The 72089-nt window shown below is 41.8% G+C and overlaps 1 protein-coding gene and 1 long non-coding RNA gene across 3 annotated transcripts; both read left to right on the top strand.

The window, feature by feature from the left end:
- The first annotated feature begins 34348 nt into the window (after nt 1-34348).
- On the top strand, nt 34349-44051 carry LOC147864569 (uncharacterized). The gene is made up of 19 exons (XM_087320498.1): nt 34349-34630; nt 34735-34922; nt 35895-35974; nt 36485-36535; nt 36618-37100; nt 37208-37468; nt 37692-37760; nt 38087-38257; nt 38343-38394; nt 38492-38851; nt 38923-39033; nt 39159-39350; nt 39434-39712; nt 40398-41030; nt 41119-41630; nt 41715-41775; nt 42032-42100; nt 42195-42394; nt 43776-44051. The coding sequence occupies exons 1-18, from the start codon at nt 34609-34611 to the stop codon at nt 42294-42296; spliced, it is 3696 nt and encodes a 1231-aa protein (XP_087176624.1). The 5' UTR covers nt 34349-34608; the 3' UTR covers nt 42297-42394; nt 43776-44051.
- Nucleotides 44052-44179: 128 nt separating this feature from the next.
- On the top strand, nt 44180-45782 carry LOC147864570 (uncharacterized). Of its 2 annotated transcripts, XR_015529870.1 has the most exons (3): nt 44180-44776; nt 45024-45114; nt 45219-45782. It is a non-coding gene; the product is annotated as an uncharacterized LOC147864570 (long non-coding RNA). The 2 variants fall into 2 exon arrangements; XR_015529869.1 differs by having other exon boundaries at nt 44180-45114.
- The last annotated feature ends 26307 nt before the right edge of the window (nt 45783-72089 follow it).

Genomic DNA, 72089 nt, shown 5'->3' on the forward strand with positions numbered 1-72089 from the left:
CAAACCGGCCTATCGTGCCGACTATTGTTTCGATGGCCCTGTCAAGGGCACCCGTGCCCTCACGAGCGCTCTCTAGTCGATCAACGGCTACCGCCATGGCTTCAGCAAGCTCGCTTCCCCTCATCCTTCAAACTCCTTTGCCGCCCTTTCACATCGGGTTCACCAAATTATGTCGTGTAATTTTGCGTACGTGTAAGAAACGAAGGCGAGACCACAGGGGTCATGGACCGAGGAGCGTGAGAAAAGGGGAAAAGTGAAGTAAAGAGCGTGTGTCAGGCAAGCACAGAGGTCGACCAGCTTAGTCGAGATCAGATCGATGCAAGAGTCAATCAGAAGAGAAAGAAACCCTCAATCGATTAAGAACGGATTACAGCCGGCTCACCAGTAACTACTCAGTTAAACACACACACACACACACACACACACACCAAGACAAGATACAACATGGAGCCTCTGTCGGGAGCACACAAGGTTCCTACACAAACAAAGGCGTCCGGCAATAGAACTCCTGCATAGAACACTGACACAGAACAAGTGCTTGGTCCCCAGTCTGACATCACCTTGTTCTCCCCCAAAACGCAACCTAATTCTCAGTCCTCTCTCCCAACTTTTATAAGTCCAAGAGGGGGGAGTCGTTACATCCTGTAATTACATCTTTATTCTCTGTCCCTTTGGACAGAGATTTGTTCATATATTTAATGTGTCTATATCAAAGTCTGTCTACATCATGCCGACCTATTCTTAGACTATGTACAATTAATTTACAACTTTGTGCATCCGTGCACATTGTGGTTCACACGCTTAGGTCTTCGTTTCCGCTTGTAGCCAGTTTTCCTCATGACACTACATGTTGGGGACAAGGCCGTCAATGCGGAAGTGCAAGCAACATTCGTGATGAAGAAGAACCTATGTATGCGCATGAGCAAGATAGACACCGAGAGAGAGAGAGAGAGAGAGAGAGAGAGAGAGAGACAAAGTAATGTTATATTCCAATAGCAACGGTTACAAAAATGACAACCAACCTTTTCTAAAGGTTACAAAGTCACTTTATATAGGGACTGTCCTAGGGCAACTGCCCTTTATGCTATTTACAGAAATAGCCCAAACTTGGGCTATCCAAAGGGACAATGTGAGTACGGCCATTATACACTCATATTCGACACTCCCCCGTAATGGGCGTATACATGGGTTATCTAAAAAATTACAGGTATATACAAGGTTTATCAGACAGATCGGTTTTGTTAGAGTCGGCAAGATCCGAAGACAGAAGACCGAACCGGTCAGGTCGGAAGAGCTAAAGTCGATCCTCAAAGAACCAATGTCGGTGGTCTGAAACCATCCTGTGTTGTGTGTTTGACTTTAACCGGACCGATTTTTCGTTACGCCCATCTGGTGCCGAAGGGACCGGAAATGATCCGCCGAAAGACACTTGGTCATTCCATCTGCGACATTATCGGTTGTGGATATCTTCTCGAGACCAATTTTCCCTAAAATGACGCAGTCCTGAACGAAGTGATATCGAACGTCGATATGCTTGGAGGCGTTGTGGTGAACCGGATTTTTTGACAAAGCAACAGCACCTTGACTGTCGATGTAGACAACTGGAGCCGAGTCGGAGTCGACCTGTCGAAACGTGTGCGCTAGCCGACTGAGCCATAAAGCTTCTTTTGCCGCATCGGACGCAGCTACATATTCTGCTTCGGTCGTTGAGGTGATTGTGCACTCCTAAAGTTTCGACTTCCACGAGATTGCTCCATTGTCGAATTTGAAACAGTATCCGGTTGTTGATTTCCGATTGTCCACCCAGCCAACGAAGCCCGAGTCGGTGTAACCAACTATGCCTGAGGTTAAGTTCGGACCGAAAAGAATGTCGTGGTCTTTTGTGCCAGCTAGATATTTGAACACATGCTTGACTATGTTCCAGTGCGATCAGTCGGGGTTGTGCATGAATCTGCTAACAACTCCTACGATGTGAGAAATATCAGGCCGTGTCGCGACCATCGTTTACATAAGGGAGCCGATTGCTGGTGCATACGGTACCGATTTCATATCTTCCCCCTCCGGACTGGATGTCGAGCAGTCTCGCTGAGACAGCTGAAGGTTAATGGAGAGTGGGGTCGAAGTAGACTTGGCCGATTGCATGTTGAAGCGTTCCAAGACATGTCCAATATAGTCGGTTTGAGACAAGAAAAGTTGTCATTTATCGCGAAGCCGACTGATCCTCATACCAAGTATGTGTCTTGCCAGACCGAGGTCCTTCATGGCAAACTTCAACCGCAGTTTCCGAACGAGTTCAGTGAGCTATCCGGCATGTCGACCGGAGAGTAGCATGTTGTCCACGTAGATGATGAGGAAGACAGGAGACCCGTCTTGAGCTGTTTTGGTGAAGAGACAATGGTCCTCATCGCTCTTTGAGAAGCAGACCGACTGGATGAAGTCGTCGAACTTCTTGTACCACTATTGGGGTGCCTGTTTCAGGCAGTAGAGACTCTTCTTGAGTTGGCAGACTAGATGTTCCTGGCCAGATGCTACAAAGCCTTTCAGCTGCTCCATATAGATTTCCTCTTGTAGGTCACCATGGAGGAATGTCGTTTTTACATCTAGCTGAATCAGCTCCAAGTTGTCAGCGGCCATGACGCCGAGCATGAAAAGAAGGGTCGTCATTTTCACCATTAGTGAAAAGATTTCGTCGAAGTCGACGCCATATTCTTGTCTAAATCCCTTCGCAACTAATCTGGCCTTGTACTTTGGGTTGGTCAAGTCGGACGTCTCTTTTAGTCGATAGACCCACTTACATGGAAGAGCACGTCGAGTCTTCAGTAATTCGACCAAGTCCCAAGTCTTGTTTGCCCGAATGGAGTGCATTTCCGACTCCATCCCAAATGCCATGTGGCTGAATCGGCAGATGCCGATGCTTCTTCGTAAGGCGTCGGTTCGCCGGCGTCGGTAAAGAAAATTCTGGGAGAGTACCTCTTCGGAGGTTGCAATAGTCTCTCATATCTACGAGGTATGATTGGACTAGTCACACCGTGTTACGGGCATGACCATATATTATCCCGTGGTGAGAATTTACTGTAGTATTCTATACACGTGGATAAGTGTGAGGGACTAGTCGCATCGTGTTACAGGCATGACCATATAATATCCCGCGGTGAGAATTTACCATAGTATTCTATACACGTGGATATTATATGGTCATGCTCGTAACACACTGGGTGTTGATATCGGATGGTCGGGAGCCGAGCAATTCGGTTGTGCCAAATCGGTGGATTCGGTGTGAGAGTTGTCGGTTACCCATGAAACCGATCTCGTGTCGTGAAATGGATTTTCATTCTCAATCGGGTCTATTTGACCCTTGACTATGAGATTGTCCTGCATTTGTTCCTTCCAGAAGTTGAAGTTCGAACCGTCGAACCTCCTTAGACTCATCTCCGATGAGCCGGATGTTGATGCCATCTAATTCGGTTTCAATTGGTAAGACTCGGTTCGGAGTTGACTGCGAACCTTGCTGGGGTGCAGTCGGTCAGCTCACCCGATATCGTTCTAGTCGGTTTTGAACCCGAGTTGGTTCGGTTTCGGATATTTATTTGTTGAACTTGCTCGGAGTGACTCTGGTAACTTGAGGGACAGAACCGGTTGGTCTTCCCGAATGTTGCCGAGTCGAAGTGAGCTCAGTTAGCTTCCGATCGTATGCCGAATACTGATTACACGAAACCGATTGTTTGGGCCGATTCTGCTTCGAATGACTACAACGATGAGAGTGACGGATCCAACTGATCCTCCCGAATGTCGATCAGTTGAGTGAAGCACAAATTTGGTTGTTGCATGGAGACCAATCTACAACGGGTGGTTACAACAAGCGGGTGAATAGTGTCTGGTGACCTATTCGGATGTTGTTTAACCGAATGAAGCACGATTGGGTCGGTTGTTGCACAAGGAGCTCCCCTCAAGCGGTTACAATCACAGGAACAGAGTACAGCCGGCTGGCTTACTCCAATTTGTGATTTAACACAGTGAGATGCAAGCTTTTTGTTTTTCTTCTCCTTTCTCTGTTCTTCAAAGAAAATGAAAAACAGAATGTTGTGTGGTGTACTATGACGGCCGGTAGCGGGTTGAAGAACCTCCAACGCTCTGATACCAAATGTTGGGGACAAGGCCGTCAATGCGGAAGTGCAAGCGACATTCGTGATGAAGAAGAACCTGTGTATGCACATGAGCAAGATAGACAGAGAGAGAGAGAGAGAGAAAGTAATGTTATATTTCAATAGCAACTGTTACAAAAATGACAACCAACCTTTTCTAAGGGTTACAAAGTCACTTTATATAGTGACTGTCCTAGGGCAATTGCCCTTTATGCTATTTACAGAAATAGCCCAAACTTGGGTTGTCCAAAGGGGCAATGTGAATACGGCCATTATACACTTGTATTTGACACTGCAGGGAGAGCCACCCCCGCAGGTCCACACCTCCACTTCATCAACCTCTCCCGTCTGTACCACGATCGTGTCCTCCTCGACTCCGGCAACAACATCTCTTCCATTAGCACAGATTTAGTAGCCCAGCTACAACTTCCCACGAGCCACGCACCACCCATTAAAATCCTCTTCGGCGACCAATAGCAATTGTACCACTCACATACACAAATCACGTGCATGCTCACCATCAGTTCCGCCTAAATCTAGCTTCGTTTCTATGTCCTCTCGCGACAGCTGTTCCCAATCACTCTGGGTTGTGATTGGTTCCTCAGTAGTCGGGCTCGCCTTGATTTCTCCTCGCAACAGCTTGTCCTCCCCAATCATCTTCTGATCGCACTTTTCACCAACCTGTGAGATACCACCCACATCAGCAACGCATAGTTCTTGGTATCACCGACATAACGCATCCACGACATCCGACGACTCCTATGTACCTTTCCCTCGTTGTCTACATCACCTGCATAGCCTCCCTCGGTTCGCTTTCCGATCCACCACACGATCCCTACATGCAACACCCACCCCATCAACGTAGCCCCCTGACATCGCTCCGTTGTCGACCACGAGCGCATCAACAACGCCGTCCAAACTATGCTACAACAAGGAATCATCACACCCTCCAAGAGTAGAGTGGATCTCGGAGCCACACATGGTAAAAAACAGGGGACGGATCTTACCGTTTCTATGTCGACTTCTGACAACTAAACCACGTCACCACCCATGACTGATATCCTCTCCCTCGTATCGACGACCTCCTCGACTAGCGCGGCAAATCAAAGTACTTCTCCTCTCTCGATGTGGCCTTGGGATACTAGCAGATCCCCATGAACCCTGAAGACGCCCACAAAACTGCATTCCACACCAGGAAAGGCATTTTTCAGTTCACACGTATGCCCTTTGGCCTATCCAACGTTGGGAGCACATTCCAGTGAATGGCTAACGCCATCTTCGACGATCTTATCACCCATCGCGTCGTCATCATCTATCTAGACAATATTTTGATACATACAAGCACCTAGACAGAACACCGCCAAGTCCTTTAGGAGGTCCTAACTTGTGTTCAACGCTATCGATTGCAGTTGCAATGGAAGAAGTGTTGTTGGGATAGTACGCATCTCCGCTTCCTCGAGTACATCATCTCCTCTGACGGAATACAAATGGACCTAGAGAAGACAGAAGTAGTCCCAAAATTCCTACACCTCGCCACAGTCAAGCAGCTTCAACATTTCCTCGGCCTCCTCACGTTCTCTCTCCGCTTCATCCCATGGTTAGCCGACATGTTCACCCCATTGCGCGCTCCTGCAAAAAGACACACCTTCTCTATGGCCCGACGCCTACAAATCCAGCTTCCTATAGCTCAAGAGAACGCTCCAAGCCTCCGACCTATTGGCACACCCCAATTTCACGAAGCCTTTCCATCTGTAAACAGATGCCTCCAACGTTGGCCTCGATGCGGGCCTGCTACAATCCGACGACAATGACCAACTAGGCCTGATTGCCTACACAAGTCGATCACTTACCAGAGTCGGGCAGAATTACTCGACAACCGAAAAAGAGTTGCTCGTCATCATTTGGGCATTCCATCATTTCCACCCGTACCTGCACGGCTCAAACACATCAGTCGAAACCGACCATCAGCCATTGCTCTCCCTCATACGAAAGGCTCACCCACCCGGTTGCTTACTCTGTTGGGCTTTGGCGTTGCAGGATTACACGTTCACTCTGCAGTATCGTCGCGGTCCCAGAACATTATCGCCAAAGGATTATCCTGCATATCACTTCAAGTGAACCAAGTCACCTCCTGCACAACAGATTTCCCTATGTCCTCATCCCAGATGGCCATCATGCAGCAACACGACAAAAAAACCTAGGACATCTGCCACTGCCTATGAGTCGAGCCCACATCATCCCTCACTAAGCAATTCATGATCGAGGATAATGTCCTGCTTTTTTTCCATGAAGGCAAGGAACCCCGGGTCTACGTGCATGAGCAACTGCGCATGTCTTACCTTCATTTCTTCCACGACCACCCATTGTCCAGCCACCTGGGTTTCCACAAGGTGCTAGACAAAATCCGTTGAAGATTCTACTGGTTGGGGCTACACCACGAGGTTGCCTCCTTCATCAAAGCATGTAACTCATGTCAGGCCATCAAATCACCTCAAGTGGCTCAAGGCCTCTTACATTTGATACAAGTTCAGACTCCATTTAAAATCTTCAGATGGGACATTTTGGGCCCCTTCCCCGAATCACAAGGGAACAAGTTCATCCTCGTAATAACCAAGCACTTAACACATTGGGCTAAGTTGGCCACTATCCCAGATGCGAAGGCTACGACCATCGCCACCAAATTGCTGGAGAAAATGATCTTTCCCCACGGCAGCCCACTCCAAATCTTGTCCGATCGGGACCCCAATTCAACATCATGCTCTTACATCTCATTTCTACACAATTAGGAATCCCACAATTATTTACGTCAGCCTACCATCCGCAGACGAATGGATTGTGAAGCGCCTCAACCGAACCTTAAAGTAACAAATCTTGGCCTACATCAATCCTCTGCACTCGACCTAGGACCAAATCTTGCCTTTCGTTACACATGCATACAACACAGTTGTGCAGGCCTCCACCCACATTAGCCCCCTCCGAGCCCTCTACGGTAGAGACCCGGGCTTACCCCCAGAAGTGGCAGTCCCCCAACCGACCACGCCACTCCACTCTGACGCAGTGTCCTGGTGGTCCCACATGTAACAACTCCAACCCCTCCTTCACAAAGCCATCGTGAGCAACCTACACCAAGCACAGCTACGTAAAAAATGCCAACACGACACAAGTCGCACCGACCATCAATACCACGTCGGTGACAAAGTCCTCGTCTATTTCCCCATCTGTCGTCGCGGCCTGAGCAAGTCACTCATGCACCGATGGATCGGTCCCTTCGAAGTTCAAAAGCAGATACGTAGCACTACATACCTGTTCCGTTGCGCCTCCAACAACCGCTCCAACTTCGCCCACCAGTCCCGCATGAAACCCTTCCATCAGCTACCACCGCCCATGTCCATGCACGTACCATCCCTCAACCCAGAACCGTCGTCCACGCCCAACAACTTTTTTTTTTACAAGGGGGAACTGTGATATTGCCATGAACCTTAACCAAGGTCCCACCTAACTAGGGTCACATTGACCACACCCAAATTAGGGCTCGGCCAACTCCCCACAATTAGCGCAACTCAGCATAATTAGTGCAACTCCCCATAACCAATTGGAGCAGGAAAACACTCGCCATGCTAAGAGTAGTACCTAAAAGATGTAACTTGAACTTAATGGAAAGGGGCAATTTTCAGAGCACTTCATAATATAATTATTTTCTCCATTATTTTATTTATTTATAGATTTAGATATCTCTTTATTTTATTTATTTATAGATTTATTTGTCTTATGTTGTTGTTACTCATACCCAATTCATTAATTCTAACATTAGAATTTGTAGTGACATCTAAAACCTCTTATGTGATGGCCTAAATAAATTTGTTTCTCTAGTACTAAATGGTATGGGAATAGCAATTACGTTACGTTCCATTTTTTTCGTGAGTGGATACCATGGGGTCATACGGTTTTAGCAATGATTGCATTTGTTTTTAGAATCGTTAACTGTAAATGAGGGTTTAAAAACAAGTTGGTAATGATGCTTTCCATGGTGTAAAAAGAAGTTTGTGGGATCTGTAGGTATTGTTGTTTGATGCTTTTGTGATACAGTTGTATTATTTGTTTTCCTAATGATATGTAACGAATGATTCGAATACATGTTGAATACCTTTGCCTTATTGTGGATGCTTACACACACACACACACACAGGCATTTGCACAACATGTTCTAACATGTAAAGCTTTTGAGGAGTCTCCTGGTTGAGAGATGGTGACGTACGTTATTTTATTGTGTATAATTCTAGCATAGAACATTTGGTCAATTTCATTCACGTGAAAGCAATTCAAGAGTCGTTCCAAAGCAAAAGAATAATGAACGCAATGGCTTAGGGAAAGGATTGAATGTTAGGTTGGGAATTGTATTCAATATCCAAAGATGAACACAATGTTATGCATTAATCAATTAAACACTTGATTTCCATGGTCACTAAGTCTTTAATAGCATTTTGGGAATTGAAGGCTAATGAAGGCACATACCAAATTGGGTCTCTTTTTGGCCTTCATATGTTCCACAAGAATTTGAGAGATGTTAACAACAATGAGCATCAGACACAAGAAAAATCCCAAGTGGTGAGGTCAAAGTCACAAAACAATTAATGAGCAATGGGAAGTGGAGTTGTCTTTGTATTTGTTTATACCTCTAAACTTGAAATTTGTGTGATGAAGACAATGTGCTCCATAACACTTCAAATGATATTTTGTGGCCAACAACCAAACAAGTTACGAGTCATGACATACCTTATGTCTAAACAAAGCTTTAACTCAAAGACACATTGTACACAAGTGTGAATGACCAAGTCAAATGAAAGTTTGTGATGGAGGAAATAAGTGGAGGTTACAATCGACTATTGGGGGATCAACTCTCACTTTTTCCATGGTACAATAGTGAAGTAAAGAACAAGCATGTATTTAGCATTTCCCGTTGTCATCTAGATAATATGCATAACTTCATTTTGATCATTGTGGAAAGCATATTTGTATAAAGTGCCTTTTTCCATCCTTCCTGAAGTGTTGAAGGCCACATAAGGATTACATAATAGTTGAAGCATTTAGATAAGTTGAATGTGCAATGTCTTGATGAGGCATTTGTCTTTTCTCTATCAGATATCTATTAATCTCAACTTCCACATCATTTATATGAGGAGAAGAAGGCATGGAAGGATCATATTCATGTACTAATTTGTATATTTCGGAGGTTGATGCTTCTCTCTCTCTCTCTCTCTCTCTTGGTGAAAACACACAATTATATTAATAAATGTGTGTGAAAAACACTACTTACAATACGTGTGACAATGGAGTATGGTCACACACTAACCACACTACACTACATGGGTAGTGGAACATGTTGAATTGCCAATAGGCAAAACGAACACTCCACCGAGGAAAGAATTTCCACTTGTTCCAATAAAGAAAATTGTCACATTAGTACTCCCTTCAACTTTCGTAGATATGCTTTCACTCCATGTCTACCATCGAATACAAAAGTGTTGCGCATGTTCCAATTATGACGCAATCCCCAATATCTCAGAAATAGGAAAACAATCTCCATCTCTAATTTTGGGTCAGCTTGTGTAAAATGTGCAAACACCCATTGTCTAGGTGTCAAATAACTATTTGAGAAATGTAACTCCAAATTTGGCAAGCAATTGGACATTGTATAAATCGATGAGTACTATCTTCTATCTGAACTGTGCAAAAGAAGCAGGTACCCGTTGCTAGTCCACTACGCTTTAAAGCTAATCCCAAAGGCAATCCTCCGATCAAAACTCTCCAAATGAATACCTTTGCAACAAGTGGCAATTTAGAATGCCAACTACGTTGTAAGATCTGCCACCATCCATGATCAGATTTGTGTATTTTCCATTCTTCTTCAGCCTTAGATGATAACCATCCAAGAGACTCAACGGAACAATGATACAAAAGATTAGTAGTCACTTGTAACAATGGTGTTTGACCCCTTAAACTCCAATCAATACACGGTTGTTCTCCTGTTTGTAGAGGTAAGGGACCTTGCATCAATGCAATATTCTGTAGTTGTTGCCAAATAAACCCATAATTAGGCGGGATGCGTAATAATTTTCGTGCTTCAATAAACTCCAAAATTCTTTGAGATGGAACCTCAACTATATCTCCCACCTCTTTGACCCCCAAACAAAACAAACGATTAAATTGAGAACGCAATCTCTCCTTTACTAGCCAACATAATAACCGAGAAGACACAAGTAACTCTTTTTGCAAAGAGTTACAATGCTCTCTACTAGATGATGGTTTCCATACACATAACAAGAGTGCTTCTTGCCATGAGGTAACTAAGTGTTGAACACATGAAGAACCCGGAATCCTAAGTGAAATACATCCATTCCATAATTGCCACCATGAAGCCTTAATCGTTGTCCTCCCATGTGTTAAACCCTTGTTCTCAATGAAATATCGAACAATAGATATCCATGGTTGTGAGTTTGAACACATGTCTTGTAATAATGAAAATCTACGAGCTATCATATGCATAGATAAGTTCAATATTCCAACCCCCCCCAATCGCTTAGGGGTTGCTAGATGATTCCAAGCAATCCATGTGATTCCCATCTTATCCTTCTTCTTCCACAACAAATATCGAAGAGGTTGCAAAACAGAATTCAACGCCTTCTTTGTCCATGGCAATAATGGCAAGTAATATAATATCACGGGTTCCATAATACATTGTACAACCTTCAAGCGAACATGAAATGGCCAAGATTGTGACTTCCAATACATGAACTTATCCCTCAACTTACTAGACATCCATTCAATCAATTGACCATTTGTAACATTCATTCCTAATGGATAGCCCAAGTGTCAAAAAATAGAGCCTTTCTTCACCACGAATCCTTGTCATCCTAAACATTCCAAATCCCTTTCAGTGCATGATATGAGACTAGACTTCCTCCAATTAATATGTAATCCAGAAGACAATGCAAATTGATTCCATACAAGCATCCCCTTCTCAAGATTCTCCCGTGAGGCTTGTAAAAACATGAAAGAATCATCCGCCAAAGCTTGTGCTACTATTTGCCCTCCGGACGGAAGGTGTAAACCCACAATGTCACCATTTATTGCAAGTCTTGATAGCATCACTAACAAAGGATGAGTAACAATAGCAAACAACAATGGGCTAAGAGGGCATCCTTGACGAACGGATCTCGTGAGGGCAATATCTGATGTAACTCCGCCATTAAGCATTACTCGAGACACTACATCTTGTCCTAATAAAAATATGAGGCGAGACATACGAGGTCCAAAGCCCATTGTATGCATTAACCCAGAAACAAAAGACCAATTAACATGATCATAAGCATTCTCCAAATCTAATTGCACCATAATCAATTCTTGATGAGTGTTCCGAGCATAATCCATGGCCATTTGAACATTCAACACATTATGCAATATATTTCTACCTGCAATAAAACCATATTGGGCGGGGTGTATCAACTTTGGCAAATACTTGTGTAATCTATTTGCCAAGACCTTCGTAAATATCTTGTACAACCCCCCCATCAAAGAAATAGGTCTCCATTGATGAAATGACTCAGGAGATGCCACCTTTGGAACTAGTTTAATTAGACCAATCTTCCAAGCTTGATGCATACAACCAGAATCCAAGATTGTTGAAACATCAAAGTCAAGGGCCTCTTTAAAATGTTGGAATATCTCTAAAAAACTTCATTTGTCAAGCCATCCCAACCAGGGCTCTTACCACTAGGAAGATGCCTTAAAACTACATCCACCTCATCCTCAGTGAAATCCGCATCCAATTCATGACTAATGAGATCATGCACAATACATCCAACCACATCATAGAACTCATGACGTGCTCTACTCACCTCATCTGTCATTAACAATTGTGGACCAATCAACTCCTTAAAGTAATGAAGACATATGTCAATTATTGTTGTAGGATCCACTATCAATTCATCCCCTTGCTTCACATGTACCACATTAGATCGAGCATAAGTAGGATGTAATGCTTGGAAAAACAAATGAGATTGACATTGATTATCAATGAGTCCTTCCCTGAGTTGTCGCATCTTAGCATAACGATAACTTTGGCATTGCAACTGAGAAATAATAACATGCAATTGACTCTGAATATCCAAAAGCTCCTCATCTAATGGTGTATGTATCAATAATGCAGTACACCAAGAGAGAACTTGTGAGAATTGTCGAATAAGACCTCTTCTTCGTTGAGCATTGGTTACTCCATACATACGATGAATGATGTTGATGTTTCGTAATGTGATATCCCATGCTTTAACTCCTTTAAGATTCACTTGTTGAGAAAAATTTACCAAAATTTGCTCCATGAGAGAATCAAAGTGAGGTTGAAGCAAAAGAGAAGAGTTAAAGCGTAGTGGAGGCTTTCCAAGTAAAGATTTATACATGTCAATTGCATGATTACACACCTCCAAGCAAATAGGAAAGTGATCTGAAGTTCCAACATCTTGTAGAACGTTCATACGAAGTGATGTCGGTAAAAAAGAATCATCATGCATTAATGTTGATTACGCATTAATGTTGGCATGTGATCTATCATTGGTGAATGTGTTTAAAGTTGGTTCTCTATCTCCGGACTCAGACCACAAGCCATTGTACCTAGAGCTTGCAATTCCACATTTCACCAATAGATGCCATGGAGTGAAAGATGAAAAAAGATGTATCATCCGACCTTGCTACAAAAAAGCTAGGATGTATGCAAATGAAGTGGAGAACCATTTGTTAAATTTTTCTCTAAGCAACGATGTTAAAGAAAATTGGCAACATTTGAAGGATATCATCCTTAAGGTTGGGTATCGATACTTTAATAGGCATGTGGGTGGGGATAAGACGTGTAGTTTTCCATGTAATTATTGGTCCGACGATGAATGTAAGATGTATCTCAAATGGTTTAAGTCCATAGAGGAGGAAAATGAAAAGATTGTTGCATTGCACCTATATAAGAAAGTAGTGAGGAGAAAGAAAAGACGATATTTCCAAATGCAAGAGATGAAAAAGAAAAACGTGTTTAAGCTCAAACCAAAATTAGCATGGGGACAACTCAAGGGTAAGAAAGAAGATGTGAAAGGCCACTTTACAAATGAAGAGATGTTAAACTATGTACAAAGGCTATATATGCATGAAGGTGTGGCTCCTATGGTTGAGAAAATTGAAACACCATGCACTACATGTATCGATATTGATTATGTCAATATAAAGACGATGGCGAGTGGGAAAGCAGCGGATGCGGTGAGCTTTTAAAATGGACAATGCCACATACTCGTCATTGGATAATGACAATTATAGAGCAAGATATAAAACAAGGATTTCCAAATGATTGGCTTATGAATTGGATTAAACCAATATTTAAAGCCCAAGATAAGAATCAAGTATCAAATTATCGTACAATAATGGTGAGCTCAATTATTGCTAAATTATATAGCACTATTATGAAGCAAAAGATAACCACATGGGCTGAAAGTACAAGCAAAAGAGCACTTGGGCAAGCAGGATTTAGACCCAAACACTCCACTGTGGATCATTTGGTCACATTGAGAGTAATCATGAAGAGAGTCGACTACAAGGAAAAACACTTTATTGTTGTTTTGTTGATTTTAAGAAAGCTTTTGATATCGTACCACAAAGTGAGCTCTGGAATAGAATGGTAGAGATTGACATACCATTAGAGTACCGAGTTGTTGTTGCACGCCTATATGAACAAGTTAAATGCCAACTAAAAATGGATAGTGGATTCTCAAAGCACTTTTTAAGTAACATAGGGGTCACGCAAGGATGTCCACTATCACCCACACTTTTTGGCTTATGTATTGATAAATTAGAAGAAGTGGTAAATAAGGTTGCAAGAGAAGAAGGATTGAATGCTCCCAAATTGATGCAACATGTTATCTTATTGCTTCTATATGCTGATGATGTGGTACTCTTCTCATATGATGTTGATAGTATGCAAAATTTACTTGGGGTATTAGAATAATTTTGTCATAGTAGTGGACTAGCAATGAATGTGGAGAAAACAAAAATGATGGCAGTGCAAACCATCCAACCTCATCATTACCCTATGCTCACATATAGAGGTGAACATATACAATTTGTTCAAAGCTTTAAATATCTTGGTATTGATGTACCTGCCACAAATAAATGGAGTGCATTCTTTGATTTGAGGCTCCAAACCGGTTGGAAATCGTATTACCTTTTGGAGAACCAATGCAACCAAAGTGATACTTGTGGATGGGAAGTAAAACTAATGGTGATCAATTCCATGGTAACTCAAGTATTGCTTTATGGAGTAGAAGTATGGGGTGGCACCATCTCTCTTAATGCATGGAATGAGATTGAGAAAATTCAAAATATGTTTTTAAGGAGGCAATTAGGAGTTAAATGCACTACCTCTTACCAAGTTATGCTCTTGGAAATAGGTGCTCGGCCCATAGAACTATTGGCACTCCAAAAAGTATATAAATACATTAAAAAAGTCAAGAATATGCCGAATCATCGATTACCACATCTTGCTTGGAATGTTGGATGTAAGCTACAAAAGAATCATAAAAGTAAGATTCTCTCATCCGGTTGGGTTGTTGACATAAGGAAGTGGTTTAGAATATGGGGTTTGGATGATCTTTTAGATCTTTTGGGCAATGCTATGTAGTATGTAATGATTGAGGAAAGGTTGGTGGAATCATTAAGGATGAAGTGGGAAGATGCTAAGAAGACAAAGCTAGAATACTACATTGCAAATGTCAACCCTCAATGTTGGTCTCAATATAAAGCAAGAATGCCTATTGATCGTATCCAACCTTATCTCATTACCAATATGAGTAGTAATGCTCGTAGAGCCCTTACACTACTTCGCACTCGATCTCACAAGTTAGGTATTGAAGTTGCATCATGGTATCCAAATGTAACTAATTTGAAGACATGCAAAGTATGCAATGAAGGCATGGTAGAGGATGAATGTCACTTGCTCTTTACATGCTCGACATATAGTGCAATTCATTCAAGATATGTTGACATACTAAGAGGGAGTGATAACTTAAGACACCACTGAGAAGGTTGAGCTCATATGTGTATGCTTTATTCACATGTAGAGACATTGTGCTTCAATGTATGAATACCCCTTCTTAGGAAGGAGACACATATCAAGAACACATGCATACTCTAGTCCCATAGGTCAAAATTGGTCTCTTTATGGACGATAAAAATTCTCATCTAATTCTCTCTCTCTCTCTCTCTCTCTCTCTCTCTCTCTCTCTCTCTCTCTCTCTCTCTCTCTCTCTCTCTCTCTCTCTCTCTCTCTCTCTCAGGGCAAGCGATCTTCAATGTATAAAGGCGAAATTCTCAAATGGATGGGAAAGGAAGCACATGCATGGATAAGAGATGTTTAATCATGCATTGCAACATGGTATGCCATATGATTAGACTACAAATTGGATCAAAACTTTACATAAAGGTGGAGATGTAAATAACATAAACAACTATTGAACCATCATGGTTGACTCGCTAATGGCAAAACTATTTGGATGTATAATGGAATCCAAGATGAGTGCATGGGTTGAAAAAAATGGTAAGAGAGCTTATGGACGAGCTAGCTTCGAAAACACCATAGCACCATCGATCACCTTGTCACCCTTCGGGTATTAATAGAGGAAAGTGCCTTGGAGGTAAAGATTTATATTGTTGCTTCATAGACTTTAAGAAAGCTTTTGATATAGTACCTTGTGCGCATCTTTGGAGGCGAATGAAAGAACTCAAGGTGCCAAGTGAATATATGCTTGCAATCTCCTAAATATATGAGAAGGTTAATAGTTGTGTGCATATGAGTGATAAACTTTCAGATTTTTTCAATAGCACGATTGGTGTTAAGCAAGGATGTCCACACTCACCAACTCTATTTGGTCTATGCATTGATGAAATGGAAGAAATGGTTGCCAAGTTCGTAAAGGAAGAAGGTGTTGAAGAAGTTGCAATTGGGAATGTTGTCATTATGCTTTTGTTATAGGCGGATGATGTAGTGCTTTTTGCAAATACTTTAGGAGATGCGCAAAAGCTTATGAAGGCATTGGAAAAAATTTGCATGCATATGACATTAAGCGTTAATAGCTCTAAAACAAAGATTATGTTTGTGAAGAGCCAAAAAAGATATAAGCCATGCATTATGTATAATAATGAGCCACTTGAATGTGTGGAAAGCTTCAAATATCTCGGCCTTGAAGTTCCTTCAAATCATAGATTGAATGAATGTGTGACACGTCGCTTAGAGGCGAGAAAGCGAGCATATTATGCATTTGAGAACGCATGCAATCGTTGCGATATTAAGTGTTGGGTTCTCAAGAAATACCTTTTCAACACTTTGGTGACACTGGTGCTTCTCTATGGGGTGGTAGCATCCCTAAATCTACTTGGAAATAGTTTGAAAATGTCCAAAAACATTTTCTTACAAAGTATCTACAAGTTAAAAAACAAATGTCATACATCCTCCTCCTCCTTGAGACAAGATCACCCCCCATTGAGATCTTGGCCATGGAAGGTGAATACATGCTTAAGGTTCAAAAAAGTCCCTCACATCAACTTCCTAGAATCGCATGGGAAGCAAGCAAAAAAATCCAAACGACACATAAAAGCAATTTTTTGTGTTCCAGTTGGATGCAAGATATGAAAAAGCGGTTCGATAGATGGGATGCAACACATTTGCTTCATGATACATCACTAGATTCCTTTGTAAATGAGGCCTTTTTGCAATGACAATGTATCATGACATGGGGGAAATGTGGAGGCTCACGCTTCACACATTATCCTACACATGTTGCACCTAACTACAAAACCATATTCTTCACGAAACAGGGAAACCGTACACATCAATACATGTTAGAGCCCATTCTATTGGCTTCCATTCGAAGCATTGCTTCCATGTGACTTAGCTCACATGCATTGCGATGTGAGACGGGGCGTTGGGGCACAAGTGATGAGAGTGGTCGACAATGCACACTTTGCCCTAAACAAGTTTGAGAGTCTAAGTATCACACTTTGATACAATGATCTGCCTTTGATCATATTCGACTATGCTTTCCACACATCTTCAACCAAGCCCAATCCTTGCACGAATTTCTCTCACAACCACAATGTGCACTCTCAATTGCAACATTCATTGGTAAAGTTTGTGAACATCGAGAGTCATTAATCACTTTCACACGTATGACGTGAAATGTAATTTTTTTAGTCTCATAGGTCATATTTGACCTCCGAAGACGATAATATAATCCATCTATCTCTATCTCTCTCTCTCATTTCAAAGTTATTATACATTGGAAAATAAATGCAACCAAAATGATACTCATGGATGGGAAGTAAAACTAATGTTATTTAATGCCATGGTAACACAAGTTTTGCTTCATGGAGTAGACATGTGGGGAGGCACTATCTCTCGTAGCGCATGGAATGAGATTGAGAAGATTCAAAATATGTTTTTAAGAGACAATTGGGAGTAAAATCCACCATCTCCTATTAAGGTATGCTCTTGGAAATAGGTGTCCAACCTATAGAGATATTGGCAATACATATAATATATATATACATTAGAAAAGTCAAGAATATGCCAAATCATAGATCACCACATCTTGCTTAGAATGTTGGATGTAAACTACAAAAGTATCACAAAGAGCAAAATTAACTCGTACAATTGGGTAGTTGACATCAAAAAAAGGTTCAAAAGATGGGATGTGGAAGGTCTCCTAGAGCTTTCAAGTGATGTTATGAAATATGTAGTTATTGACGAAAGATTAATGATCCCACTAAGGAAGTAGTGGAAAGATGCTAAAAGGACAAATTTAGAATATTGCATTGCAAACATCAACCAGAATATTGGGTTCCATATAAGACACAAAGGCCTACTAATCGTATTCAACCTTACCTCATTACTAACACGAGTATTAACTCTCGTAGAGCCCTAACATTCTTTTGCACTCGATCACACAACCTAATATTGAAGTGGCATTATGGAATCAAAATCAACCAAATATAAAGACATGCAAGGTATGCAAGGGCTAGTAGAGGATGAATATCACTTGTTTTTTACATGCTTTGCATATAGTGCAATAATCAATTTGTGAAAGATACGATGATATTAAGAGGGGGTAGTGACTTGAGTATCATCCTAAAGAGAACACCTAGAAGGTTGAGCTCATATGTATATGCCTTATTCGCACACCGAGACTTGGTGCTTCAAAGTATGAATATCCCTTCTTAGGAAGGAGACACACATCAAGATAACTTTTGTACTTAGGTCCTATGTGTCAATATTGACCTCTTTATTGACACTAAAAAATTATCTATCTATTGATCTATATATATATATATATATATATCTTTTAGTAAATAATGACTTTCATTATGAGAGAAAAACACACCATCATGACTAACATACTACAAAGTATGTGTTAATAATTAGGTAATTAATTAGGGTTAATTTGTTTCTAATTATGTGAGTAGTTAATAAGCGGAAGATTATGTGATATGTGTGTGTATGTGTGTGAGAGGAAGAGAGAGAGGAAGTTACACTTATGAACAATATTATAAATGGGGGATGATTAACAACAGTGTAGCAAAAGACCTTTCCTCTATCAATGAGGTATAAATACAACTCGTGTGCAAGGGTGCACATGTGAGAGTAGAATATAGGTACAAGGATGTAAGTCCTATATTAAATATACTTGGTAGTGGAGGATCTAGAATGTATCCCCACTTACATACAAGTACAAGATCCTCTTTAAGGGGTTAAGGTCAACACTTCTAACTAAATTCTAGTTATGTAACTACTAAGTTACATGGTTGACTAAATAGCTAAACCTAGTCGAGTTTGATATCTCAACATGCCCCCTCAAGCTCAAGTGTGAGGCGTCCGACATATGGTTTTGCTTTCAGAGTTATCCGACTTTCAATGTCAACTCCTGTTCGGCTTTCTGCATCGTCGGTGTCGGCATTTTCATGGCAAGTTCCATTCCTCCCGCTCAAGCCTGTGACAATGGCTTGTAGCGTTAGAGGGTCAAAAGCCGAGTGCTTCCATCCGTCGCAGGTCTGTAGAACTCTTGGGCTCTTGTTCGATCGCTACCTTCATCAAGAGGGTATAATGATGGGCCATATACTCGTTGTAGTCGAGCTGAGTGACGGGGTTATTCTCTCTAGATGAGCGTTGAAGTTTTTCGCTTGTTGATGTGAGTGTCTTCTTTACTCCGGGTGTCCGCATGATGGGTACACCAAACTCACTGTCTAGTGAGGGAGCCTACACATCCAAATCACTGTCGTCGGGATGATCGACTTCGTATTCGGGCATCTTACCTTTGCCTTTGTCCGATCGCGGACTTGGCCGCGATGTGCTTTGGTCGTGTGAAGGGTCATGTGGTTTGCTAAGCTCGGTAGAGCTTGGACGGTCCTTTGGTAAAGGACTTGGCTGAATATCATCATCGGAGTTGACATTCAACTCTTCCTTGGTCGGGTCGGATGGGGCCGAATTAGGCTTATACGAAGATGCCAATTTGTCGAAGACTACTTCTCGACTCACCCGAACCACTCGGGTCGAAGGGTTATAACACTTGTATGCCCTGGACAAGTATCCTACGAGGATACATTTCTCTAACTTCGCGTTGGGCTTCAGTCTTTTTTCGTTCGAGATGTGTACATTTGCAATGCTTCCGAACACTTTGAGGTGCGATAGGATCAACTTCCTTCCGACAAAGAGCTTGTATGGAGTTAGCTCATGTACTCCATTAGTGGTGCATCAATTCATGAGATACACGATTGTGGATGCCACTTCAACCCAATAGAAATTCAGCATGTGCTTCTCATGCATCATGGCGTGTGCTACCTCGAGTATGTGTTGATTCTTCCTTTCGACTACTCCATTTTGGTGGGTGTGTGTCGGCATGAGAATTCTCTCTGAATGCCTTCACCTTGGAGGTAGGAGATGAATTCGTCGGAGAAGTACTCCTTTCCTCCAACCTATTGCAGGCATCGAATGTGCTGACCAGTTTCTTTTTCGACTTGGCCCTTGAGCTTTTGAAAGTGGGAGAGAACTTCGCTCTTCTTCTTCATCGGGAAGATCCATGTGTAGCAAGAGTAGTCATTGATGAAGGTGACGTAGTATCAACATCCACCGATCATCGGCATTTGGGCCGGTGTCATGAAGATTTCCGGCTACGGTGAGAAAACCGGAAGGTACAAATAAATGGGGATGTGCAACATTGCACATGCACTCGTAAATTTGTATGATGAGAATAAGATAACAAAATGTAAAGGGGAAGGGTAATAATCTAAGGTGTTAAAGGTGCACCACGAAGTCCGTAGAGGCATAAAAGTGATGTGCACTTTGTAGAGTAGAATGAGTAGTGGGCATTGAGAGTGAATGTGATAGGAGAGAGAGAGTTAAGGCCCACCGATTTAAGATCAAGGGAGATATTCCCTATTAAAGGAAAGGGGATTTGACTCCCTCTTGTAATGTGCTCACCCTTTACTACTATAAAAGGGAGTGAGGGGTCACTTATGAGGGGGTTGCCTATTTTGAGTGAGAGAGGTATACCACTTAGGTCGAGGGGTTCTATTCGGTTTTAGGGTTTCTTCTAGGGTTTTCTTCTTGGGTTTCTTTTAGGGTTTCTATGCTTCTTTGCTTACTTATCTGGTTAGGGTTTTCTTGTAGTCGTTTTGGGTGCAGACTATGCGGCCTTGGTTGTAAATTTTTTTTGTGAACTCTTAATATAGCATGTTGATGTTTCTTGTCTTGTGGGTGTATCTTGCCTCCATCTATTCTATTCTATGTTTATGTGCTATTCTTCCTCTTCTCCTCTTGAACTAAGCTTCCATTTTGTGTCTTATTCCTTCTCCTCTACTCCTTAGTCCAAGACCCCCCTGGTCCCGCCTCGGATCCTACACGTACCTGCGGAATACCGCGACACCGGTCTCCATACATCTGAGTGGATGACGTCAAGGAGGCCTTTGCTTACATAGCTCTCCTTTGGAAATAGGAGTCAATGTTCTTTGCCTAGTTGACATGCTTCACACACTCGGTCGACTCGTTTCGACTCGAAGGCCGGAAGTCTAATGACGGCTCCCTTGGATTGCATCGCTCGAAGCCGTTGGAGGTTGATTTGACTGATTCTCGTGTGCCATAACTCGATGTTCATCTCGGTGTTGAGACCTTTGTCATACATGGCCGATTTCACCTCGTTTGAATTGAGAATGAACATTCGACCTTCTCTTCGTCCCTTAGCTATGAGGCAGCTATCTTTCTCGATAAAGTATCCTTCGTTGTTGAAATGAACTTGCATCCCTTGCTCTACGATTTGGCCGACCGAGACCAAATTCTTTGTTATTGTCAGCACGTTCAAGACATTCTTGATGCAACTGTTTTGGCCATCGTTGTCGAATGGAACGTTGTCGATGTGTCGAATGGGATGTGTGGTGTCGTCTCCCATCTCTACGTAACTAGGTCGATTTAGCATTCTTAGGTCACGAAACCACTCTTGGTGTGACGTCATATGATGTCAAGCGCCGGAGTTGACGAACCACATGTCTTCGGAGTTGGAGGTGTTTGTGGAGTCGAAGGCCGTCATAGAGTTCGCTTTGTTGTCGTATTCAGAGATGGTGGCGTAGTTTGTGAGTTGTCGACTTGTTGAAGCCGACTCACTTCTCTTCTTCCGACACTCCTCTTCATGATGGCCAATCTTCCCACAATAGTTGCATGTAAGTGACATTGTTTGCCGATTTTGTTCGGCATTGAAGCTCCCCCTTCTTCTGAAGGTTCCTCAATGGCTTCCGTCTTGTTGTTAACGGTTTGAGTTCCCTTCGTGAGATGGGTCGAATCGACATCTTCAATACCCTTGGCCGACTAGGTATTGGTTCATCTTGTAATCCCAACATGAATAATTGCTTTAGTCTAGCTTTTCACAAGGGATCGAGCTACCCATTTGTGTGTTCATGTTGATGTGGTGTCTTCCTCCTTGGCTTCTCTTCCTTTGGTTACGTACATGTGCTACATAGCGTCACTACGGTAGCGGATAGCCGGATTTGTCATCGGCATCTCGAACACACAATCACGAAGAGTCGAGTGGGCTTAGTGGATGTGGTAATTAACTAGGGTTAATTAGTGTCTAATTATGTGAGTAGTTAATAAGAGGAAGATTATGTGATATGTGTGTGCATGTGTGTGAGAGGAAGAGAGAGAGGAAGTTACACTTATGAACAATATTATAAATGGGGGATGATTAACAAGAGTGTAGCTAAAGACCTTTCCTCTATATTAATAAGCATCATCAACTTACAAAAATACCCACAATGAGGTATATATATACAACTCATGTGCAAAGGTGCACATGTGTGAGTCATAGTTCTAGCCATACGTCCCATTCGTGTTATACTCAAACGCCAATATTCGTATCATACTCATACGTGAAAAGGCTCCAAGTATGATTGAAATCCATATGCGGTACATAGATATATTATATATACATATGGTGTATATGGTGTACATAGTGTGTGTGTGTGAGGGGGAGGGAGAGAGAGAGCGTGTGTGGTCTAGAGAGAGAAGCCCTGTTTTGCATGTGTGAGGAGACAGTGATTGAGTGTATATCTAGACTCTAGAGAGAGAGAGAGAGAGGAGTTATGGGTTTTGTCTGTGTGAGGGAGTATGTAATATGTATATTAGATATCTAGATTTTGTAGAGAGAGAAAATCAGTCAGTTCTCGTGTGAGAGAGAGTGTGTGTGTGTGTGTATGTGTGTCAGATGTCACTTCTATTCACAAAATATTATGAATATCAAAAATTAAAAAAACCAAAAAAAAGTCAAAAAAAAAGAAGCCAAACGAATATCGTGTATCATACGCGTACGTTTGCAAACGTTCGCGTACGTCCAGTAAATTGGACGTACGCGAATATTAGGAACTATGGTGTGAGTAGAATATAGGTACAAGGATGAAAGTCTTAGATTAAATATACTTTGTAGTGGAGGATCTAGAATGTATCCCCACTTACGTACAAGTCTAAGATCCTATTTAAGGGTTTAAGGTCAACACTTCTAACTAGATTCTAGTTATGTAACTACTAAGTTACATGGTTGACTAAATAGCTAAACCTAGTTGAGCTTGATATCTCAACAGTATGGAACCTTTCTAGGGAACTAAATTCTACTATGACTACAAACTCAATGCCACCTTACACACCAATTCAAATGGTGAATATGATGATGTGACCTTGCAGAGTTCTCTCTCTTCATAGTTGAGATTTCATGATTTCTCTAGCACTATCAATTGCCATAAAAGAAGTCATTTTAACTTTACAACATAATTTCTCACCCTAACTTGCGACATCAAAACCCAATGAATAACCCAAATGTCGATAAATTGATCCTCGTGTAATCACTGACCCTCGCCATCCCAAACATTCCAAATCACTCTCCGTACAAAAAATAAGGCGAGACTTCCTCCAATTTATATACAACCTTGAAGCCAAAGTAAATTGATCCCAAATTTGCATACTCCTTTCAAGATTTTCTTTTGAGGCTTGTAAAAACATAAAAGAATCATCAGTCAATGCTTGTGCCACCAATTGTCCACCAGAAGGAAGAGGCAAACCCACAATATCACCACTACCTGCAAGATTTGACAACATTACTAACAAAGGATGTGCAACAATAGCAAATAACGATGGGCTTAGTGGACATCCTTATCGCACGGATCTAGTAAGAAACACTTTCGGAGTAACTCCATCATTAAGCATCACACACGAGGTTGCATTTTGGCCTAGCAATAAGATAAGTTGACACATACGAGGATCAAACCTCATATTATACATCACACCTGAGAGGAAAGACCAATTAACATTATCATATGCTTTTTCCAAATCTAATTGCACCATAACCATTTCTTGATGTGTATGTCGAGCATAACCGGTAGCCATTTGAACATTCAAAACATTATGCAATATATTTCTACCTGTAATAAAACCATATTGAGATGGATGAATAAGTTGAGGTAAGAACTTCTGAAGTTTGTTGGATAATATCTTTGCAAACACTTTGTACAACCCTCCCATCAATGAAATAGGCCTCCATTGATGAAATGACTCCGGAGATGGTACCTTTGGTATCAATTTGATTAAGCCCACCTTCCAGCTCTCAGGCATGAAACCAAAATCCCAACATTGTTGAAACATTTGTGTGAATGGACTCTAAGCATGCCAACATATTTCTTAAAAACTTCATTTGTAACACCATCCCAACCAAGGCTTTTACCATTTGGAGATGTAACAATACCTTTTCCACCTCAACTTCTTCAAAATCAACATCCAATTCTTGACAAATATTTGTATTCACGACACTCCCAAGTACATTATAAAACTCTTGTCATGCTTTCAACACATCCTCATTAATAATCAACTTTGGCCCAATCAAATTCTTAAAATGAGTAATACATAACTCAATAACCTTGATTGGGTCTACAACAATGTCATCCCCTGTCTTAATTTGTACCACATTTGAACGAGCATATGGTGGTCTTAATCCTTGAAAAAACATATGAAATTGACATGATTGATTATCTATAAATCCCTCCTTTAATTGACATAGTCTTGTCTTTTGATAACTTTGACAAGACAAATTCTTCACAATGTCTTGTACTTAACTTGAACATCCAAAAGCTCTTCGTGATGCTGATTATTCATCAATAGTACATTGCATCGCATAAGAATATATGAAAACTTATCAATCAATTTCTTACGTCTTTTAGCATTAGTCATACCATACATACGATGAATATCATTGATGTTTTGTAGTGTTGTATCCCATGCATGCCATCCATTTGAAATAACTTGATTTGAAAACATGCCAAAAAATTGTTGCATATAGGCATCAAATAAGGAATGTAATAATAAAGAAGAATTAAACCTCAAAGGAACTCGATCAAGCAATGTTTTGTATATATCTACCTCATGTTTATTAAACTCAAAACATATGGGAAAATGATATGATGTCACAACCTCTTGCATAATTGACATATTAAGCATCTCTAGCAAAAAGGACTCATCATGCATAACATACACTCTACCTAACCTACTCCATGTTTCCTTATATTATATAGATTGAAATGTAAACCCAACCTTATCTTGATGCAACAATTTCCATTATACATCCAACTTCAAAACCTCAGATGCCAATTTGTCCCAAACTGATTGCTTAGGACGTTCGTTTTCCGGGCGAAGTCTGGTCTGATCTTACGACCTTCTAAGCTAAGCGTTAGATTTTACTAGCCTTTGTTCGGTTTGTAAGGTCAACTTGTGCCTGTAGCTCGAGCACCAAACTTCGAATCCGGGATAGTTCGAATCTCTCCGGGCATGGACCTATCGATGAGTCATCGAAGTCTCAAGTCAATAGTTCCAAGGGAACCGCAAACTTCATTGCGGTTCTTCCCCCGAAAGCTATAGCGCTTTCTCTACGGGGGAAGAACCGCATTCAGCTCTGGTTCCGCTGGCGGAAATAGCTTAATGGTAGAGTATAGCCTTGCCAAGGCTGGAGTTGAGGGTTCGAGTCCCTTTTTCTGCTTGCAGAATTGCGTCTTACGGTCACGCGAAATTGACTAGAGAAACAGTCTGAATTACTCCTGTGCGGTTCCTCCGGGATGAACCGGCGGGCGCGCGCGTGAAAAGTGGCGATTTGATTGATTCCCGCCCGAACCAACCACGATACAATCATGGCCATAGACAACGCGAATCCATCAATGAGAATCGTGAAGTAGATTGTGAAGCATCAACACACATATTTAAATCACCCATTAACAAACCAACACAGCCCACTAATAACCATGGATACATTGAAGACCATAACTCAATGCGTTGATTAGCATTATTGGGTGCATAGATTCCTACCAACCATATCAAATCCTCAAAATACTTGACTTCCATCACCAAAAAACGTCCATATGGATCATTATAGACTATATGTGGACAAAACAAATCACGAATAATCATGACAACCCCTAAGCAATAATGTGATAATTGTCCTACATAATATGCGGAATATCCACGCAAATGTAACACAGATCCTACTAAATCATGACACTTATGTTCAACTGCACATAAAACATCCCATTCTTTATCAAATAAAGTTTTCCATAATATATATTTCTTATGAGGAGAAAATGCCCCTCGCACATTCCATGATACCACTTTCATTTAACACCTTTAGCAAGAAATTGCTCTTTATGAGCAAGTGTATTCATGAATGTACTAACTACTTGTTCAAGAGTTGCATAAGGATTCGTGTGTACTACATCCCCTCCAACAATATTAGGGTTTTGTTGTCTAGTTCCACGAGAACAAAGTCCTTGATTTAATTGAGGTTGTACGACCCTTCTTGAATAATTGAATTTTAATTGGTTGGACAATCTCTAATTTCGCACTTGTTTCTACCAAGGATTTTTCTTAAATCCCTCATTCAATCTCAAATTATCTTTTGGTAATGCCTTACGGTTAATATTTTTTGTGTCCCTTTATATGACATCACCCTTCCCATTTATCTCATGCTTCACTTGATGCCACTCTCCATCTTCAACATCTAGGTCATCATTAATGCATACTCTATTCTCCTCCCCAACACCTCTAACATGCCATGAACTTTAGGATCTCGCTCTAACCCATGAGATGTTCCCTCATCCATGACCATATCAACCATTGAGACAATATCATTCTCAACATCTTCCTTATTTTTCCCTCTGACATTATTTTTTGTGTATAGTTCACCATGATATTGGCATTCAACCATAAAATGCCCCAATTTACCACATTTTTAACAATGTCCTGCAAAAGTTTCCCATTGAAGCTTAAAACGAAATCGACCAAATCGAGATGTATCTATACTCAACCATCATGGAAGTTTAGAACTTGTATCCCATAACATGCAAAAACTACATTTGTTCAACGAATTAACATGAGGAGCAACCAAAACTTTACCAATTTGAGACATCAATCCTGGTAGTAAATCCCAAAAGAATGAGTTACTGCAATCAACGGTCACCCAAATCCATAGTTGTTAAAAAACGTGTATTCTACGTTTAGAGTACGTTTTAGAATACTCTGAAGTATTCTACACGTATTCTACGTTTTAGAACTTCCGTTTTTAAAATTTTGACGTATTCTACGTATTCCCAAAATTTGATGTATTCTACGTATTCAATGTATTTAACAAGTATTTATCATTTCAAAAAATATTTTCTTTTTTTTGAAAAAAAAACTTTAAATTTTAAGAAGTATTTAACATATTTTACAAGTATTCTACATGTATTCTAAGTATTTAACGTACTTTATCTATAAAATAAGTATTCTAAGAATTTTTTTTAAAAAGTTAGAATACTTGTAGAATACTAGGAATACACATTGTATGCGTATTTTATGCTAAGTATTTTACAACAATGCCCAAATTGGACATTGTTGTTTTAAAAATCCCATCACTACAACCCATTCCATCACATGCACTAATCTTCTATAAAAAAAGATTGGTACCTTCGCCATCAAAGCCATATAGTGTTCTGACGATCGAAAAACCACATCATAAAAACCTCTTGGACCCACATAGACATCCTCAACACAATTAGGCATTATGAATGAATTCAACCACTGCTTAATCAATGATACCAAAGGATGTTTGCTAGTGAAATATAAAATAACACCATGATCATAGAACCTGTCAAAAGTTGTTAACATAGACTTGGTCTCCATCACCACCTCTACAACATCCTCCTCCACACAATCTTTAACATCTTTCTTATTTTTTTCCATAAAATTGGAAAGCAAAGCCTTAACAAAATCACGACGACTGTCAATATTATAATCATCTCCAATAACGTCTTTCCCACCAAGAATAGCAGCATACGATGTTTTCTCATGTTTTGTAGAATCGATACACTTTTGCCTCTTGTAATTTTCACAACCATCATTACTACCACATCCATCAACAATCATCAACTCACTTCCTGTTGTTGTGTCAGCCATCCTAACAGAGATTGAGAGAACTAACTTGAGACAATGACAATTTTCCTTGTAGCTTCTTGTAACGATAACGAAACTTAGCGTCCAAATAATCCTTGGAAAACTCTCGAAACGAGCTTCGCAATGAGCCAAAAATCATAAAAACAGAGTTATGAGTACAAAGTTACATCAGAAACATGTTTTAACACTATTCTTGGAACGTCATCGCTTCTCTCTCTCTCACACATGAAATGTAATATTTTTGGTGTCATAGGTCATATTTGACCTCTGAAGATGATAATAAAATCTCTCTCTCTCTCTCTCTCTCTCTCTCTCTCTCTCTCTCTCTCTCTCTCTCTCTCGCCCCCGCCTGAGAGAATGAGAGATTGGTCTTTCTTTTGTCTTGATCTCTTCCTTCTTTCTATGTACAAATAAGTGACATTTCTATAGAAATTTTACGCGGTTCATAGTGGAGTTGTCTTTACTTGTCAAGACTTACATTATGGTTTTGTCCCAACTCACATTTTGTTTTTGTACCAACTCTTGGGACACTTTGTAATGTTTTGAGTTGTACACAATATAAGAGCATTTTGTCATGTGCTTGGTCTCCATCATGCGTTCTTTGTGTCTATTAAGTCTAACAATATTATTGGGACATAACATCATACTAGTTTCTAATTGCTTTCACGTTTGATTTTAATGTGGCCATTGAAAAATATGATTGCGCATGAGAATGGGAAACCACACCAAAAACTATGTTTTTTCCGTTTAGCAATGTCATGTTTTTCTAAGCTTGCACATTTTGTTTTCAAGAACGACCAATTAAAAGGGAGCGAATGTAATTTTATTGGCCTCAATCTTCATACTAGAAAAACACAAGGACGAAACAAACATGGCAATTCATCACATGGTTGAATCATTACATATGTACTTGACCAAGAGGACACCTTTGCTAAGAAAAATAACTACACCACCTCTCAACAAAACCATTTGGAAAAAGCATATCGTGGGGTTTGACTATAGTAATGGGCCTGATTTGCATTCATTATAAACTCTTAATTATATTAGTTTCACATCATGCACATGCCCTTAGTTTGCAAGCAATTCTAGCAAAAGTAGGCAAAAGAATGTATCACTTGTTAAATGAGTAACACTTATGTGATGTACTCATATGTAACATTACAATGTAAACTATTTCATCGCCCTTATTGATTATCATATGTGTTTCATTCTCAAATAGATCAATTCATATGTCATGAAATCCATGTCATTATTGGAAGAAAACAATAAAAATATCTATTAGGTGCATTGCATAACATCGTGTTTTGCGATAGGTCCATATTATTCACTTAATGAGTTTACAAAATTACATTGATAAATGGGTTTGAATAGAAATTGTCTTGCAAATAAAGCTAGAAAGATGGGGCAAAAGTTCTATGCACAAAGTATACAATGAATGAGGACATAGAAATTTAACTTTTTAAAAAGGGGTATCCAATGTGTATTCTTTATAGTTTTTCTTTTTATAGTATAATATATGGATTCATATAATGCTTGTATTGTATATTAGATATGTGTGAAGTTTCCAAATCACATGTAGTTCTTTTTATATCCATCACCTACGAGTGTAGCAAATGACCAATGTTACGAGGCAAAAGTATTTGCTCAAGTTCACACAAATAGGGTAAATGAATGGCATGAGTTGTATAGCACTAAGATATTCACGTGAACAAGATCCTATTTTTCCACATAGTCATGAGATTGATCAATTTCATGATATGGTTTGAATGAGAAAGAGGATTATTTGGTACTTTGCCATACACATGTGGAGAAATGACCGTAGTTTTACAAGGCGTAAAGATTGATGAAACTAGTGTGAAATAGTAAAAAATAGATCAATGATCAATGCAAGTTCTCATTAGAATTAAAATTTGTGCAAATAATAGTTTGAGAAATTGGGTGAGTAATCAAAATGAAATTGTTTATGTCTGCTAATCATATTTATGTTGATAACAATGATGTAGGTGTACTATCAGTGATACAAGTCACATGGTGGGAAGAGTAGTTTGCAACTTAGCATTGACAGGCTAGCAAAAGCATGCTACAATTTTTTTAAATTACAGGAATCCTCATCTATTCAAGTATTTGAATAGGCATATTTAAAAAGTAAGAAATCATGTGTTTTCTTGTAAACATCAATATAAAATAAAGAAAGCTCAAGTGTTGCAGGTACATGGAATGATAATTTAGAAGCATGTTGGCGCATCTATTGTAAGAAAACTGTAGGGTTTTAAGCTATGCCACAAGCATTTTGAATTGATTAAAAGTAAAATGAAATGATGATGAATGTTGTTTCGTATGGGATGATATTCGTGTTCCTTCATATGCATTGTGATCAACTGACATTCTTGCATTTTTATTTTTCATTGTGCATAATCGTTCTAGTTCACATTTTAACCTACAAACATTGGTTGTACATGTAATCATTTGATTATGATATTATTTGTGAATGCATTCTTTGGTGGAAGACATCAAGGAGCCTAGAGGATACTTCCATAGATACTATGCTTCATGTATCTTTGAGCAAAACATATGCTGTTTTAGAGTTATTGACATATGATTGTAATGAAAACTCATAGAGCCCAACTTACCCTAAACATGTGCAAAAGAAAGTACATTTCTATCTTCCATGCATCAACTCGCATCAAATGAACCAACTTTATTCATTAATTTAAACTCTATATGAAAGGAAAGATTCCGAAAGGAAAAAATGTGATGACAAGTGGATTTTTTTTATAGAAATGAAAGCGTTTTTATGAGAACCAAAAAAACCTCAACAATTCAATTACTTTTTATGGTTAAATTGACTCTCTTTACATCATGCATTTTACATGCATAGACACACAAAGCTTCATAAGTGTTTAAATTTGATAACAATAATCCTTTGAACTACATGTAAACAATGCCTTAATAATCATATGAACACCCTTTTTGCTTGCATATGAAGCATCACGCATATATCATGAATGTTTAATATTCTATGTTCTTTGAGCATTTGTAACTTCAACTTCAACTTCAAACTTGATTTGGGTTCACTCATGAGATGAAATGCTATAGAAATTGACTCGTATTTGAACTAGCTCACCTCAGAGAACTTTTAATGTCTCGGTAGACATGAGAATAAGCACAGTCGTAGAGGTACTAATCACAAATATGTGCACACACACACACACACACACACACACACGAAAGCAACGCCGTCTAAACATTTAATGTTTACATAGTTTACCCACTTTGCAAAGGAAAGAGAATGCACTCAACATAATTATGAGCCCAACTCGGGAACTAATTGCAAGACAATTCAACGTGTCTGCCTTTATTGACACTTGATTCATAAATTTCCATGATCAATGAGAACTTAATGAGACACATCATTATTCACTTGAAGACTTTACCTTTGTCTCGAGGACATTGAGTAAGAAGGCATGTCCTATTATCAACAACATTAAGGCAACATGGTGAATCACCCACTTTAATACGAGGATCTTAGAAAAGCCCATTTATTGGATCTACAGTATTTTACTTGATTTACAGAGGAGAAACAATAAAAAAGCACTCTCGTTGCATTATTTTCTTCGTGACAATGATGTGTTACGTATAGCCATGGTTGGGTTGGAGAATTGTACTCAAATAAAATATGCACTATGTAGCAAGTTGTTAGATATCAAAAGATGGTGAAGGCAAATCAAATACAATAACTAGAAACAACAATGTTGTAAAAAATGATAGAAAACAAACGCATGATACATCATATTCCCAATACATACAATGGTTAGTTAAGCACAACCATAGTCACAAAGAGCTCTTATCATCCACAAAAATTAGATTTCTGGTACAAGAGTATTGATATGTATTAATTGGCCTCCTAACCAAAAATTAAACATGAAATCTATTTATTGAGTTGTCTATGGATGATGACGAATTAATTGCACACTAATAGTTAGGGAACTCACTTGGTACATCCTTTTTTAGGGATTCCCTTTTACAAATTCCAATGAATAAGGAATGGTGGTGTCCATGGACATAATCAAATTACTCAAATAGTTAAGGTATATTATTACCAAACAATTCATGAATGAAAATATGGTTGAAGGGTGAGAATCTGAGACAATAATCAAACTAGCCACAACAATATTAGGAATTTCCTTCCCATGATAGATACCAAGGAAAAACATCTCACAATTAGGTCTAGAGAAATAAACATCGTATAGTTAAATGTATAATGCAAACGCCAATTTCACGTAATCAACACTTGGGATAAGATAGTTCAAATCAAGTGCCAAACTAAAATATATAAACCTATTGGGTATAATGAAATTGGAAATATTGTATGTGTAATGTATTCCATAGTGTATACCTAGTCCAGTTACCCCACTAAGCTGAGAATCAAAAGATCACATCTAATGATTGAAAGAAGAAGTTGAATACACATGAAAGGCAAGTCACTCAATCATTCGGATAGAGAAGAGAAAAGACACGGAACTTTAAGGGGGTGAAGTGGGAAACATCAAAAGAGGCCTTTGACCATGGAGTGGAACATAATGTTTTACCAGACTTTTCAGCTTGCCCTTTTTCTCAAATCTAGCACATTCTTCCTTCACTACAGAGACCGGTTTACTATGTCGTTGAATGACAAATCCAAAATCTAATTGCGATCATCTATCATGTAAATGAAAATTATCATTCTTGGAACCAAAGTTTACAAACTGAACATGATCTTTGAACAAAATTTGGAAGGCTCGCTCGTAAGTCTCGGAGGAAACAAACACTATTTCATTTACTATTATTACTAATATATTTGAAAATAAAGTTAGTGTGTTCATTTATTTAGAAAGAGGAAAGATCGATGATTGCTGAGAGAGTTATTCTGTGCTATAGATGAATGAACCAAGAGCCCCCTTCCCCAAAAGGAAAAAGATACCAATTTTCAAGCAAAGTAATGACATATTCAAAACCTAATCACACCCCCTACATTGGTTCACACGCTAAAATGTGCATACAACCAAGCAACTTCACAAATCTTGTTGATAAAAATTAGCAGTTCCCTTGCATAAGGGAAGTGGTTGAGTTTTGCTAAACAATGTTATTTAGCAATCGATCAACATATTCAAAACCTTTCATGAGTTACTTTTGTTGCGATATTCAATTGCGTAACAAAAGCATAATTGTGTTATTGAGTGAGCAACAACTTCACGATCATACCACAACCTTGCTTGACAACAATGCACATATTGCTTATGACTTGAAATATAGAATAAAGTTCACAAAACTAGTGCACACGCAACTCATTTAATAAAAACACAAATGTTGATAGTAATATATTGGGGATGATTTCCCTTCTCAATAATAACAAGGATGATTACTCAAGTATGCTACAAATTACATGAATCACAATAATATTCTCGTTCATTGAAGTATGGTAAAATAGAGATGTCAAAGTATGTGAAAATTAAGATTAAGCACACAAGCACACCTTTCAGATGGAATGTGTGAGATTATGAAAATGTTTTTTCCCCTCCATGATAGTTATGAAACATATTCTAGCAGTTACACTATCAACTTACAAATTCCTCCTTGAACTAGGGAAAAGAGTCATTCGTGTCTGGTTGAGTCTAGAACCACATGAACAAAAAGAATGCTATCTAAGCCGAAGCCCGCATATTCTAATTTTGAGGAACAATGACGGAGAAAGGTTAAGCAAGACAGTTTGATCAAGAGGATCAACGAGCAAGGTAAAATGTGTATCAAAAGCTTAATTATGTGGATTTGGTGTTAAGAGTTAGTTTCATGTGATCATTTGGAAGCTTAGCTACTTTGGGCAATGGCAATGAATGAATGTATGTAATAATGTATGTATATGCATGAATGTCATACATGAGAAAAATGAGAGAGGCATGCTTTTGTAATTTCTCAAAACTTTGTAGGCATAATTAATAGCAAACAAAATAGAAAAAAGTAAAAAAAGAAAAGAAAAAGAAAAACAGAAAGAAAATATGTATAAGGAAAAAGAAAAAGAAAATACAGAGGAGACATTTCCTCTGCTTTTATTTTAATTTGTTTTTTAAATATAATTGATTTATGTTTTTTGTTTTCTACAGAGAAGCAGAAGACAGATCCTTCTATCGATGGCGACAGATTTGGGCGCTTCAACAATCTCTCCTTAGTCATCTCTGCACAAAAATTTCTACAGAAATGTCACTTATTTGTACATAGAAAGAAGGAAGAGATCAAGACAAAAGAAAGACCAATTTCTCATTCTCTCAGGCGGGGGCGAGAGAGAGAGAGAGAGAGGGAAGAAGAAGAAGAAAAGTAGGGGGCTTATTCTTCTTCTCAGAACATGCTTTTGTGATGATGGGCGGTGATGAGAGAGGTAAGCATAAGCTTCTTCATTGTATCCTTGCTACTTCTTCTTTTTCAGAACACAGAAGAAGGCTAATGCTCGTTTGGGGTTTGATTCTTGGATGAAATCATCAGATGGGAGATCTCTATTAGGGTTAGGGTTGTCTCGATTTCAATTGGGGTCTTCTCAGAAAAGCAAAAACAAGGTGGACATTTCTTCCATGAAAAAACCTCCTGAACCTCTCCGACGTGCTGTTGCTTCCTGCTTATCTACAAGCCATCACCACCACCATCATCATCAGCAAGCTTTTCTCACTCTTCAGGTATAGTTTTTCATTTTTTATCTTTATCTTTTTCAAATTATCATCATTCAGATTTTTTCACTGCTAGTTTTTTTCTTCTTCTCTAATTTTGTCTACTGAGTAATTTATTATTATTATTTTTTCAATTTACCTCCTCTCTCTTCAACATTGTTTTTTCCTTGCATTTTATATACTATTTAAAAATTTATATTTATATTTATATTTTAAATTTCCAGTTCAGCATTGTCAGTCTCCAGTTTTTTTCCTCAGTTTAGTTAACTTTTTCACTAATTTTAAAATTTAGTTGCCAGAAATCTAGCTATTTTTACATTTCATGATGATCGATCTTTTCTCAGTTCTCAGCTTGTTTTACCTCATTTTGTTTAACCATTGGTTTATTAATGTTTCAAAGCAAATTCTTTATTTATTCTTTTAAGTTGATTTATTCAAGAATTCCTGGTGGGGTGAAGAGAGCATAAAAAGTTGCCTTATGAATGGGTAGCTTTACCAATGAAAAACATGAAAAGGCCTTTTAGTGTATTATACCAACTAAATACGCAGAACTGGCATGGAATAATCCTCAGCTGTTATCTAAACCAGTACACTTCTATATATATTTCTTGGCATAAAAATGGAAGTAATGGGAATTACTACGGAGGGTTTCTAATCACGTCTAGTGGGATTAACAATCAGTGAAACATCATATGGTAAGAGGTTAATATTGATCATGCTAGGCATGTATAGCTGTTTATCTTTACAGAGAAGAAACACAGGTTGGCAGACCAACATCACAATCGATCTCTTTAGATCAGATGTCTGGCATACCTTTGTAGTTACGTTTGCAAGCATTATGATGATCATTGATATTGTTGAATCTTGAACGATTTATCAGAATTATGAACTGTGAATTAGAAGATTTTACCTATTATATAAATTCAGTTATGCTGGGATCACGCTGACTTCTAAATCATTTCATGATGTTTTGCTTTACAGGATTATTTGTCAAATCCTTTAACAGTGGATGTAGCTTATATAGTGCTTTTGGAGCATGCAAATGCAGAAAGAGAACGCAGGTCGAGCTCTTTGCTGATTTGGATTTCTGTTTTTGTATTGACCCCATTATACTTTTTCTTGGGTTTGGATATGTAAATACAAAGAGCTGCTGTGTTAATGCTTATTTTTGAATCATGGCTAGTTTATAAAATAGCGTTTTGAAGCACATCGTGGAAGCTTTTCTATGTATTCATTCCATAACTGAAGTTTTTTCACGGGAATTCTTCAAACTACATGCAAAATAGATGAGGGTTGCAGTCACTTGAAACATGAGACACTTACGAATTTTGATTCTAACCTTGAGCACTGTAATAAGCACTTTGTCGAGGAAAATTTGGAATTCATGTTGAAATCCAGATTAGGATACACTACTTTTGGCAAATAAGCTTTATTGGCAAATTTTTATTGTTTTTCAACAAACCCATTTGTTGTTTGTGATGTTGTTTAATCTTTTCAATTCAATCAAATAAATTTATAAATAACTTTATCACCCTTGTGTATATGTAATAAAATTTGCTTCTTTTTGACAGCCCCCCAGTGGTTTCCCGTTGTGTATTACTACTCAAAAGATACCTCGTTAGGTAATTATACTATTATTAATTTGTCATGGCAGTCATAGGAATGATTAATGATTTCCATCTAATTTTATTTTTTCTAATGCAGATACATCCCGAAGCCTGCAATGTTACAGCAAGTGGACACATTCTGTGCAGTACTGATTGCTGAATGCAATTCCACGAACAAAGCATCCATGACCTCTACATTCACGCAAGGAAATAATGAACCTGGTAGCTTGAGACAAGCGGCATGGTCAACACCATCACAGGGGTTGACCAAAGCTGCCTTTGCCTCTGAGGCTCTCGTGAAGTCATTAAACTATGTGCGTTCGCTTGTGGCACGTTATTTACCAAGTAATCTTTTGCAATCAACTCGAATTGCAGAAATCTCCAGGAGTCGAGTATTTCATTCTTCATATGGGCCCTCAGGAAGTAGAGGGCCATCTGATGTTAAAGATTCAGAACAAACAGCAATGCTCTATAGTTTAGAAGAAGGTGTGGATTACATCGCAAATGATGTCTTAAAATGGAAGTGGATGGATCGGAACCGAGAGCAATGTTGGGTACCTTCACCAGTCATGACAGATAGGTGTGGTTACTGTTTTGTAATATTTTTGCTTGTAAATTTAAATATTGTGTATGCTCGTTAGCACAGATCAATTCTTTGGAATGTAACTCAATTGATGTGTAAGGCAGTGGGGGTATTGCAAGGCCTCAAGTTAAACGGCTATATGAATTTTCGGATATGGGAGCAGGGACATTGTTTATGAAGAGTAATCACTTCAAGGTTCACAGACAACATGGCAGACCAGAAGAAAGAAAGTCCCATGCCGATACCATTCATGATCAACTATTACAACCATCTAAAGTAACAACAGTGGTGGACAGAGGCTCTATTCGATCTCATCTTCGTGCGATTACAGCGTTGAAGCGTCAGAAGACTCAATCACAAGTCTGGTATGTTGGAAGCATAATGTAGAGATTATATTTTATTCTGAAGCTTCAGTATAAGCACTTTTGTGGAGATTGAAAAACTTCCTTCAATAGTTAAATTTGGTAAATTTTATGCTTCTAAAAATGGCTGGAGCTAGATGAGGGCAGGATGAGCATGTCAAGAAAATGTTTACTGAAAATTAAAAAATTTAAAATTTGTCATTGATTGTCATCCCTTTCTTAACAGGGATTCTGATGTTCCTAAGAGTACATGGAGAAGAAGACCACGCCCACTTTTCCAGTATAAACATTATCGGTAATAATTAATGATCTTTATGAAAAGGTTCTTTTATTGTTTGTTCGTGCCCTGGTGTTCCATTTATTTGCATAGGCCTATCTAGGCCTCCAGCCATATTTTCTTTCTTCCTTTTGTCTTCACTCGCCCTTCTATTCCTCTTTCATTTGCATGTCTGAAAAGTTGTGATTCCATGTGTACATGCATTGGAGGAATGACAGACTGAAATGAGGAGCTACTATTGTAGTTAGAATCAATGGCTTGGTATTTTTCAAAATGTTGGGAGTATGAGCTGTGCTTTGAATTTCATTGAGAGAACTAAATTGGTTGTCTGCTTTTTCTGACAGTGAGCAACAGCCTCTTCGAATAAAAAACGCTGAAATCGAGGAAGTAATTTCTGCATTTTGCGTTGAAGGAGGTGTCTTAGGGGGCAACAGTCCTGTGTTACCAACTGGCAGGCTATCAGTAGAGACTGCTGATGTTGCAGGAAGTGTTCTTATAAAGTTAATAATGGACATGTAAGTTATCTTATAATTGCATTTTACATGCTTTGTTTTCACGGAAGCAGGTTACGAGTTTCTTCTTTCTAATTCTTGTGAACAGGTATATTGCAGACCCCTTTACTGCTGCACCACTGACCTTTTCTATGTTAGAGGTATGACATAATGCAATTTCAGTTGAAGCTAAGCGGGTGAACTACTTATGGAGGATTTCATATGTTAACTGTATGTGTTCTTCTTATGGTTTTCTAGGGTATGCTAAGCTCACATTCGATGCCTGTCAGAATACGCTGTTTTGATTTGCTTTTGAACCTTGGTATTCATGCACATTTGCTGGAACCAATTCAAATTGAAGACCAACCTGCAATCGAAGAAGGAGAACCACCTGCCCATCTAGGAGGTGTATCACCTTTTTTATCCTCAAAAAGAGGTCTTAATTTGCAAGAAGCTTTCAGGGCTGAAGAAAGATCTGAACTACAGAGACCTCAAGAAGAGACACCAACTTTTAAAGACACAGTGAAAAAGGTTGATACTTGTACCCCAGAGGCTGTCAAATTATTTGAGTTGTGGATGCTGCAGATATTGTTTGAGATGCTGCTACTCCTTGTCCAGGTCTGATTTGTGATACATATGCTTTGTGCTGGGCTTATCGGGAACCTTATTTCTAGCTACTTTATTCACAGATGAGAGAGAAGGAAGAAGCAGTGTGGGTGTCAGCTTTGAGCTGCTTACTTTTTTTTATCTGTGATTGTGGTAGAGTACAAAGAGAACGCTTATATGGAATTGATATAAGGGTATGTTTGGGAAAGAGAGTTTCTTTTATGATCAATACTTATCCTTTCTGCATCTCATTTGTCGTTAATTAGGGGGTTCTTTAAATGCGTCATACATTTATGGATTTCCATGGTATTGTAAACAGGTGCTTAAGACACTTTTAGATATAAGCTGGAAAAATGCATGGGCCAATGAACTTCACTGTACATTGGTTTGCATGATGTCAAACTTGTTGTATAAGATAGCAGGACCTCTAGATGCTGGTGGTGGTAGAAAGGTCATATTTGACATGGAACAGCTGGACCTCCTTGGTGGCATTGAGTTTATTTTTCTGGAGGTTAGTAGGTTAACTCATAATGCAAGATATTGATGCTGTCAAGTTCTATTATAATAGCTCAATGTGCCCTTATGCTTTTGCAGTATGGGAGAGCTAAATCTTCGCAAGAAAGAACAAATCTTTTCTGTGTGGTGCTGGATTCTATACTCACACAGATGGACAACAAACTCCATATTTCTGGAAACCCCTGTCTGGGGTTTGATGATATTCAGGCTGTTGTTGGTGCCCTCTGTTTTGCGGATGCAGCTGAATCAGTGGGGTTTGCTTTAAAGTATGGACTCAAGAGTGTAGGCAAAGGTTTATTCAAAGCCATCACTGCAGCTATGTCCAGAGATATTGAGAATGGCCGCCTCAACTCAAGAGTATGTCCTCTTGTAACGATTACTGAGCTTTTAAGTACTTTTAATCCAGTGTCTGACTTTATATATATCAGCACAAGCACCATTTTGATCATCGCATATAATGCGGATATGAAGAGGAAAAACTGAACAAGATATTGTGTTTTAAGTTAGATATACCAGACTCTGGTTCAGTACCCAAGATTTTAGCTTCCGAAAATGACATGGTAGATTTAGCTGGATTATGTGGTTAGTTTTTATTTCACAACACATTTACATACCATAAATTTAGTGAACAGTGAACTTGAAAATCAGCCCTGTCGACTTTCAAATTTAGGACCATCACTTAAATGTGGGCGCTTATATGGGACCCAGTGTTGATGAATCAGCTAATGTGCTTAATTAGAAATTGGTATCATAACATGGCACTAGCTAATCTATATAGTCTGATGATTTATTTGCATCATTGTAGGTGAATATTAGTGAACATGAGTATCAGTTTATGAACTTTCAAAGAGCTATTTAATTCTAAGTTTTAAATACTGTGATTAAGTATTTAGGGTGCTGATATAAATGGGCAATAAGCTTTAATGTATTGGATTTTCTAAGCTTAAACAGACATAAACGTTGTGTAACACTTTTTCTCTGAACTGAAATCTATTAATTAATATTCATGAAATATTGATGGAATTTCTCATCTATTTTTCAGTTATTGGAAGAGGTGACATCTATTCTTGATGATCTGATTTCCACGTACTCACAACCAGCTGAGGAATTTTCAGAGTTGATGTCGATCACAATGGGCAGTTACGGGTTGTCTGGTATTGATAATGACATCTCAACAGAGAATTCATATGATTCTAATACTCATGCTTGGTCCACATTATGTGCATTATTACATTCTTCTAAGTTTTCTTGCCGATCCCAAGGCTACTCATGGCTTGTAGATGTGTTATCCCATGAGTTGACTCATGGAAATACTGACATGCTTGATCTCTTACCACAAAGTCCCTCCCATTTATCCGGGTGCAGACAGGCAACTGCGTTAGCTGAAAATTCTAAAAATTCACTAGACAAATGTTCAGCTTTACATGTGTTCTATGGTTTGCTGAGGTCAAAGCATGCCACCATAAGAAGAGGCTTCATTTTAGTTCTTGAAAGGCTGCTTGTTAAATGCCAGCAGACAGCAATAACCAGTTTTACACAGAAGCCAATAGATGCGGAAGCCGAGGACTATAATATGACAATAAAAAATTGGGAAAAGAAAAGTCTTGAGATAATTAATGCAGCTCTATGGCAATTTGTATCTGCAAATGATGCAAACCATATCAACATTTTACAGGCAACACTTCTGTGATTGTACTTTGTATTCATACTAAGCTATTTATTCTACGTGAAGACTTACTGAACTCATTGTTATGCTATTGTAGATGTGTGAAGTGATGTTATCACAACTTTGCATCATGTTTCCTCCATCTCAAGAGAACCATTCAAATACATTCATAAGGAATAACATGGTGTTGGATAGATTTGGCAGTCATAGGAACATTACCGGAAGATCATCCTCGCCAGTCACTGGAATTGAAAAAGTTGACAATAGGCAGCACATACATGAACCGCAGGAGTCTTTGGGATTTAGTCTATCAATTAACAGGAATCCCAAATCAAATTCCTTGGCAGCAATGCTCTTGAATGGGCAAGCTGCTGCTCCAAGGGTGCTGATTGCCGACATCCCGACAGATGTGTTGTATTGGCCTTTGTTGCAATTAGCGGGAGCAGCAACTGAAGATATGTCGTTAGGTGTAGCTGTTGGTAGTCAAGGCAGAGGACGTATAGTGGGTGGAACATCAGATGTAAGAGCTGCAGTTCTAGTTCTTCTTATTGGAAAATGCTCAATTCAGCAATCCGCATTTAAGGAAGTTGGAGGTGAAGAGTTTTTCAGGTATACACAATATTCTTGATGGGTACTAAGATTTTGTTGTCAATCTGGTTCTCATGTGTATTAGAGTATATTTACATATTTCAGGTCATTGCTTGATGATATGGATGCTCGGGTGGCCTATTACACCGCATCCTTTCTTTTGAAGGTTTGCTATTTACTTGACTTAGTTGTGCAGTTTGCCAAATCATGTCCCATGAAGTATATCAATGCTTGAGTTAGTATTTTCAAAATCAGTTTTGATCTCTATCTTTATTCAACCACATTTCGTTTTTTAATATCAGCTGTAGTAGAATAGGAGGAACATTTAGACCTATGCTCTATTGCATAGAATGCACTGGATTTCCATATATCCTATGCTAGACCATACTTGATAACTGTCACAAGTAAATTTTTTAACGCAGAGAATGATGTCCGAAGAACCTGAGAAGTATCAACAGGTGCTACACACACTGGTTTTCCGAGCTCAACAGGTATAAAGAAATTTCTTTTCTATTCATATATGAGTCATGATAACCTCGGTCCATGTTTTTTTGTATTTGCTAAAGCATTTTGTCTGGTTTCCAGTGCAACAATGAAAAAATTCTGGAAAATCCATATTTACAGATGCGTGGCATTTTGCAATTAGCCAATGATGTAGGGAGTAATTTCATGTTTCAAGAAACATAGTGTATGCAAAGACTGTCTACAGATATCTGAAGCATGAACCAGGAGGATTGATGTTTGCCAGTTTATTTGATGGATAGGGCGACATCAATATTCATTGCGTAAGTATTTAAATAATTATGAGAACTTTGTTTGTAGAAGTAAGGTTTGAGTTTTTCCATATTCATTGCTATTTGCCAAGGTAGCCGGCTGTAATACCTACCCCATGCAAAGGACATAAAATGTGTCATATGCTAAACATAATAAACCCAACTATATTCACAAGTCCTCATGGACAGAAACAAAAGTGCCATTACCTTGCAACATTCTCATTCATCATTGCATCACTGAGGTTTTCCATAACGAACATTAAAGAGGAACCCCAGGCAACAAGTTCTGAGACCCCTGACACTATTGCGAGAACACAATATGTTGTGTACAAGAAAATAAAGGTTTTACTTCCTGTAGAGTAGCTATTGTGCCAATCTTTATCTGTGGTGTGACGTGGGTAGGCTACTGCTGTCTCATCTTGTCGAGTATGAGATTCTATCACTTTAATCTCATTGTTTTCCTTTGTATCTGCCGCTTCAGTTGTGCAATATAGCTTGGTTGGTTAGAGTTATTGTCATCATTATCTTGATCTTGCTGGGGATGTTCCCAGCACCACTTCCACTGTTATTGGATGGCAGCCAATCCATACAATATTATCAAAATAAACTTTTGACTATGGGTTACATGCAAAAATTGTTAGTGCCATTCCACATGTCTTCATAGCAACAAGATCTGACACCTCTCTACTGGCTAGTACTTAACAGATACTGCAGGCCAGACATTATATTCTGCTGATTCATGTCAAATAACTGTACAAAAACAAGATCTGACACCTCTCTACTGGCTAGTACTTAACAGATACTGCAGGCCAGACATTATATTCTGCTGATTCATGTCAAATAACTACAATGAAATCATTTTTGAATTACCACTATGACCCTGAAACCTATTTGGAACTGGTTGATGCATGATTCAAAGATCCTCATCTGTCCTCCAAACACTTGGATATGCAAGAGAAAGGTTGGATTCTCTTGCGATTGGAACACATGTTCTAAATATTAAAGAGAGCAAGAGGCCGTACGTGATGAAAGGACTGAAATAGCATCCCTGATGTTACTTCTGATGTTTACCATGGGACGATAAGGCTATTTATTATGATAAATTTGAAGAGATCCTACAATTATAAACTAATAAGTAATCTGACACACCCACTAATATTCAGGAAAGAGTGGATTCGGTTATAGTGCTTAACATTTATTATTATACATTATTCGTGCTTATATTTCACGGTATGTGATATTGTTAATATTACTCATAGAATATAATATGGTTTTGAGACAGTGGTGAATAGCATGTATTAAATAGTTTTAGGAATACCACATTATTTTAAGTTATTATGTGCTTTCTATAAAAGAGGAGTTGGTAATAATAGTCACTGTAATTTTTTCACAGATCTGAAGCAAAGGCTAAGGATGCAGTAGAAATTTTGTACCATAGGAGAGATGAAACAAGAAGTTAAATGAACGGCTTGTAACACATTATGTATAGTAGCAAAAGCTTTCTACCCGTCACTGATTTTTTCTCTAATTTGTAAGGAAAATTTGTCTTGCTGTTGCTGATGGATCACCAAAAGTTCCCTTCGGCTGTTCAGCAAGATGATTTTGTACAAATGATTTATTTTGTAGCAGAATGGCTATGTATGGAATAAAGAGATATTGCCTTGGTTCATCGATGCAGTTATTCATTTCTTTTTGGGTATGCTCAATGGTTTCTTATAAGGAACTCTTGTATCGTAATAAAAATATCCTTTGTTCTATTTATGTAGACTGACTAAGTGACCCTGCTCTTGCTAGTGTCATGGTAAACTGATAATCAAAACAATGGTTTCAGAGAGAGCTGAGGGGCATTATTTGGTAGAGTTTTTTAGGTCCAATGAGTTGTGGCTAGGATTTTTATGCTGAGATTTATATTACGTAAGAATTAGAGAGGTTTTTAATGAAACAAAAGCAGTGTTTAGTAGGAGGAAATTCCATGATGATTTCAACATGATAATATTGTCTCATTTATTTGAAGCTTTCTTGCTAAGTCTCCCCGAATTTTATTTCAAGCCAACTAAGGTAAAACTGGTGTTTCATAGGATGAAAACATGTTTATAGTCAATTGAATCTTGGTTATATATCTATCTGCTTATACTGTATGATTTAATTTCCCTGATGTTCTGAACTTTTCAGGATAACTCAAAGCTGGTATGAAAACCATTGTTGAGTTGGAAAAGAGGACTTGTAATATTTTATGTTAGCAACAAGTTGTTGGTTATCTTTCTTCTTGATTCTTGAACTCGTGGAGCTTGTTCCCTTCTTAACATGTGAAGAGGTGGGCAAAAATAATACGCTCAGGTTCAAGAACATACTGGACTAGTGGAACTTGTTCCCTCCCAAACATGTAAGCATTGGGTAAGAGCTGGGCAAAACTAATACATTCAGGTTTGAGAACAAACTATTTTCATTTTTCTTCTTATAAATAGCCAATCCAAGAGGAAAGGCAAGTAGCGAAAGTTCATGGATCTCATGCTGGATTGTCCAAGGATAACGCTCATGCTGGATGAGATCCAATGATAAAACTATTTTATAGGTGCCCGAGGACACACTGACTGAAGATATATGTAAGATTTCTAGTCTTAGTTCTTAATCTTCGTTTCAGGTCTATTATAAGGTTATGCTGTTTGAGAATGAGGTCAGATTGTGCAGCCAAGGACATCTATGTTAATATATGAGATTAATCTACAATGGTGGTAAAGAATCAGATGAAATGTTTGTTGTAATACTGGTTGCCATAATGCATGAAGACGCCTATAGTGATTATATTTTATGAAATTTTAGCCCCGTGTTGCAACAGGCTACAAAGGTAGCTGACATTGTGGAAACCTTGGATTGGTACGAGCAATATACTTGTGGACAAATGGCTGCGACAATCCGTTTGGGTAATGCTGAGCATCCTAAAAAGGCAACAGATATCACATTTGGGAACATATTGCTCAACAACATTAGGAAGCTGAGAGCACCAATACTTTCAGGTAACCAATTATAGTCTTGGGGGCTCCAGGATGTCTAGCCATGTGTATGCCATGATAGTATTGCAAGAAATGAAGACGAAAAGGACAGACCATCACGAACGCACAAAATACTGTTTTGAAATAGAAACTAAATTTACCAATTGAACTGATCATAATCTGTATGAGAATGCCTGGATCTCAGGCAAGAAGCATGCGATAAAGAAATTGAAACTCGATAGATGCTGCATCAAATGAGCTTGTAATCAATTTATGACTCAAAAAACAATTTGGAAATATTAGAGGACTCGTGATTGTTATATCTACTGTGGAAAAACTGTGCAATTCTTACAAACATCCAGTAGATTGTATAGTTGTGGGCGTATGAATCATATGATTGGATTACAGTTTATTTTGAGTTCCGTAATCTTTAGTCAATTGCATCAAATGAGCTGGTCATTAATTCATGACTCAGTTTTTTGGAAAATATGAGATTCTTGTGATTGTTATAGACAATGATCTGGTGGAGAAAGTTTTATCTGTACTTTGAAGAGAAAAAACAAATATTTACTTCCATGGAAAATGCTTAATTCATGAGTGCACTAATATTATTATTAAAAAAAGGGGTGGGTTTATCTCAGGTAGATCAATCCTAGTCATGGGATGTCAATCCATTGTGGTGTAATCTTAGTAAGAATGTATTATATTACTCAAGATTTGTGCTCCCATTTGTCTTGTCTCTCAGTTATTTTCTCATACAAATATCTTTTCAATCACTCTCATTTCGACTTCCCTGTTTTGCTCCTACCCTTAATTGCCCATGCTTTTCATGCATTCTGTCTTGATATTTGTGACATTGAGAATTAATGCCACTACTGAAAGAATCCACAATGACTAGATGGTGTCATGAATCTTGTTGATTTTTGCAACTTCAATTTTTTGTAAATGAAATTTGATTGGATGTTGTTTGGCCATCATTGTGCAATGAATACGATTAATGCTAGTTCTTGGCTATGGTAAAGTCACTTGACCCGATTGGGGGAGTTGGTAGTAGAAACTAAACACGGTATGGTCAAATCGATACCCTTAAATCCCGAGCCGTTGCTCTTATGTTTCGTATGTACCATGGTGGCGCCTCTTCTAAATAGTAGCAACTTCTTAGTCTGTACGATTGGAGAGGCAAAAGCGTGTGTCGGTGTGGTCCAATTGATATCCTTGAATCCTGAGCTGTTACTCTTAAGTTGCACATGATCAGTGGTAGCGCATCGGCCAAACAACAACATCTTAGTAGTAGGTAGGTACGATCCAAGAGGCAAAGTGGTAATCCTTTTTTGGTGCTTCAAAGAATAAGCCTCTGTGTTTGTCTTTAACTTTACTTCCTGCTCCTGCTCTCTCTGTGTTGGCTATGGTGTTTCTTTATGTCAATTCTGTTCTAACCATGACAAGGTCAAGAAACAAGCGCAACTGCCAAATTACTCGGGTCCTTGTGGAAAAGAGAACCCTGGACAGATGGGAATCACCCACAAATCAATCACACGCAACCAGATTGATCACTACTCTGTCACTAGGGACCTCTCAAACGAACATAGGAGGAGAAAGAGATCACCGATCCGAATCATTGCTTCAATGATGCTCGAAAGAATAGTAAATCTCAGTGCTAAGCATCAGGCTTCACTTGAGTGGTTGCTCAAGAAACTTCCTAACGAACAGCATCTATGAAGAATAAAATCACTCACTATTTAGTATTGCTAATGAGCATGAATGAGGAAGAAAGACTACATGAGGTGGATATATGTATGTATGTCAAAAAAGGAATAGAGCAAGCCCATGGAATGGAAAAGGCCGACAGAGATAGGCGTCTAACAGTCGGCCGAATAGCCAGCGAATAGTGCCGGCTGTCGACAGAGATAGACGTCTGACAGTCGGCTGTCGGACAAAGAAAGCCGCACCGAGCTGGCTGGACAGCCGGCCGAACAGTCGGCAAATTGGTAATTCTTTTTAGGTTCTTTACACTGTGGAAGTATGGTGTGGTCGAATCGATATGCTTCAATCCCGAGACGTCGCTTTTATGTTTCGTATGTTCCGTGGTGGTGCCTCCTCTAAATAGCAACTTCTTAATTCGTACCGTCGGAGAGGCAAAAGAGTGTGTTAGTCTCGTTGTATCGATATGCTCGAATCCTGAGCTTTCGCTCTTATGTTTCACATGTTCAGTGTTGGCATGTCAGCCGAACAACATCTTAGTAGGTATGATCCCAAGTGCAAAGTGGTAATTGTTTTTTGGTTTTCCAAAGAATCAGAGTATCGCAGTGGAAGCATGGTGGGCCCATAACCCACAGGTACACAGATCGAAACCTGGCTCTGATATAAACCGTGCGTTGCTGTGGTTGAATCTATAGCCTCGGATCGCGCGCCATCGCCCTTATGTTTCACATGTTCAGTGGTGGCGTGTCGGCAATACAACTACTTCTTACTAGGTACGATCCGAGCACCAACGCGGTAATTCTTTTTAGGTTGTTCACATAATTTGAGGGCCGTAGTGGAAACGTGGTGGGTCTTAGCCATAGGTCCCAACATCGAAACATACCTCTGATATATAGCCTACGTCGGTGCTGAATTGATACCCTTGAATCCCGAGCCGTCGCTCTTATGTTTCATATGTTCAATGCTAGCACGTCAGCCATACAACAATATCTTAGGAGGTATGATGCGAGCGTCAAGGTGATAATCCTTTTTTCGTTTTCCATAGAATTACAATGGCGCAGTGGAAGCGTGGTGGGCCCATAACCCACAGGTCCCAAGATCGAAACGTGGCTCTGATATAAAGAGTCGCTCTTATGTTTCACATGCTTAGTGGTGGTGTGTCGGCAATACAACAACTTCTTACTAGGTATGATCCGAGAACGAAATTGGTAATTCTTTTTAGGTTCTTCACAAAATTTGAGTGGCGTAGTGGAAGCGTGGTGGGCCTATAACCCACAGGTCCCAACATCGAAATGTGCCTCTGATATATAGCCTACGTCGGCGTGGTTGAATAGATACCCTTGAATCCTGAGCCGTCGCTTTTATGTTTCGTATGTTCCGTGGTGGTGCCTCATTTACATAACAACTTCTTAATCGGTATGATCGGAGAGGCAAAAAAAAGCGTGTGTTAGTGTGGTTGGATCACTACGCTCGTCTAAATAGCAACTTCCTAATCTGTACGATCGGAGAAGCAACGACATGTGTCAGTGTGGTCAGATCGATATGCTCGAATATAGAGCCGTCACACTTATGTTTTAGATGTTTAGTGCTGGCGCGTCGGCCATACAACAACATCTTAGTAGGTATGATCCGAGCATCAATGTGGTAATCTATTTTCCGTTTTCCAAAGAATCAGAGTGGCGTAGTGGAAGCGTGGTGGGCCCATAACCCACAGGTCCGAAACCTGGCTCTGATATAAATAGTTTGTTGGTGTGGTCAGATTTATAGCCTTGAATCCTGAACCATCGCTCTTATGTTTCACATGCTCAGTTGGGGCGTGTCGGCAATATAATGACTTCTTAGTAGGTAAGATTCGAATGGCAAAGTGGTAATCTTTTTTAGGTTCTTCACAGAATTTGAGTGGCGTTGTGGAAGCGTGGTGGGCTTATAACCCAGAGGTCCCAAATTCGAAACTTCGCTTTGACATTTAGCTTGTGTCGGTGTGGTCAAATCGATACCCTTCAATCCCGAGACGTCGCTTTTATGTTTTGTGGTTGTCCCTCATATAAATAGCAACTTCTTAGTTGGTATGATTGGAGAGGAAAAAGCATGTGTCAGTGTGGTCGGATCGCTATGCTCGAATCTTGAGCCGTCCCTCTTATGTTTCACATGTTGAATGGTGGCACATCAGCCAAACAACAACATCTTAGTAGGGATGATCCAAGTGGTGCAGTGGAAGTGTGGTGGACTCATAACCCACAAGTCGTAGGATCAAAACTTGGCTCTTATATATACACTATGTCGGTCTGGTTGGATTTATAGACTCAAATCCCAAGCCATCGCTCTTAAGTTTCCTGTGGTCCATCGAGCCACCTTGCCAAAGAACAATTGCATAGGCGGTATGATCGGTGTAGCAAATTCGTTCGGAGCACGATCTTCCTTCTTTGCTTCTTGATAGTAATTGGAAGCGTGGTGAGCCCATAAGCCATAGGTCCCAGGATCAAAACTTGGCTATGATATAAACCGTGTGTTGGTGTGGTTGGATCTATAGCCTTGAATGCCGAGCCGTCGCTCTTATTTTTCACATGTTCAGTTGTGGCGTGTTGGTAATATAAGAACTTCTTACTAAGTATGATCCGAGCGGCAAATTTGTAATTGTTTTTAGGTTCTTAATAGAATTTGAGCGGCGCAGTGGAAGCGTGGTGGGCCTATAACCCACAAGTCCCAACATCGAAACGTGCCTATGATATATAGCCTACATTGGTCTGGTCGAATCGATACCCTTCAATCCCGAGCCATCACTTTTATGTTTCGTATGTTCCGTGGTGGTGCATCGTCTAAATAGCAACTTCTTAATCGGTACGATGGGAGAGGCAACAACATGTGTCACTATGGTTGGATTGATATGCTCGAATTGTTGGGTATGTGAGGAAGAGTGGGAAACACACAAGAAGCTCAAAGAAAGAAGCACTCACACAAGGAAGGCAATGGCTGGAATAGCTCTGGCTCTCTATTGATGAATGTTCCTAAAAAAATAGGAGCTGAAATATATATCCCTAAGTACTAAGTACCACCACATATGAGTGACTCATGTATGTGGTAACATGGGGAAAAAACCTCTAGCCAACACTAGAGTAAAAAGTGCCCATGTATAGGGAAAATGGTTCACATCAAAGCTACTAGAGGAACACGCAAGTGTAACAAACCCCCCTGGAGCGAATGATGTGAACATGTACAAGGAGTGACAGATCAGCCCCCACAAGGCAATAAGCCTAAAGCTTTGCGAAAAGCTTCAAACTTTTCTCGTGGAAGAGCTTTGGTGAATATGTCTGCCACGTTATCTTGTGTAGGCACATATACCAAATCAATATCTCCTGCATGAAAGCGCTCTCTCACATAGTGATAATGCACCTCAATGTGTTTGGTCCGTGCATGAAATACAGGATTTCGTGCAACAGCCAATGCACTCTGACTATCTGTGAGAATACGTGTAGCAACTTCAATCTCCATGCAAAGATCCATCAAAAGGCGTCTTAGCCATATACACTCCACTGTAGCTGTGAAAACTGCCCTGTACTCAGCTTCACAACTTGATGTCGCCACTGTAGGTTGCTTTTTACTCAACCAAGATATACATGAGTTTCCAAAGAAAAAGCAATTACCACTAGTGGACACGCGAGTATCATAACAACCAGCCCAATCACTATCTGTAAAAGCATGCAAGCATGGCTGAGTATCTCTGCCATAAAAGAGACCCAAGCTCAAAGTGCCTCTAAGATATCTGAACACACGTTTCACTGCTTGCCAATGCTTAGTGCCAGGGCTATGCATGAATCGACTCAATTGGGAGACTGCATACTGTATATCCGGCCTTGTATTGCATGCATATATAAGACATCCCACAGCTTGTTGATAAAGAGAAGTATCAAACGCATCACTAGAATCCTCAACAGAGAACCTAAATCCTGTCTTCACAGGTGTATAAACCGGCTTGCAATCCTCAAAGTCAAAACGCTGAAGTAGTTTTTCAACATACTTTCCTTGATGCATAAACATTCCCCCCTCAACGGATACAAACTGGATGCCAAGATAGTAGCTCAAAAGACCAAGATAAGTGACTTCAAAAGTATGCTGCAAATCAGCCATAAGAAAATCGAGTTTTGCATCACATGACCCAGTCAAGAGTATGTCATCAACATAAAGAACGAGCACTAGTAGATCAGCCCCATCTTTGCGTACATAAAGTGTGCTTTCAATCGGACTACATGTGAAGCCAAGAGAAATCAAGTGCTTATGGATTTTTTCATACCATGCACGCGGAGCTTGCTTGAGACCATACAAGGCCTTATGCAAGCGACAAACCATATGCTCTTTCTCTTTCATAGCAAATCCAGGAGGTTGCTTCACATAAACCTCTTCTTGCAAATCACCATTTAAAAAGGCAGTTTTTATGTCCAATTGATGCATTTTCCAACCTCTTTGGGCAGCCAATGCAACCACGGTACGAATGGTAGTCATGCGTGAAGTAGGTGCAAAAGTTTCCTCATAATCAATGCCATATTGTTGGGCATATCCTTTGGCAACCAATCTAGCTTTGTAGCGATCAATACTACCATCGGGCTTTCGTTTAATCTTGTAAACCCACCTAGTACCAATCACATTCTTTCCTTTTGGCAATTCACATAACTCCCAAGTACCATTTTTATGAATGGAATCCATTTCTGATTGCATAGCACTCATCCAATGTGGATCATCACATGCATCTTCAAAAGTAAGTGGCTCCTCAATACATGCTATTGCAACAATAGAATAATCCACAAAATTACATGATGCATGGCGAGAGCTTGATCTTGTTTTACCAAGTAAAGGTGCACTCAATTTGCTATCTTGCAAAGTTTGTTTCAGCCACCTCGGCATAGTTTGTGACCTCTCGATAGCCATACGTTCATTATGTAATACATCTTCAATATGTACATCATGCGTGGGCTGAATTTCATGCTCATTTTCAGCCACATTTGGTTGGACATTTCGTGCATTTTCAACACTTATTTGCTGGAAATTTTTATCCCTTTGAGACTCACTTGGCTGGTCTACATGTCCATGGTCAAGCGCAACACTTTGGAACAAAGGCATGAGTGTATCAAACACATCTTGTGAGCTAACTGTTGGTTGTTTTTTGCATTCAAGAAAAGGGAAAGCTGAATTTTCAGCAAATACAACATCTCGACTCACAATAATTGTGTCCGTCAATGGATGATACAAACGATATCCCTTACTTTCCGCACTATAACCAACAAATATGCATTTCTTTGCCTTGTCATCAAGTTTGTGACGTTGTTGTGATGGCACAAGAGCATATGCCAAACAACCGAACACACGCATATGACTAACCATAGGTTTATGTCCATTCCAAGCCTCATATGGCGTAATGACTCTCAACGCTTTTGTAGGGCAACGATTCAACACATAATTTGCACACATAACCGCTTCCATCCAAAACTTGTTAGGAAGATGCTTTCCTTTAACCATACATCGTGCCATCTCTAAGAGTGTTCTATTTTTGCGTTCTGCAATACCATTTTGTTGAGGTGTATATGGCACCGTACATTGATGTAAAATACCTCTTTCACAAAGAAAAGCATTAAACTCATGTGACATATATTCGCCACCACGATCCGTGCGTAGAGTCAAGAGCTTATTTGCGGAAAAATTTTCAGCCATAGCTAAAAATGATTTGAAGCAAGAAAAGACTTCATTCTTTGCTTTCATGGGATACACCCATGTATGACGAGTAGCATCATCAATGAAGGTAACAAAATATACATGCTTTCCAAAAGATGGAGTCTTTACAGGACCGCACACATCACTATGAACAAGTTGTAATTTTCTTGTAGTGTGTGTATGACTATCTTTTGGAAAAGAAGCACGATGCATTTTTCCAAGAATGCAACCTTCACATGCATGTTTTTCAATGGACTCAAGTGTAGGCAACCCAATAACCATATCCTTCTTTTGCAAGTGAAGCAAACTATTGAAGTTCAAGTGACCAAAACGAGCATGCCAAAGCTCCATTTCAGCCATGGAAGAAGTATGTACAGCCAAGGCATTTAGAGAAGCCCTCTTGTATGTATCTAAACGGTACAAGCCATTGCATAATGTACCGGACATCACGATAACATCACCATTGCTATAATCGTGAACCATGCACTTATCATCAACAAAATGTACATGAAGTCCGGCTTTGGCAATCAAAGGAACCGAAATTAAGTTCTTCTTGATACCGGGCACATACAATACATTCTTTAAGATGACAACACCTCCATTTGCAGTCGAAAGCTCAATTTCTCCTACTCCAATGATAGGATAAGAGGCATTGTTTGCACACACCACATGTCCACCTTTGGGTGCATCTTTCAAGGATGCAAAAAAACTTTTGCATGAAGTAATGTGCTTTGAAGCACCACTATCAAAGAACCAATCCGAATCAATCTCACTTACAACCATACATTTAGAGTGCAATGATGCATCATAATGATATGTAACAACACATGCCCAATAATCTTGAGCCATGTTGGCCTCATCACTCTTTGCACTTGAAACATTTTCAGAAATGGTCATGCCGGATTCCTTCTTCTTCTCATTGCGCTTAACAAGCTTTCTACATTCTTCAATCGTATGGCCAACCTTTCGACAATATTTGCATCTTTTCTTCTTTTGCAAATCACCATCATTAGAGGAATAAGTGAAAGAGGGAGGTTGAGGCTTTGGTTTTGAAGAACCAAAAGCTGAACCATGCTTGCCTTTTCCTTTTTGTGAGATAGCAAGTGCTTGTGTTCCCTCTATCAAACCACTTCTATTCACTCTAGATTGTTCTTCTTGCAAAAGAAGAGACACAACCTCATCAAATGCGTACATATCCGTATTCCCTCTTGCAACCAAACGAATAGTAGTAGCAAAGCTTTGAAAAGATTCGGGTAATCCTTTCAACAACGTAGAGACAAGTGATGTATTCGAAATGATCTCATCAATGTTTGCCAATTGCTCTTTCAAATCTTTAATGCGTGTCACATACACATCTACCGACTCATTTTCAGCCATATATACATCCTCAAGTTGCTTTCTCAAATATGCAACACGTGCTTCGTTACGCACGGCATACAACGAAGCAAGAGTGTCCCATGCTTGTTTGGACGTAGAGCATGACCGAATATGTGGAACTATATGACGCTTCACAGAAAGTGCAATCAATGCATGAGCTTGAGCATCTTTTCCATCCCATCTAAGTTGCTCTTGTGTTGGTGGAGTAGATGAAGTCACTGTGCTCGAAGATGAACCTGTATCTGTGATAGTAGACTGTGAAGTAGTAGGACCGGCGGGGCGTCGATCTACATCTACCACTATGTTCCATAGTTGTTTGGCAACAAGAACGTGTTTCATCATGTAGGACCACATTGGATAGTTTGTCCCATCAAGCTTATCTTCAGCTTGAAGCATGCCAAACAAATCACCATTGTTTGCCATTTTACCAAAGAACAAGAAAGTGGTAAAATATTACCTCAACGAATCGGAAATGAGTGCTGAAAATGCAGCTCACAAACTATCACTCGGATGACGATTTCGACTACACGAACGGCTTCGAAATGGGGGTAAAACAGCAGGGTACCTGCTGAAAATGCGCTCCAAGTGCTGAAATACACTTCTCTATATTCAGAAGTTGATTTGCACAATGAAAAGTGCGCGCGCGCCGCGACACCGCGATGCGGACAACCGAAGATGGAGAGGATGAAGAACTTGGCTCTGATACCACTGTTGGGTATGTGAGGAAGAGTGGGAAACACACAAGAAGCTCAAAGAAAGAAGCACTCACACAAGGAAGGCAATGGCTGGAATAGCTCTGGCTCTCTATTGATGAATGTTCCTAAAAAAAATAGGAGCTGAAATATATATCCCTAAGTACTAAGTACCACCACATATGAGTGACTCATGTATGTGGTAACATGGGGAAAAAACCTCTAGCCAACACTAGAGTAAAAAGTGCCCATGTATAGGGAAAATGGTTCACATCAAAGCTACTAGAGGAACACGCAAGTGTAACACGAATATGGAGCCATCACTCTTATGTTTCAGATGTTCAGTCGTGGCGCGTCGATACAATTAGAGAGGCAAAAGATCCTGTCAGTGTGGTTGGATCGGTATGCTCCAATCCTAAGCTTTAACTCTTATGTTTCACATGTTCAATGGTGGCACATAAGCCGAACAACAACATCTTAGTAAGTATGATTCAAATTGCAACTTCGTAATCCTTTTTTGGTTTTTGAAACAGTTAGATTGGCGTAGTGGAAGCGTGGTGGGACCATAACCCACAGGTGCCAGGATCAGAACATGGCTCGAATATAAACCATGCGTTGGAATCTTGAACCGTCGTTCTTATGTTTCACAAGCTCAGTTGTCGAGTGTTAACAATACAACGACCTCTTACTAGGTACGATCCAAATGGCAAAGAGGTAATTGTCTTTAGGTTCTTCACAGAATTTGAGTGGCGTAGTTGAAGCGTGGTGGGCCTATAACCCAGAGGTTCCAACATCGAAACCTGCCTCTGATATATAGCCTACGTTGGTGTGGTTGAATCAATACCCTTGAATCCAGAGCCGTCACTTTTATGTTTAGTATGTTTCGTGGTGGTGCCCCGTCTAAATAGCAAAATCTTAATCGGAACAATCAAAGAGGCAAGAAGAGTGTGTCAGTGTGGTTGGATCGATATGCTCGAATCCTAAGCTTTCGCTCTTATGTTTCACATGTTCCATGGTGGTGCCTTGTCTAAATAGCAACATCTTAATCGGTATGATCAAAGAGGCAACAACATGTGTCACTGTGGTTGGATCAATATTCTCGAATACGGAACCGTCGTTCTTATGTTTTAGATGTTCAGTGTTGGTGTGTCGGCCATACAACAACATCTTAGTAGGTATGATCCGAGTGTCAAAGTGGTAATCATTTTTTCGTTTTCCAAAGAAGAAGAGTGGCGCAGTGGAAGCAAGGTGGGCCCATAACCCATAGGTCCTAGGATCGAAACTTGGCTTTGATATAAAGAGTTTGTTGGTGTTGTTGGATCTATAGCCTTCAAACCCTAATTGTTTAGTAGTGGCGTGTTGGCAATACAACAACTTCTTAGTAGGTATAATCCGACAACCAAAGCGGTAATTCTTTTTAGGTTCTTCATAGAATTTGAGTGGTGCAGTGGATGCGTGGTGGGCCTATAACCCAAAGGTCTCAACATTGAAACGTGCCTCTGATATATAGCCTACGTTTATGTGGTCGAATCGATATCCTTGAATCCCGAGCCGTCGCTTTTATGTTTCGTATGTTCTATGGTGGTGCCTTGTCTAGATAACAACTTCTTAATTGGTACGATCGGAGAGGCAACAACATGTGTCACTATGGTCGGATTAATATGCTTGAATACTGTTGAGAGACAAGCTCAACATCGGCCGGATCGGCTGAAGAAGCCGAGGACCGGATCGGTTAGGCCGAGTGCGTAAACCGGGAGGTCGTTAGGAAAGATATTCCGTGAGGAATATATTTGGGAGTTAGTGTAGGAGCTCTTGATGAGCATTGAAGTACTGTCAGTACTTCAGTCAGTCCTTCTAGGACTTGTATAAAAGTGTTCACTGAGCACGTCTTATGTACAGATAGGAGTATTATTGTTGAATATATTTTTTGTGTCTTCTCTCTCACTCTCTCTGTCTCTCCTGCGTATACCGTGTAAACTCAAGCTCTCCATTGAACCTGAGTTTCCTTCCTTCTGTTCGGTCTTCATACCTGCTTCCGCACGCTACTTTTTACATGGTATCAGAGCACGAGGGTTGAGAACCTCTCTGCAGCCGACATAGCTTGACGAAGAAGAACGAGAAGAACGATGGATAGAGGCATGGCGAGCTCGCTTCCAACAGAGAAGCTCGACAGAACCAACTATGCGTCTTGGTCCTACAAGATGCACCAGTACCTGCTCGGGCATGGCTACTGGAGTTATGTCGAAGGAGCTAATGACGCGGCACCCGAATCGACGCATAGAGACTTCCCGTCGTGGGAGCAATCGGCAAGCAGGGTATTGTACTGCTTCGCGTCGTGTGTGGGCGAACAACTATTGAGCTATGTTCGGGATGCAAAGACGCCGAAGGGTGCGTGGGAAAATATGAAGAAGATTTTCGCCGCGAGCACCACAGCCAGGAAGCTTTAGCTTCGACAGGAGTTGAGCAACCTACGACAACGCGACTTGTCGGTGGCGGACTATACCTCGAAGATCAAGGATATCTGCGACTCCCTCGCCTCCATAGAGGTGAACATCGAGGAGAGCGAGATGGTCCAGATCTGTCTCGGAGGTTTGGCGTCGAAGTTCGGAGCGTTCCGAACGGCTGTGTGTACCTGGGAGAATACGCCGTCCTTCTTTGACTTACAGTCAATGCTCCTGGTAGAGGAGAACCACGCGGGTGCGTCTACAAGCATGCACACCGACAACAAAATGCTGTACACGGAGGGAGATAGGCCCCGTGGACGTGGAGGACGAGGCGAGTCGACGCACAATGGAGGCGGCCGACGAGATCAGGGAAGAAGGCACTGAAGTGATGCCGACAGTAACTCCGGACCCTTCGGAAATAGGGGGAGTCGAAGCGATGAGAACCGGCAAGGGAAGTCCATCGCGGAGTGCTGGTACTGTGGCAAGAAAGGCCACAGGGAAAGTAAGTGCTGGAAGAAGTGCACCGATTCGGAGAGAACTGGTTCCGGGAACGGCTCCAGACATACCGACAAGGGAAGTCGGCAACAATCGCACTACGCCGAAGACTCCGGGAGAGCCGGAGAAGGGACTGCCTTCGTGACAAGACACGAAGCAAACTCAATGATACAGACCACCCCGAGATCGGACGAGGTGTGGTACGTAGACTCCGGCGCATTAAACCACATGACGAGCCATAAGGAGTGGTTCTCGTACCTTGAAAAACCGATACAACCTGGAGTAGTCGCAACTGGAGACGACACTTCGCATCCGATCGCGAATGTCGAAGAAGTTCCCCTTAGCCATGTCGGGCAGAAAGGGAAACTCATGAACATGCTGCACGTCCCGACAATCACGAAAAACTTGGTCTCGGTCGGACAGATCGTCGACCAAGGGATGGAGGTTCGATTTACACACCTCGGGTGCTTCATTGAGGAAGAAGGCCATGTGATTGCGCAAGGGCGCAGAGACGGGAGGATGTTCATCCTCGACTCCACTGACGGCGGCACCGCAATGTTCGCGAAGGGACAAAAGACCGAGTCGGACATCGACTTGTGGCACAAGCGGATAGGCCATGTCAACCACCAACGGCTTCAAGATCTGCAATCGAAACAGGTAGTATTCGGATTGCCCAAATTTAGTGGCCGAAAGGCACAAATTTGTGAAGCCTGCCAACTCGGGAAGCAACACCGACTTCCTTTCCCAAACGAGCGAAACCGGAGCCGGAATAAGCTCTACCTTATACACTCTGATGTATGGGGGCCGACACAAAACGTTAGTCTTGGCGGGAGCCGATATTTCGTCTCCTTCATCGACGACCACACACGGCACACGTGGATCTACCTCATTGAGAGGAAGAGCGAAGTCTTCAACTGTTTCCGGGACCTCAAAGGGTTCGTGGAAACGGAAACGGGATGAAAGATCAAGTGCCTGTGGTCGGATGGCGGGAAAGAGTACTTTTCCAGTCAATTCAACGGTTACCTACAACAAATGGGAATTCGTCGCGAATTCAGTTGTAGATACACGCCGGAGCAGAACGACGTGGCCGAGAGAAAGAATCGGTTAGTTGTGGAAGTGGCACAGGCAATGCTGGAGGAGAAGAGCTTGCCCAAGTTCTACTGGGCCGAGGCGGTAAGGACCGCGGTATACATCCAAAACCGGATCGGAGACAAAGTGTCAGCGCACGAGCTATATTTCGGAACGAAGCCGAACTTACGACACTTGAGGGTGTTCGGTAGCATTGCGTATGTGCATGTACTGAAGGAGAAAAGGAGGAAGTTGGACGCAAAGGCCGAGAAATGCATCTTGGTCGGTTACTCGGACGAGTAGAAGGGTTATAAGTGCTATAACCCTCGCACCAAACAAGCGCGTGTCAGCCGCGACGTTGTGTTTGACGAGTCCGCGTCCTGGTACCAGCCCCTGACTCCGAACCCCGACTCCAATCCGAGCTCTGACAATGAGGTCAGCGAGGCCGAGATGCCTCCGGATGAGCCCGAAATCGAGACCCGCGACGAGAGTCCGATTTCACTCCGGTTAAGTGGACCGATTGGACGACTGAGTCGGTACGACCAGTCCGATGAAGAGCCGGCGAGTAGTGGAGACTCGGCCGTGCATTCCCCGCGCAAGAAGCCGAGGAGACGGCTTACCCGCAAAGAGAAAGGGAAGAAGAAGGTGTCGAATTCCGGCACGAATAGGAACGATTCAGACCGACGCGAGTCCGACTCCGAGGGAACCGGTGACGGGTCTTTAAAGGTGAAGAACGCGTCGACCGAGAAGGCCTCGACATCGGCTAATGTGAGATTACGCCGATCTACCCGCCAGAAGAATCCTGTTTTGCGGTTCGGATACAACGAGTACATGGCGCATCATTATGCGTACATGACCCGTGTAGCGGAAGTGCGTGAGCCGGAGAGCTACGCAGAAGCGGCTAAAAACGTGAACTGGCGTGCCGCGATGGAGGAAGAGATGCATGCATTGGCGGAGAACGAGACCTGGGACCTGGTTGACGCACCAACAGGGGTAAAACCGATCGGGTGTAGGTGGGTGTACAAGGTCAAGTACAACACCGATGGCTCTGTTAACCGGTACAAGGCTCGGCTAGTGGCAAAGGGCTACGCGCAGAAACACGGAATCGACTACGATGAGACGTTTGCGCTGGTCGCGAAAATGACGACTGTCCGTGTTTTGCTCGCAGTAGCTGCGGCGAAGGGGTGACACTTACATCATATGGATGTAAAGAATGCGTTCCTGCAAGGTGACCTTGAGGAACAAGTGTACATGGTACAACCCCTCGGATTTCACTCCAGAACGAACTCCTCGGCAGTATGCCGACTGAAGAAGTCCCTTTATGGACTGAAGCAAGCCCTGCATGCATGGAACGCGAAGATCACGCAACAACTGCGTCGGATGGGCTTCATCACGACAAAATCAGATTCTTCCCTGTTCATCCGGAAAGGTCGACTTGGACCGGTTAGTATTTTACTATATGTTGATGACTTGGTCATCACCGACGTTGACCTAGGTGAAATCTACCGCGTGAAGCTCCAGCTTGCGGCATCGTTCGACATGAAGGATCTGGGGGACCTTCATTACTTCCTCGGGATCGAAGTGATTCGTACCCTCGAAGGCATATTGATCAGCCAACGTCATTACGTGTTGAATATGCTCTTCAAGCTCGGGATGGCCGACTGTAAGTCCGTCTTGACTCCTCTGGACAGAACCATCAAGCTTCGTCCCGATACGGGAAAGGAATGCGACCCAACGAGGTTCCGACAAATTGTCGGAAGCCTCATATACTTGACCATCACCCGACCCGACCTTAGTTATCCGCTCGGGGTGATCAGTCAGTTCATGGCGCGACCTACCGAGGAGCACCTTCAGTGTGCGCAACGCGTACTTCGGTATGTAAGCGGCACTAAGGACCGCGGACTGCTATATCGGACCGGTGCAACCGCGCAGTTAGTCGGCTACACCGATGCTGATTGGGCTGGCAACGCTGCCGATCGCCGATCCACGTCTGGATACGCGTTCTCCCTCACGCTACTTTTTACAAATACGGAGAAGTCGCTCTTATGTTTGAGATCTTCAATGTTGGCACGTCAGCCATACAACGACATCTTAGTGTGTATGATCCGAGCATCAATGTGGTAATGCTTTTTTCATTTTCCAAAGAATCATAGTGGCGCTGTGGAAGCGTGGTGGGTCCATAATCCACAGGTCCCAGAATCAAAACTTGGCTCTGATATTTAAAGAGTTTGCTGGTGTGGTTGGACCTATAGCCTTGAATCCCGAACAATCGCTCTTATGTTTCACATGCTTAATTGTGTTGTGTAGGCAATACAACGACTTCTTACTAGGTATAATTGGAATGGAAAAATGGTAATCGTTTTTAGGTTCTTCAGAGAATTTGAGTGGCGTATTGGAAGCATGATGGGCCTATAACCCAGAGGTCCCAAAATCGAAACGTGGCTATGATATATAGCCTGCATCGGTGTGGCAATACAACGACTTCTTACTAGGAACAATTCGAACGGCAAAATGGTAATCATTTTTAGGGTCTTCATAGAAATTGAGTGGCGTATTGGAAGCATGATGGGCCTATAACCCAGAGGTCCCAAAATCGAAACGTGGCTTTGATATATAGACGATGTTGGTGTGGTCGAATGGATAGCCTTCAATCCCTCGACGTGGCTTTTATGTTTCGTATGGTCCGTGGTGGTGCCTCATTTACATAACAACTTCTTAATCGGTATGATCGGAGATGCAAAATCGTGTGTTTGTGTGGTTGGATCACTACAGTCGAATCCTGAGCCGTCGTTCTCATGTTTCACATGTTGAGTGGTGGCACGTCAACTAAACAACAACATTTTAGTAGGGATGATGCGAGCGGCAAAGTGGCAATCCTTTTTGGGTTTTCCAAAGAATCAGAGTGTTGCAGTGGATGCGTGGTGGGCCCATAACCCACAAGGCCCAAGATCGAAACCTAGCTCTTATATATACACTGCGTCGGTCTGGTCGGATTCATAGCCTCAAATCCCAATCCATCGCTCTTAAGTTTCCCATGGTCCATTGAGGCACCTCGCCAAAGAACAATTGCATAGGCAGTATGATTGGTGTAGCAAATTCGTAGCACGATCATCCTTCTTTGGTTTTTAATAGTAACTGGCGATGTGGTGGGGCCATAATTGACAGGTCCCAAGATCGAAACCTGCCTTTGATATAAACCGTGCATTGGTGTGGTCGGATCTAAAGCCTCGAATCCTGAGCCGTCGTTCTTATGTTTCACATGTTCAGTGGCGGCGTGTCGGTAATACACCAACTTCTTTCTAAGTACGATCCGAGCGTCAAATTGGTAATTCTTTTTAGGTTCTTCACAAAATTTGAGGTGCGTAGTGGAAGCGTGGTGGGCCTACAACGCACAGGTCGCAACATCGATACTTGCCTCTTATATATAGCTTGTGTTGGTGTTGTTGAATCGATACACTTCAATCCCGAGACGTCGCTTTTATGTTTCGTATGTTCCGAGGTGGTTCCTCATCTAAATAGCAACTTTTGAATTGGTACGCTTAGAGAGGCAAAAAGAGTGTGTCAGTGTGGTTGGATCAATATGCTCGAATCCTGAGCTTTCGTTCTGATGTTTCACATGTTTAGTGGTGCCGTGTCAGCCAAAAAATAACATCTTAGTAGGTATGATCCAAGTGGCAAAGTGGTAATCTTTTTTTGGTTTTCGAAAGAATCAAAGTGGCGCAATGGAAGTGTGGTGGGCCCATAACCCACAAGTCCAGGATCAAAAGCTAACTGTGATATAAACCGTGCATTGGTCTGGTCGGATTTATAGCCTCGAATCCTGAGCCGTCGCTCTTATGTTTCACATGTTTAGTGGTGGCGTGTCGACAATACAACAACTTGTCACTAGGTACGATCCGAGTACCAAAGGGGTAATTCTTTTTATGTTCTTCACAGAATTTGAGTGGTGTAGTGCAGGCATGGTGAACCTATAACTCATAGGTACCAACATTGAAACCTTCCTCTAATATTTAGCCTACGTCGGTGAGGTTGAATCGATACCCTGGAATCCCGAGCCATCGCTTTTATGTTTCATATGTTCCGTGGTGGTGCCTCGTCTTAATTGCAACTTCGTAATAAGTACGATCGGAGAGGTGTAAAGAATCGAGAGAGAGAGAGAGAGAGAGAGAACAAGAAACTGTATACTACTTCCAACAACAACATAGTTACAAAGGGTTGGTTTAAATACCAAGTAGGCTAGGGTAAGTGCCCTTTCAACTATTTACAAAACTAACATGGTGTGTCCATGAGCTAGTGTGAAACCTATCTCTATGGGAAGTTGAGTTCGACTCTCAACACGCCCCTTCGAACACAACTTCCATATGTCGAAAAGTTGTTTTGGTTTGGTCTTCGAAGTACTTCGATTCGAATGAATCGGCTTTCGACTTTCATCATCCTACTCATCCGAACTCTTGTTCGGCTTTTCGGCTTCATGCTCCTTGTTCGGCTCGAGTGCTGCCATCGTACTTTGAATCATCTGGTCGTCTTCGATCAACTAATCAACTACTTCCGTGTTGGCTGCCTCCATGCCGCATGTTGTACTCCCCCTCAAGCTCGGCAATGTGGATATCGTGACCAAGGTCGTATGAGAATTGCCCAAGCTTGTTGACGCCTAAGGCCTTCGTAAAGATATCAAAAACTTGAAGGTGCGTATTGATGTGTTGTAGCTCAATTTCGCCAGCCTGAACGCGCTCGCGAATGAAGTGGTTGTGCACTTTGATGTGTTTAGTCTGCGCGTGAAATACGAGGTTGCGTGCCAGGTAGATACTGCTCATGTTGTCACAATATAAGCAAATCAGATCTTTGATGGGTACGCCCAGATCCTTTAGTACACACTTCAGCCATACGACTTTGCATGCAACTACTGCCGCGCCCCTGTATTCAGCCTCTGTGCTCGATAGTGCGACTGTTGATTGCTTCTTGCTGCTCCATGAGATCGCTCTGCTGCCGAGGGAGAAGACGAATCCGGATGTCGATCATCCATCGTCCTTATATCCGGCCTAGTCCGTGTCTGTGTACCCTTCGAGTTGAATAAGCGTGTTCAACTTGTACATAATGCCGTAACCATCGTACCACTGACATACCGAAGTATCCTCTTAGCACAATCGAGATGGAGATTTCCTGGGTTCTACATGAATTGGCTAAGTAGGCCAACAGAATAGCTGAGGCCAGGTCGTGTTGTGGTTAGGTAGATGAGGCCGCCGATCAATTGGCGATATTGAGTTGGCTCACACTCGGCTGTGCTGGAATTGACATCGAGCTTGAGATTACGGTCAAGAGGAGTAGACACAGGTTTGTGCTCTGTCATTCTGAACTTGTAGAGTAAGTTAAGAACGTAGTGCTGTTGAGAGATCAGGATCCCAACTGGTGTCCGAATTACATCGATGCCAAGGAAGTAATGGAGCTCCTGCATATCTTTCATTTCAAATTTGTTGGATATGAGTGATTTATGGATGTACAGGGAGTTGTCTGATTTCGACATTTGAAATCCAATTTGGTGAAGATAGTGCGTGATATTTGAATGCCAAGCACGCGGTGCTTGCTTAAGACCATAGATTAGCTTCTTGAGTCGACACACGGCTTTTGGATGAGTACACGATTCAAAGTTGGGTGGTTGTACCACGTACACCCCCTCTTCCAATTCGCCTTGAAGAAAGGCGTTCTTGACGTCCATCTGGTGGAGGTGCCACCCTTTCGCTGTTGCGAGTGCGATCACGGTCTGCACCGTTGTCATCGTTGCCATTGGGGCAAAGGTCTCTTCGTAGTCGACTCTATGTTTTTGTGTGTATCCCTTCGCAACGAGTTGTGCTTTGAAGCGATTTACGGAGCCGTCGGCATTGTGTGAAAAGAATAGCGCGTGGAAGCAAATAGAAAACCAAACACAGAAACCCAGGTTTAATGGAGAGCTTGAATATACGTAGTATGCGGGAGAGATAGAGATAGAATGCACACAGAACTCTTTTCAAAATAATACTCAATCTGTAGATAGGATGTGCTCAGTGAGCACTTTTATACAAACCTTGACTATCGGGCTGACACAAGTATTGACAGTACTTGAATGCTCATAAATGAGCCTACTACACTAACTCCCAAAATTATTCCTTACGAGGAATACCATACTAACGGTCTTCCGGTTTACGCACTGATACGGCCACATTATGCGTACTATTTTACGCACCCAGTCTACGCACTGGGTTACGCACCGTATTACGCACTCAATGTTGAGCGTGTCACTCAACACTCCCCCTCAAGCTCAACTTGAGGTTCCATCCGCTCTTCCGGATCTACGCTCTGGTTCCTTCTGGCTTCACGCCTTGCCCGCACTCCTCGACCCATTCGATTCCGTGCACCTCGACCCTTTCGGTCAGCTTGTCTGCTCGCATGGCCATTCTCAGATTCCTTGCTATTGCGGTGTTGGCGCCTCTTCTGCTGCCTTCTCTTCCGCTTGGCCCTTGGTTGATTCAATGTATCCGAATCAAACATCCAAACCGACTCAGCTTCCTCCGATCGGTTTTCGTTTTTGTCCGAGTTGGCTGTCTCCAACTCGTCTTCGATATTATCGCCCTTGATGGCTTCATCTCCCCCATGCTTGGCTGGCTTTGGCTATTTCTTCCGGCTGCTCCCCTTGTGTCTGCTTTCGGACTCTTCCACGGATCCGCCCTCGGCTTCTTCAGCTGATCCGAAATCGAATTCGTCATCCGACTTGGCTTCGCGGTCTTTCGGAGCTTCTCTCATCTTTGGGATGCCTCTCCCCCTCGTGTGGTCATTCGGGACATCTCTCGCCCTCAAGTTCGGCACGTCGAAGTGACGCAACCAAGCGCACCCGAGAATTGCCGCAACTTGTCCATACCAAGAGGCTTGGTGAGTATGTCGGCAGTCTGCCGATCCGTCAGAACATATTGAAGTTCGACTTCACCGGAGAGGACACGTTGACGGAAAAAATGGTGGTGCACCTCAATGTGCTCGGTCCGGGTGTGGAATACGGGGTTTTTCGCTAGCTGGATGCTGCCGAGGTTGTCACAGTAGATCGTCGTTGGATTGGACACCTCTTGCTGCAGATCCTTAAGTAGTCGTTTCAACCATATGGCTTCGCACGTCGCGACAACCGCTCCTCTATATTTGGCTTCAATGCTCGACAGTGCAACTGTCGGTTACTTCTTGCTACTCCACGCGATCGCGACGCTCCCAAGAGAGAACGCGAAACCGGATGTGGATCGGCAATGGCGGCGTTGCCGGCCCAGTCGGCATCAATGTAGCCGACCAACTGCGGGGCTGTACCGGTCCGATATAGTAGCCCCCGGTCCTTAGTGCTGCTGATGTACCGAAGTACGTGTTGCGCACACTAAAGGTGCTCCTCGGTAGGTCGTGCCATGAACTGACTAATCACCCTGATCGGGTAGCTGAAATTTGGTTGGGTGATGGTCAAGTATATAAGGCTTCCGACTATTTGTCGGAACCTTGTAGGGTCACATACCACTCTGGAATTGGGGCGAAGCTTGACGGTTCTATCTAGAGGAGTCGAGACGGACTTACAGTCGGCCATCCCAAATTTGAAGAGCATACTCAGCACATAATGCCATTGGTTGATCAATAGGCCTTCAGGGGTGCGGATCACTTCGATCCCGAGGAAGTAATGAAGGTCCCTCATGTTGGGGACAAGGTCATCAGTGTGGAAGAACAAACAACATCTGTTATGTTGAAGGACTTGTGTATGAGAATAAAACAAGATATATATATATATATATATATATAGAGAGAGAGAGAGAGAGAGAGAGAGAGAGGCATAAAGAATCGTTTATTTCTTAATAGCAACATTTACAAATGACAACCAACCAACAACCCTTAACTAAAGATTACAAAGTCGCTTTATATAGTGACTATCCTAGGGCAACTTCCCTTTATCCTATTTAAAGAAATAGCCCAAACTTGGGTTGTCCAAAGGCACAGTGTGAATACGGCCATTATACACTCGTATTCGACACTCCCTCGTAATGGGCGTATACACGGGGGTTATCTGAAATTATAGGTATAGACAAGGTTTATCAGACAAATCGGTTTTGTTAGAGTTGGCAAGATCCAAAGACAGAAGACCGAACCGGTCGGGCCGGAAGAGCTGAAGCCGATCCTCAAAGGACCGATGTTGGTTGTCTGAAACCATCATGTGCTGTGTGTCTGACTTTAACCAGACCGATTTTTCGTTACGCCCATCTGGTGCCGAAGGGACCAGAAACGATCCGCCGAAAGACACTTGGTCATTCCATCTGCGACATTATCGGTTGTGGATATCTTTTGGAGACCGATTTTCCCTGAATTGATGCAGTCCTGAACGAAGTGATATCGAACGTCGATATGCTTGGTGGCGTTGTGGTGAACCGGATTTTTTGACAAAGCAACAGCACCTTGACTGTCGATGTAGACAACTGGAGCCAAGTCGAGGTTGACTTGTCAAAATGTGTGCACCAGCCGACCGAGCCATAAAGCTTCTTTCGCTGCGTCGGACGCAGCTACATATTCCGCTTCAGTCGTTGAGTTGGTTGTGCACTCCTGAAGTTTTGACTTCCACGAGATTGCTCCATTGCCGAATTTGAAACAATATCCGGTTGTTGATTTCCGACTGTCCACGCAGCTTGCGAAGTTCGAGTCGGTGTAACCAACTATGCCTGAGGTTGAGTTCGGGCCAAAAAGAATGCCGTGGTCTTTTGTGCTAGCTAGATATCTGAACACGTGCTTGACTGCGTTCCAGTGTGATCGGCCTGGGTTGTGCATGAATCTGTTGATGACTCCTATGGCATGAGAAATATTAGGCCGTGTTGCGACCATTGCGTACATAAGGGAGCCGACTGCTGGTGCATACGGTACCGTCTTCATATCTTCCCCCTCCAGATTGGATGTTGGGCAGTCTCGCTGAGACAGCCAAAGGTTAATGGGGAGCGGGGTCGAAGCAGACTTGGCCGAGTGCATGTTGAAGCGTTCCAAGACACGTATGATGTAGTCGGTTTGAGACAAGAAAAGTTGTCGTTTATCGCGATGCTGACTAATCTTCATACCAAGTATGTGTCTTGCCGAACCGAGGTCCTTCAACCACAGTTTCCGAACGAGTTTGGTGAGCTCTCCAGCATGTTGGCCGGAGAGTAACATGTCTTCCACATAAATGATGAGGAAGACGGGAGACCCTTCTTGAGTTGTTTTGGTGAAGAGACAGTGGTCCTCATCGCTCTTGGAGAAGCCGACTGACTGGATGAAGTTGTCGAACTTCTTGTACCATTGTTGGGGTGCCTGTTTCAGGCTGTATAAACTCTTCTTGAGTCGGCAGACTAGATGTTCCTGTCCGGATGCCACAAAGCCTTTAGGCTGCTCCATATAGATTTCTTCCTGTAGATCATCGTGGAGGAATGCCGTTATTACATCTAGCCGAATCAACTCCAAGTTGTTGGCGGTCACGACGCCGAGCATGAAACAAAGGGTTGTCATTTTCACCACTGGTGAAAAGATTTCGTCGAAGTCGACGCCATATTCTTGTCGAAATCCCTTTGCAACGAATTTGGCCTTGTACTTTGGGTTGGTCGAGTCAGACGTCTCTTTTAGTCGATAGACCCACTTACACGGAAGAGCACGTCGATTCTTCATTAATTCGACCAAGTCCCAAGTCTTGTTTGCGCGAATGGAGTGCATTTCCGACTCCATCACAAGATGCCAGGTGACTGAGTCGGCAAATGCCGATGCTTCTTCGTAAGACGTCGGTTCGCCGGCGTCGGTAAAGAAAATTCCGGGAGAGTACCTTTCCGGAGGTTGCGACAGTCTCTTGGATCTTCGAGGTATGACTTGACTGGTCGCACCGGGTATAGGTGTCGGATGGTCGGAAGCCGAGCCACTTGGCTGTGCTGAATCGGTGGATTCAGTGCGGGAGGTGTCGATTACTCGTGAAACCGATCTCGTGTTCTAGGCTGGGCCTTCATGAAGGGTTTGCACTTCGGAGAATATTACCCTTCGGACTTCAATAAGCCTTTCGGCCATTTTATGCATAGCCGATTCGTTGAACACAATGTCCGAACTTCGGACGATTTGTCTATGCTCAGGGTCCCAGAGTCGGTATCTGATCTCGCCGTCGGGTCCATATCCAAGGAAAATGCATTTCCTTGACCTTGGTTCAAGTTTCCGGTGGTCATCTTTCGATATGAGGGCATACGCCTCGCAACCGAAGATCCTCTGCTTGTCATAACTCGGCTTACTATCGGTCTATATTTCCTGAGGTATTTTAAGTCCTAGAGGTCTACTTGGCGACATATTGATTATGTGTACTGCCATAAGTAGAGCCTCCACCCAGAATCCATCCGACAGTCCGGAGTGTTGGAGCATGGATACTATGCATTCTTGAATCGTCCGATTCATGCGTTCGGCAATTCCATTCTGCTCCGGACTATAAGGTGCCGTGTATTCACGTCGAATGCCGCGTCCCCGACAAAATTTGATGAATTCTTCAGACTTGAATTCTCCTCTGTTGTCGGTTCGGAGACATTTCAGTTTCCGACCAGTCTAATTTTCGACCATTGCAAGCCATTCGGAGAAGATCGAGATCACCCGATCTTTGGTTCTAATGGGGTAGGCCCACACCTTCCGAGTCGAGTCATCAATGAAACTAATGAAGTATGAAGCATTGCCGAGAGACTGATGTGGCATCGGGCCACAGACGTCCGAGTGGACCAAATCGAGGGGACTCAATTCTCTTGGTGCTAATGTCGGGTGTGCTGTGGCTACCTGTTTGCCATACTGGCATTGCTCGCAAAATTGGTGATCCGAGAAGGAGAGTTTGGGGATGTAACCGGCTCTGGATAGGTGCGTTATGCTGGCCTTGCTGAGGTGTCCAAGTCGTCCGCGCCATAACGATGACACGGGGATATCAACCAAAAATAGGTCACCCTCTTTGAGTGTGACATATAAAGGATACAAGGAATGTACCTTTGGTCCTCGAGCAAGCAGGAGGTTCCCTTTGTGGAGTGTCTACCCTCCTGATGAGAATCCGACACGGATGCTGGCTTCGTCAAGCTGTCCGACTGAGATCAAGGGTCTTGAGAGCTCAGTGTTGGGAGACAGGTCCCTCCGGATGGGAAGGGAGAAGAACAGTGCTGATGAACAAACTCCGAATCCGGATGAGGAGTACCCGGATACGGAGAGCCGGATGGTGCAGACCCGGTGAGAACCGGATGAGGAGTACCTGGCTACGGAGAGCCGGATGACGCAGACCCAGTGAGAACCGGATGAGGAGTACCCGGCTACGGACAGCCAGATGACGCAGACCCGGTGAGAACCAGATGAGGAGTACCCGGCTACGGAGAGCCGGATGGTGTAGACCCGGTGAGAACCGGATGAGGAGTACCCGGCTACGGAGAGCCGGATGACGCAGACCCGGTGAGAACCAGATGAGGAGTACCCGGCTACGGAGAGCCAGATGGTGCAGACCCGGTGAGAAATGCTCACCGGACGAAGAGACATATTCGTAAATATGTTTCTGAGAGTCTATCGAATGCTTCATCAAATAAATTGTAGAAAATAGCGTGCGGAAGCAGGTATTAAGACCGAACAGAAGGAAGAACACTCAGGTTTAATGGAGAGCTTGAGCTTACGCAGTATATGCGGGAGAGACAGAGAGAGTGAGAGAGAACACAAGAACTATATTCAACAATAATACTCTGTCTGTACATAAGTCGTGCTCAGTGAACACTTTTATACAAGTCCTAGAAGGACTGACCGAAGTACTGACAGTACTTCAAAGCTCATCAAGAGCTCCTACACTAACTCCCAAATATATTCCTCACGGAATATCTTTTCTAATGACCTCCCGGTTTACGCACTCGGCCTAACCGATCGGTCCCAACCGATCCGGTCCTCGGCTTCTTTAGCCGATCTGGCTGATGTTGAGCTTGTCTCTCAACACTCCCCCTCAAGCTCAACTTGAGGCTCTTCAGGATCTTCATAGCACCGGTTCCTCCTGGCTTCTCGCCTCGCTCGCGCTCCTCGACCTATTCGACTCCGCGTGCTTCGACCCTTCCGGTCGGCTTGTCTGCTCATGTGGTCCTTATCAGCTCTTCTGCTGTTGCGGTGTTGACGCTTCTCCTGCTACCTTTTCTTCCGCTTGGGCCTCGATTGATTCAACGTATCTGAATCAACCATCCAAACCGACTCGGCTACCTCCGATCGGTCTTCGCTCTCGTCCGAGTTGGCTGTCTCCAACTCGTCTTCTCGCCCTCGATGGCGTCATCTTCCCCATGCGTGGTTGGCTTCGGCTCTCTCCTTCACCTGCTCCCCTTCTGTCCTCTTCCGAACTTTTCCGCGGGTCCGCCCTCGGCTTCTTCAGCCGATCCGAAGTAGTCGAACTCGACAAACGAGTCAACCGACTCGGTGGTGTCGCGGTCTCCGCTCCTTTCCTGCTGCCTTGCTTGGTCGTTTGGGACTGTTCTCCCCCTCAAGTTTGGCATGTTGAGGTGACGCAATCCGAGCGCACCGGAGAATTGCCGCAACTTGTCCAGACCAAGAGGCTTGGTGAAGATGTCGGCAGCCTGCCGATCCGTCGGAACGTACTGAAGTTCGACTTCACCGGAAAGGACACGCTCACGGACGAAATGGTAGTGCACCTCAATGTGCTTGGTTCGTGCGTGGAAGACGGGGTTCTTCGCGAGTTGGATGCTGCTGAGGTTGTCGCAGTAGATCGTCGTTGGATCGGACACCTCCTCTTGCAGGTCCTTAAGTAGCCGCTTCAACCATATGGCTTTGCATGTCGCGACAGCCGCTCCTCGGTACTCAGATTCGGTGCTCGACAGTGCAACTGTCGACTGCTTCTTACTGCTCCACGCGATCGCGGCACTCTCGAGGGAGAACGCGTATCCAGACGTGGATCGGCGATCGGTGGCGTTGCCAGCCCAATCAGCATCGGTGTAGCCAACTAACTACGCGGTTGCACCGGTCCGATATAGCAGTCTGCAGTCCTTAGTGCCGCTTACGTACCGAAGTATGCGTTGCGCACACTGAAGGTGCTCCTCGGTAGGTCACGCCATGAACTGACTGATCACCCCGACTGGATAACTGAGGTCGGGTCGGGTGATGGTCAAGTATATGAGGCTTCCGACAATTTGGCGGAACCTCGTTGGGTCGCATACCTTTCCCGTATCGGGACGAAGCTTGACGGTTCTGTCCCGAGGAGTCGAGA

The sequence above is a fragment of the Azolla caroliniana genome, unplaced genomic scaffold (genome assembly GCF_043228905.1).
Source record: "Azolla caroliniana isolate FFs.n. ecotype wild unplaced genomic scaffold, voAzoCaro1.0.p SCAF_5, whole genome shotgun sequence".
NCBI lineage: Eukaryota > Viridiplantae > Streptophyta > Polypodiopsida > Salviniales > Salviniaceae > Azolla > Azolla caroliniana.

What these genes read in the sequence shown, in the direction of transcription:
- LOC147864569 (XM_087320498.1), top strand. Translation starts at nt 34,609, where the DNA reads ATGATGGGCGGTGATGAGAGAG. An exon ending in TTCCAGTATAAACATTATCG is followed by an intron (nt 37,761 to 38,086) that starts GTAATAATTAAT and finishes TTTTTCTGACAG; the next exon opens with TGAGCAACAGCCTCTTCGAA. An exon ending in ACCATATCAACATTTTACAG is followed by an intron (nt 41,031 to 41,118) that starts GCAACACTTCTG and finishes ATGCTATTGTAG; the next exon opens with ATGTGTGAAGTGATGTTATC.